The 71712-nt window shown below is 41.1% G+C and overlaps 3 protein-coding genes across 6 annotated transcripts in view; 2 read left to right on the forward strand and 1 right to left on the reverse strand.

The window, feature by feature from the left end:
- The first annotated feature begins 3482 nt into the window (after positions 1-3482).
- Positions 3483-17694, forward strand: Dennd2d (DENN domain containing 2D). Its single transcript, XM_051165689.1, has 11 exons — positions 3483-3828; positions 4620-4732; positions 5368-5437; positions 6979-7056; positions 7904-8044; positions 9120-9268; positions 11710-11887; positions 15858-15899; positions 16135-16219; positions 16611-16850; positions 17340-17694. Exons 1-11 carry the CDS (start codon positions 3613-3615, stop codon positions 17414-17416), a joined length of 1389 nt encoding a protein of 462 aa, XP_051021646.1. The 5' UTR covers positions 3483-3612; the 3' UTR covers positions 17417-17694.
- Positions 17695-20127: 2433 nt separating this feature from the next.
- Positions 20128-59579, reverse strand: Cept1 (choline/ethanolamine phosphotransferase 1). Of its 3 annotated transcripts, none has more exons than XM_051165439.1 (9): positions 59423-59579; positions 52996-53402; positions 45981-46128; positions 44339-44480; positions 28955-29039; positions 22383-22514; positions 21850-22008; positions 21250-21375; positions 20128-20467 (listed from the first exon to the last, which is right to left on the reverse strand). In XM_051165439.1, the coding sequence occupies exons 2-9, from the start codon at positions 53332-53334 to the stop codon at positions 20348-20350; spliced, it is 1251 nt and encodes a 416-aa protein (XP_051021396.1). In that variant the 5' UTR covers positions 53335-53402; positions 59423-59579; the 3' UTR covers positions 20128-20347. The 3 variants fall into 3 exon arrangements, with proteins under 3 accessions (XP_051021396.1, XP_051021395.1, XP_051021397.1); XM_051165438.1 differs by lacking the exon at positions 28955-29039 and adding an exon at positions 35162-35246; XM_051165440.1 differs by lacking the exon at positions 28955-29039 and adding an exon at positions 35162-35246 and having other exon boundaries at positions 52996-53398; positions 59431-59509.
- A 7803-nt stretch (positions 59580-67382) lies between these two features.
- Dram2 (DNA damage regulated autophagy modulator 2) overlaps positions 67383-71712 on the forward strand; it is a 14064-nt gene continuing 9734 nt past the window's right edge. Inside the window, exon 1 of one of the 2 annotated variants that reach the window (XM_051165605.1) lies at positions 67383-67513. In XM_051165605.1, coding sequence (XP_051021562.1) covers positions 67383-67513 — 131 coding nt within the window. The remainder of the gene's footprint in view (positions 67514-71712) is intronic. The other variant, XM_051165606.1, reaches the window with a different exon arrangement.

The following is a 71712-nucleotide window of genomic DNA, read 5'->3' on the forward strand; positions in this document are numbered from 1 at the left end:
TACATTACTCACTGTGTGATTTGCTTGTTTCTCTGGATAACCAAACTGGCCTACATGTGTCTGTGAGCGGTAGGGGCAGTGGATTGCTCCTTCCATACATAGCCCATGGCTTGACAAATTGAAATGGTGCCCCTTTCTATGGCCTTCTAAAAGTCTTTCCATGAGCTTATTCATGATGTCTTCCAGACACACAGTGTTATTGAAGATTTTAGAGTATAATACTGCCTACTGGCAGCCCTCACAACCTAGGTTCAGGCTCCTGTCCTAAAAGGGCCAATTAAAGAGAACAGTAAGTAATAGTGAAAGTAAACAAACAAACAAAAAGCAAAAAAGGAGTTTTATCTAATGTAGACACATTGGAGAAAAAACAAAGAAGTCTGGTGACTGTCTCCTTCCTCCATCTTCAGGATACTTAGATGAAGGTCAGAGGCATGCATAGCTAAGCAAACCTTCTCCAAGTTTGGTCCCATCTCCTATTGACCCCTGGTTTTTTTTTTTTTTTCTCAGCTCCATTCTCTCCTGTGAGGTAGTCTGGTAAATTACAGAAGACTTGAAATGTTTTCCCCCGAACACAAAATTCTTCTTTTGGCTGGCAATAGAGCTTTAGTTTATCCATTCTTGAAACAAAAAAATTTCCTGGGGAAATTCCAGTTCCTTGGGGGTCTATTGTTTCAATCGTGTGATAGCTAAACGGAGGGCACAAGTGTCTCTTTACAGGAATGTTAAACTGATTTGCTTGTTTTGAGACAGGATCTCCCTATCCAGCCCTTGCTGCTGGAGTAATGGTGTGTGCCACCACACTGCTCTGGAGAAATATGTAATTTTAAATAAACATGTCACCATCTTTCTCCTAAGTTTGTCAGTGTGATATAATGGGGACTTTATTGCTTGTAACTTCTAGAAACCTGTTTGTGTTCTGGGTAAAAAAGAACTCATTTAACTGGCTTGAATCCCTTTGTCCCTATGCTGTTTCTGCTGTCTTGGGAACTGGCATTGGACCTGTAAGTACAGCATCAAACTTGAGACCAGGAGGCATAAGAAAAAAAAAAGGAAAGAAATTGTTTGGGAAAGTTGGTTTGAATGTTCATAGGCTCATGTGCTTACTTGGTCCCCAGTGATGATGCTGTTCTGGGACATTGGGGAACCTTTTGGACCTGAAGCCTTTAAGAAGTAGGGCCACAGGGACAGGGTTAGAGAGTTATAGCTCACATCTGGTTCCTCTCGGCATCTCTGTTTCCTGATCTGCTGAGATACACATGCCGAGCCACAAGCTCCTGCCAGTACTCATGGCATTCCAGATGCTGTTCTTCCCTATGAAATATGAGCAAAAATAAATCCTTCATCTCTGAGCTGCTTTTTATGAGGTATTTGACTGGAGTGATGAGAAAAGTAAGTAGACAGTACAGGTTAGGAGGAAGAAATCAAGAAACTAGCAAAGGAATGGTAACCTTGAGTGACTGACCAGCCTTGGTCTAACCAGATATGTGAGACAGATAAACCCATGGTTGTTTATTGTGGCACGCGTGCCACCGTGGTACCGAGGTGAGGGCAAGGGACTGCGGATTTAACACACACACAAACACACACACACACAATAACACAGCGGGTCCTTCATGCTAAGAGAGAAGCAGCCGCAGCAGAGTTCCAAAGAGCCTTCTTATAGGCAGCAAAACAGGAATCCTCCTCCCAGGTGAAATCCCTCAAGAGGTGATTGCACACAGGAGGAAAAGTCTTGAGGAAGGGAGGGATGCGTTCTCAGAGTAGTAAACATGACTAGCTAACCAAGATAAACACAGACACGGAAGCTGCTAGAAACAGGACATGAAACAGTGTAAGGCTCTCTCTCTCAGCCTAAGCCTGGGAACATGACCCAGACAAGCTTGAGAAACTGACCCAGAAAGAATTGAAGGCCAGCTTCAGTTTCTGAGGTCAAGGTGGCCAACTGAGATAAAAATTTCAACTAAGGTAAACAATTTCAGAAATACCTCTGGAAATTCTCTGGAAAACTCCCCAACACCCCCCCTGCCAAGAATAGCCCCCAAGACCAATGACCCCTGCAATAGCCAATAACATTTAACAGCACCCCTAGCGACCACCAGAGCCAATCCTAACAAAGGGCACGCAGCCCCTCCTAACCTTTGCGGTTTTAGCCTTTAAGAATAGCTTGTAGCAGTGACTCGGGGTGCCTCCCTCCCTGCTGAGGCCCCCTGACGCACGTCAGCAATAAACCTTGTGCTTTTGCATCAACACTGTGGTCCTCGAGTGGTCTCTCGTGACGACCCCCTACCCGAGTGGACTCTAGGGTCCAACAACAGCAAGACAGGCAGACAGCCCAGTCTGGCCTGGTTCCTACAGTTTATGTCATTCCAGTTACATTTTATGCTGTATATAAAATTCTGTGCTAAATGACACCTAGGTTTTGGCCTCTGAAAGTGGCTAAAAGATCTGTGTAGGGATATAGGCAGCACTCTTAGTTTTAAATCTGAAACAAACATATTCTGTCCGTTTTATTATCTCAGAATTGATTCACCATTCACTGCCTCACTGCTCCTAACCCGGTCTAAGCCACTACATCTCTCAGTCACAATAATACAGGATTCTCTTTTTTACTTAATTTTTGTGGTGTCCCATAACTGTAATCACAGCAGTTGGGATGAAAAGATAGGATAATGAGACCTTCAAGGTTATCCTTTTCTACTTATTGAGTTTCAGGATAGCCTGAGCTATATAGCACCCTGTTTCAATAAAGGTCTCAAAGGAAAACAATACTCAAGTCAGTCCCTATAAAGGCCTCTGCACCTCTCTTTTGGTGTTGTTTCTTCCTCTCTAGTATTCCACAGGACCATTTCCAGACTTAACAGCCTTTTCAAACTTGAATCCTCCTCGTCTCCTCTGTTCACTGGGATGTCCACACTCTTCACAGATACCCCAACCTTTTGTTGCACTATGGACACTAATCGTAACCGCAAGCTGGGGTAGCAGGAGGATTTGTCTCATTGACTATCCTCTTCTCGAGGGCCACAGTCCTGTACTACATGGTACCCAAAGCTAGAAAATAATGGTGTTATGTGTCTATCTAGTGCCCTAGTTTTATGGTATAAAGGTTCTTTAGTCACAACTGCAGGAAACCACAACTCTTACCAGATATGCATAGTATTCAGGCTCTGTGTCAGTTACCTGGGTCAGAGTACACTGGCATGAGGTTGTCAGTGAAAACAGTTTTTGCTTCAAAGGGGAAAAAGTGTTTACTTTGAGCAAATATGAGCCAGAAACATAGACTCTCTCTTGTCCTGACCTGGGGGTTTGACTAAAACTCGGGAGGAAGGTCACATGTTGAAAAATGTAAGACACAAAGAAGGAGAGCAAGTCTGATTAATCAAACTCTCAAACTTTATTAGTCAGGCAGCAGCTTTTATAATTCAGAAGGCAGGGAAGCATATTGCTATAGCAACCCAGCTGCAGGCTTTTTCAATTGGTTTCAAGTTTCTCAGGACAGGTGTGGAAACTGCCCATTTGGCTCTCGTCCTGCCCGGTGACTGGAGGTGCCTGGTCAGGCCTGGCAACGTGGCCTTGAGGCATGGACGTTGGCCAGATTCTCCCACACGCTACGGAATGGAGGAATACTCAAGGGGCCCTTGCATCTCCATTTTAGGACAGTCCCAGAACAATCCTGGGGAAGCTGCCACAGAACCGGAGAGGACCCAGGAGCATTCTCTGTCTAGCTTTGCGGGAGGCCAGCACTTCTTTGAATACCTTCTTGTTGTTTCTTTAAAGAAAAAGCGTTCAGAGGATGATTATGAACCCACAATCACCTACCAGTTTCCCAAGGTAAGGATGGAGGGAGAGGTGGGGCCAGAGGACAGAGGTGGGAGGACAGAGGTATGCTTACAGAGGTAATGGAGGAGCTCTGCTGCCCTACCGCTCTGGCTTGAGCTCCAAGTTCACTGCTCTCATTTCCTTTGTAGCCCAGCCCTACTTTTCTGTTATCACCCAGAGAATCTAGGTCTGACTGCTTTGTGACTGAACCTCTGGAGCAGGGAAACCAGCTTTGTGGTTTTGCCCCTTTTGGGGTGGGGTGGGGCTCCTAATTCTTGCAAATTCCACTTCAGTCACCTTTTCCTACAGGGGAAAAAAAAATGCAGGCTTTTGCTGGAACTCCCAAGAAGGCATGTCTTTCCTGTTGGGGTGGCGGAGAATCAAGCAGGCCCCAGACTCAAACACAGCCTAAGATCAGACTCCCAAAGCACGAGCGCACCTCATGTCTATTCACGAAGCGGGCAAGGGGCAGTGAGGCCTTCTCATCAACCCCTCTTGTTAGCAGATGCAGCAGCCGGACAGGCTGCTTCTCTTCTCTGATGTGGTATCTCTCTGATGTCACCTTCTTAGAGGGTTGGTCCAGCTGGTCTTTCTAACTTCCCTTTTTAATATGTACATCCTCCGGAAACTGAATTCTAACCCAAGGTTATGTTGATGTGGCCCAGGACAAACTGTTTTCTCTTGGGGGGGGGGTCCTTCCAGGTAGACCTAGAATGCAGACAGTTCCTGTGCTGGTGGGAAATAAGGCTCGTAGCCTTCTGACCTCTGCTTCTCTGCCTAAATCGCTCCTATTTTCCTTCCAGAGAGAGAACCTGCTTCGGGGTCAGCAAGAGGAGGAGGAAAGGCTGCTCAAGGCTATCCCTCTGTTCTGCTTCCCTGACGGGAATGAGTGGGCGCCACTCACAGAATATCCCAGGTAAACACTCGCCGTGGGGCAAGGGTACCAGATTCAGATGGAAGGGCAAATGTGTGGCTCTTGCCGTCCCTCATTTGGTATGAATCCTGATTTTGATTTTTGGAGATGGGGCGGTGGGGGGGGCGTGGGACAGGGAAATAGTTTCTAGGGTCCTTTCGACAAAAGATCTAAGCTGTGACGACCTCTATCCAAAGACCATTAAGAGTCTCTCGCCCGTCCCAGAAGCAATAGCCATTAGTTTTTGCTCCGCCACTGGCAGAAGCTGGAGTAGAGAAAAAGACTTTGGCCTCTAAGACAATATCGGGAAGGTTCTTGGAACATGAGCATTAGAAGTAGACCTTGACTCCAGCTTTTAGATAACAAATAACCTTCTCTGGGCCTTACTTACTTCATCTTTAAGGTGGCACTACTAACTGAATCTCCTTCAAAAAAAAGGTTCTCTTAAGTCTCCAATGAGGTGGTGCGTTTGGGCTTGGCACCACTGAGGGCCTCGGTCCGTGACTACAGTGATCGCCCCCACAGTTAAATCAGCTGCGTTCCTTTGCCCTCCTCTCCAGTCAGCTCATGTTGACCTCGGTCGGCCTTCCTTTAGAATGTCGTGAGCAAGTGCACGTCATTGGTCTGCTCTCTCTTAGGGAGACCTTCTCATTCGTCCTGACCAACGTGGATGGGAGCAGGAAGATCGGATACTGCAGGCGCCTCCTGGTCGGTACTGCTCAGAACCCCCACTTCCTCTCCTCAGACTCCTCAGCACAACTGGCCTTGCGCTGAAGCCTCAGATACAAGACCTTAGGCTTGGTGGGGTGGCAGGGATGCTGGCTTGTAGGGAGAGTACAGACAGCACATGCAATCATGTTAGTGCCCCTTCCAGAATCCCACAAGGATGAGAAGGCATGCTGCCCCTCCACTCCACTGCCACCAAGCTCTGGCCTGTGCTGTCCGCACACCATGAGAAGTTCCGGCTGAACCCTCCTGTGGTATTCTCTATCCAGGCCTGATTGCTTTGTTCCCTGGAGCCTCCAAGACACTCTGATATTTGAACAATGAGGCTTCCTTCTTGGCTTTCAGGACAAGGATTCTCTCCACACCTTTACAACCCTTCCCTCTGTACATATTTCTGCATGGCTAAGACAAACTTGTTTTTTTTTTTTTCCCTCACTAAACTTATGAATCACTAGTGTTTACCTTTGGGTATTCTGGCCCCTGAAGGCTGCCAATACCACTTTCTTCTTCCTCCTCCTCCCCCCTCCTCCTCTCCTCTTATTAGCGTATACCCAGTGTATAAATGAATAGGTTTTATTATATATGTCTTATGTGTGAACTGTATTTCCTATGCCCATCACACCAGTTTCTTTTTTTTCCCCCAATAGTCACCTTTATAATTTCATGTTTTTATTTCTTTTTATTTAAGTGTGTGTGTGTGTGTGTGTGTGTGTGTGTGTGTGTGTGTGTGTGTGTTTGACTGCTTGTATATAAATGCACTGTGTACACACTTGTTGTCCATGGAGGGCAGAGCAAGGATCTTGAGCCTCTGGAACTGGAGTTACGAATGGTTGTGAGATACCATGCAGGTGCAGAGTCCCAAATCTGGGTCTTCTATAAAAGTGGCAAATGCTCTTAACCACTGGATCTCTTTTTAAGACTTATTTTATTTTTTTAATCCTGTGTATATGTGTGGGTGAGTGGGTGGGATATGTGTATATGTGTGTAGCTACCTTATGAGACCAAAGAAGAAGCAATATCCCCTGAGTTGGAGTAAAAGAAGTCTGTGAGCCATCCAATGTGGGTCCTGGGAGTTTAATTTGGGTCCTCTGGAAGAGCAGTATATTCTCTTTATTTATGTCTTAATTTTCTGAAGTCCAAATCCTGTGTGTGAGATAGACAACACATTCTGTGCCTGGTTTCTTTTGCTTTCGATGATAATTGCCAGCTACATCCACTTCCCTCAAAATTTCATTCTTCTTGATAGCTGAATAGTACTCCACTTTGATTACACAACACCTTGTCTGTATCTTTTTCATCTGTTGAGAGGTACTTGGGCTGCTTGCATAACGTGGCTGAGGCAAACCAACCGTGGTCTCCTGACTGTGGTGACTATCCCTCTGAATAGAACCTTGGCACAGGCCCTTCTCCATCCAACCCATCAACTCCCCATCTGCAGCTCTCCAACATTTGCCCCGTCAGTCTCTGTGGGAGAAACCCTTGTGGAGGCTGCAGCCCTGAAGGAAACTCTTGTCCCTCCCTAGCCTGCCGGTCCTGGCCCTCGCCTCCCCAAAGTGTACTGCATCATCAGCTGCATCGGGTGCTTCGGCTTGTTCTCCAAGGTAGGCCTAGGACAAGATTCTTGGAGCCTGTTGGGCAGGCCTGTTCAGCTCTCTGCCTGTGCCTGGCAGCTTGCCTTGAAACTTGAGCCCTTGGTAGAGGACCTTCCCAATAGCCCATCCGGCATCAATGATATTGGGTGAAACTGAGACAGGAGGGACCTGGGCTCAACCCTATTTCAAGGAAATCCAGAAGGCTGTTTGATAGCGAGAGCTATTGTCTATTCTCCTTCCAATCTTCCTGGTTGGTATGAGGCTTGGATGAGGTACAACTTAAGATAGCCCTTAATAGAAAGGAGGGCACCACACAAGTCTGAAGGCAAATAATATGCAATGAGGATGTCAGATTTACCCTGATTCTAATGAGGTTAGAAGAGAAATTGCTGGGGCTATGATCAAGGCGGTGTCCGTCCCTCATAATGGTGACCTGTCCTGGTGGCCAGAAAAACTCTGGATGTAGGCGATTAATTCCATCGGCTCCAGCTTGGGTGGCTCTTATTTTCTGTGAATTACACTGAGGGCTGATGACAACCTTGCCCTGATGTTAGTCCGGAGGAAATGGGACAGTGATACCCAGGAAGTCAGGCTTCTAGGCTCCTACTCCAGCCTGTGCCAATGAGGAAGATAACTTGCTAAGCTTAGTAGTTTTGTATCAGTGTTAGGAGAAGTAAGGAAGGAATATGAGAGAAATTCAAAAGAAGTCTTGGGAAAAGTAGGTTTTATCCAGGAGATGGAAGCCAGTTGGTGGAGGGGCCTAGAAAATACCAGAGAATGAACAGGGCCAGCTAAGAGCCTTGGGAATTCAGTGGACTCTCTCTAAGCCTTACTTCCTGTGGTCCTTCCGCGGCAGATACTGGATGAAGTGGAGAAGAGGCATCAGATCTCCATGGCTGTCATCTACCCATTTATGCAAGGTCTCCGAGAGGCAGCCTTCCCTGCCCCAGGAAAGACTGTCACCCTTAAGAGCTTCATCCCTGATTCAGGCACAGAGGTATGTTCACAAGTGGGCGATTCTCTCCCTGGATAGAGAGTTGGGGCCTTCTTTGGTAACTCTTAGTGCTGTTCCTTCATTCACCACGTTAAGGTATTGGGAAATTGAGCCAGGCATTAGAATTATTGGCAGAGCTAATACACCCGAGTGTACTGCATCTTCTAACCCGATGTCCACCAGCACCTACATACTGTTCGGTCTATTGAATTTTTTGTATGATCAGGTATGGTGGTATGTGTGTCCCTAATCTCTAAATGCCCAGTTGCTCCTACACCTGAGCCTTATTCTGTGCATGTGTCCTGTATCTCTATCCTGCAGACTCCATCTGTTTTACTTTTTATCATCCATCCCCACCACAACGTCCACACCCTTCTCATGAGGTACTGTTGGTCTAAGTCACTAAAGACCCAGAGGCAGCAAGTAGAATATTCCAGTCAGGATCTCTGGGACTTTGGAAGTTTCACATGCACCTCTGAACCAGGTTGTCCCCATAGAAGAATCAGGGAGTCACTAGGGATTTTCAGCCACTGGCGGAAAAAGTGGAAGGAAAAAAAAAAATGAGTACTGCAGTACTCTGTGTCTGGATAAAGAGTGCCACATAAAAATGGATGTGGCTTCTGACCCCGTGGAGCCAAAAGTCTCACAGAGAAGTAAGTGTGTAAATGGGTAAACACACCCGTGAACTGTGAACACACAGTTAAAGATTAGACAGTCGCAAAGAAAGAAAAAAGCATTGTGCAGCATGAAAGAAAAGATGAAGGGATCTTAAGATGACCAAGGCAGGAGATGAAGGATAATGATGAGGAGAGGAAAGCAGTGTGTGAGTGGTCCGACCCATGCCAGGCTTTAGGCAGGAGAGGAGCTCTGCTCCAGAACATGCAAGTGGCGAAGCATGTGTGCCAGGCCGGACCTCATGGGCCCTGTGGAAGATTCTACCCAGCTGTCCTCAGAACAGAAGGAAGCCACCAGTCAGGGAGCCAGGATCAGATTTGTCCTGTGGCAAGAATGGGATAGGCCTGGTCTGGCTCTGTGATTTCTATTATCCTTGAACCCTTGCTCTCTGGTTTCCCCACAGTTCATCTCACTGACACGACCCCTAGACTCTCACCTTGAACATGTGGACTTTAGTGCCCTGCTGCAGTGTCTCCATTTTGAGCAGATTATTCAGATCTTTGCCTCTGCGGTGCTGGAAAGAAAAATCATCTTCCTGGCGGAAGGTCTCAGGTAAACTCAGCCACTGACTGGACACACTAAGTTGCACCACCAGGCTCAAGGAAATATTCCCGAGGCTTCTTAAAGGCAGTCAGATTCTAGGGCCCATGTGTGCACCTTCCAGCTTCCAGTTCCTAGATATGTGTGGTAGGCCTAGAGAAAGAGCTAGTCCGACTTGTCTGGCCATCTCCAAACTTGATTGCTCCCTGACTGTGATCTAAAAAGGACATGGCATGTTCCTGGTATGACACAGGTGGGGCCAGCCAAGGTAAATGTAGACGTTGATTCTGCCCCAGCAAGGCTGGGCTATGGGAGAGAAGAGGGTGGAGAAGAGGACAGGAAGTTGTATAATGGCGCGGACGATAAGCTCATCTATCCGTTTATGACCTCACTCAACACATACTTAATTGCACATCGGCTGTTTGCCGGATGCCAAGCATTGAGGAGAGAGCAAGAGGGCTCTGCGTTTTGCCTTTAAGGAGATGAAGGGTGATGCATTGGCTTGGAGCCTAGGTGCTGAAACCTGCAGAATGAGTTTCAAAACTTGTTCTTCCACCTTTAGCTATGGTTCCCCTTGGGTCAGCTTTGTAACTTCTTGAAGTCCAGATCTTGTTTTCTGTGGAAAGGAAAATGATTCAGACTTGCTTCACAGGGTTGTGAGGAGGTTGCACAGTGGTAGACACCCAGGACCCCAGCAGGTAGACTGGTGAGGACTAGCTGCTACTATCCATCAGTTTATAGTTGAGTATCTGCTGTGCACAGCAGAAGCAGGAAGCTGTCGTGTAATGGCTGCTGCTTTTCAGAAGATTCAAGTCTGAAAAGGATGTGGAGAGACATGTGACAGAGAAGAGAAATTGATAAAAAAAAAAAAAAAATCAGTAGAGGATTGACTATGAAGGCCTGGCTGGCCCGGAACTCACAGAGATCTGCCTGCCTCTACTTACTGAGTGCTGGGATTAAAGGCACGCACCACCACAGCAAGAAGCAGTAAGTTCTCACTGAGCCCTGGAAGTATCCATTAGGGAAGAAGAGGAAAAGGAAGTCAAGGAAACTACAGAGGATCAAGGGAATGTCATGAGTTCCAGAAGAAAGGAAACTTGGCAGGGGTCAGGAGTCTGTGTGTTGAAAAAAATAGTAATGTCTGCAATAAGCAACCAGGAAAGTATCATAAGCTAACCCCTGTGTGAGGGGGCATCACTTTTGTTTTGGAGGTGGTTCTCCTACTCCAAGCCCAGTGTGGAGAAAGTTTCTGTGGTAGCTAGGGCTCAGGCTCCGGCTAGATCCTTCTTCTTCTTTTTTTTTTGTTTTTTTGTTTTTTTGTTTTTCAAGACTGGGTCTCTCTGCATAACCTTGCCTGTCCTGGACTTGCTTTGTAGACCAGGCTGGTCTCAAACTCACAGCAATCCACTTGTCTCTGCCTCTCGAGTGCTGGGATTAAAGGTGTGCGCCACCAACACCTGCCTTCCAGCTAGGTTCTTTCTCTTCTGATCAGTGCTTGTGATGTGAAGGCTGCACATTTACCTCTCAGGAACAAACTTTCTCCAGGAAATATTGCAACTTCCTACTTTTTCCCCACATGGAGTTTTCTGATCCTGGAGCTGGGAGGAGACTTCCAAACAGCCTACCACAGTCTGTTAGCTAGAAAGACTCAGTCTTTCTAACTCAGGAAGTGCTAGCTTGATACCAAGGTTTCCGAATCTGTGTTTTTATTGGCCTTAGATGTGGGGTAATTTGGCTGGAGAAGTGACAAGCTAGTGAGAGCTAGTGGAGAATAGGGAAACCAGGGGCCAGTGCTGTGTATGGTTCCCGTAAGGAAGGCGGCTGAGTTGTGACTGGGATAGTAATGGCATGAGGAACACTTGTAGCAAAGTCTGCTGGAGTCACCTCTGTGGGACTTTCCGGAATCTCAGAGGAGTGGTTCCTGGAACTGAGGAATTTCCCAAGCTAATTCGAGGACCAACCTGGTGGCATTCAAATGGCTTCAGGGAGCCAGGGAGGACAGGGATGTGAATGAAGACTCTGTGTCTTCACCAGAGCCTGCTGTCAATTTGCTTGTCTCTTCACTACACTGTGAGTTCTTCAAAGAAGGGCCAGTGATATTCTTCATTACCTCAGTCCTTTACAGAGTAGAGGCTTAAATGAAGATCTTCCTCCCTCTCCTCTTCTGAGACACTTTTATTTTTAGCCGGTAATGACTTGAGAGATCTAGCTGGGAATAGAGATTAAAGGGGAGCCCCACTCTGGTTAGTAGAGCCTTGCCTAGCCTGATTTTTACTCTTCTCCTCTTAGCAACAAGTAGCTACAAGCTCTATGATCAGCATGGCTTCCAGACTTGAATTTTTTTTTTTTTTCCCAGTACAGGAACATTGCCAGTAGCTACTGTAGGTGTGGCGCTCTGAGCCGGCATACAGAAACAGAAGCCTTACCCACCCGTTCTCTGCTCTGTGTTGCAGTACCCTGTCTCAGTGTATCCACGCTGCAGCTGCCCTGCTCTACCCTTTTAGCTGGGCACACACATACATCCCTGTGGTTCCTGAGAGCCTGCTGGCCACTGTCTGCTGCCCAACCCCCTTCATGGTTGGCGTACAGATGCGCTTCCAGCAGGAGGTTATGGACAGTCCCATGGAAGAGGTAAGCTGCATCAGAGAGAGTGTATGGTTTAGAGCTGGGGGGGGGGAGGGCTTGGATTTCTATCCTTGCTCTTCTGCCAGCAGCTGTGTGATTTGGGGTACAGTACATAATCTCTTTAAACCCGAATTTCTTTATCAGTGAAATGAGGAAAAGTGTCTTCAGCTGCTAGAGGTTAGGGCAAATGACATGGCTAAGCTGCTAGCCTGGTACCTAAAACAAATCCCTGTGCAGTGAAAGTTGGCCTTCTTCTCTTGAATGACTGCTCCGTGGGCTTAGGAAGCAAGATGTTGCTTATTCTGAGCTCATGAAACTACCCTAAAGCCCGTAATCCCCATTGAGCCGTCACTCGGGTGATCTGTCAGTTGAACGAAGGATCAACAGCTGGAACACTGGAACTCAAATTCCTTGGCAACCAGCCATTTTGTAAACAGTCAAGTCTTGAAAATGAAGCTATTTGAATCAAGTACCGTCTTTCCGAGTAGCTCGGAGCTCAGTTGAGTAATAACGATATAGATTCAAATGCCTTTGAATTTGTTGTTTCGTGTTTCTTGGTAGTAACGCTGGCATAGAAGAGGGGTCAGTTGTGTAAATGGACACTAATCACATATATCTTCCCCCAAAGTTGAACAAACAGCTTGAAACATGTACTCTGATCTAAGGACAGTACATCGCTATAGCGGAAAACAGGACTGATTGAAAAGGTCAGCCCTGGCTAAGCATTGACTCACTGTGCAGAGACAGGATTACCACTGAGGCATCTTGATGCCTCCACTAAAGAGGTGGGGATGTAATCCTAGAGGGGGGAATGTCCCCTTTTACACAAGAGGTTGGCGAGTTCCAGCAAACCTACTGCTTAGATGCAGTGGAACACAGACAAGGGCCAAGGCCCTTCTTTAGAAGGTTCTACTGGCGGGAAAAGATGAAGGCTGTTTCTTTTTGCTTCCTCAGCTCTTGTTCTGAGTGCACACGCCCGTGAGCAGCCCTTAGCCTTATGACTAATTAGACCTCCACTTCAGCAATAAATCGGAAAATGTCTCAACCCCAGAAGTTATGTAACCTCTCTCCTCCTGGGGTGCCTCTTCCGAAAGGCAGGAAGACAGACAGGGCCGGTAAGGGTCTGCTTCTTGCTAGTCAAGACCGTTTGCTTATTTTATTTCTTTGCAGCTGCTCTGAAAAATGGACAAGGCTGATAAAGGTAGACGTTCATATGATGTGTGTGTGTGTGTGTGTGTGTGTGTGTGTGTGTTGGGAGGAGTGCAAGGTTCTCTGATGATGCTCCACATAAGCTCTCTGAAAAGAATTAGTCCATAGACTTCTGGGAACAACCTAAAAAAATTATTCATGCACACACCTCTCTCCACCTCCAAACGAACAGCTTTCCTTGCCTGAAAGCGTTTAAACACATGTACACATGTGGTTTCAGGCCTGGACTAGTTCAGCGTTTCTCCTCTGATGATGGATAATTACAGTGCAGGCTATGCCTTGGCAAATTTTCCAGTTTCTCTTTCCTTATATTTGGAAGTAGGGAACATGCAGGGATCCTTCATTCTATTGTCAGGACTCAGGTTAGAAACTGGAAATGGGGACCCATAATAGAGCTTAAATCCCAGCACAGAGAACTGTGCTTCATTAGAACTGTGCTTCATTGGTGACCAAATCCCTGTCTAATGGCAGTAGTTTGCGATTGTCATTGTTGCTGCTTTTGAATTTTAGTTTTAAAGTTAGTACAGGTTGATTGTGGTGTCTCTTGCCTATAATTGAGAATTCAGGAGGTGAAGGCAGGAGGATCAGGGTTCAACACTACCCTACGCTACATAGGATCCTCTCTCAAAGCAAAACCAAGGAATACTGTCAGAGTCCATGAGTTTTCAAATGTCAAAATTGAATCTTATTTAAGGATTTTAATTTAAATACTGGAAGTGGTCCAATTACCTAGCAATACCCTGAGGGATCAGCAACCTGGCTGTTGTGTGTTGTGGTCTAAACTGCAGGATTCTCAGGTTGTGTGGTGATGGTCCAGGCACTTGGTCTTGGCCTTGTCTCATTTGCGCAGCCCCCCTTGCTTCTTTTCCTTTCCTCTACTTGTTGACCCTGGGCTCATGTTCCTCCCTTCCTGGGTTTCCCGATGGCAGGATCAAGGCTGTCAGAGAGTTTTTAATTAATCAACTCCAGACCAGCAGCATGCTAAACATGTGCTCTTCGACTGACCTCCACTTCTAGCCAGTTTGAGGGAGCTTTTAATAGAACCCTAGGCAATTGTGCATTCAGTTGTTACAAGTGTGAAAAGATCAAAACATGACTGCTTCTGTCCTTGCACTGATCAGAGGCTGAGGACGTGTTGGAGGACAGCTGGAGAGAGAGGGATGTATTCCCAATGACCATAATATGAGCTTGGAAACCAGTCTGCTATTTCTCAGCACGATGGCCTCTGGGAATGCTCTGTGGGTGGGTGGGGGGCACACTAAAGAAGCTGCTGACGTGACTGTTCCATGATATGGCTAAGGTTTGTATTATAGATAGGAGAGAACTGCCAGATGTATCTGGAAGATACCAGAGCAGAGAGAGAGAAATAAGTAGGCTGAACATAGCCAGCAGATTGGTCATGGCAGGGCTAGGGAAGCAGGAGAAAATAGCAGAATGAGATAGAAAGAGATAGAGAATAGAGCACACTAAGAGAAAGAATACTAAGAACGAGAGACGCGGGGAGAATAGTGAGAATAGCAAGAACAGAGAACAGCTGGGTTATAGGAAGGGTGAATGTGGTGGGGAGGCAAGCTGTGAGTTTAGGGTAGAGGGAAGAAGGGCTAATGTGTTAGCATGGACTTTGAAATGTGCTAACAGGTAACTGTGATACTGAGGGAGCCTGGCGGCCAGCACAGGCTTTGATGCGCTGATAAGTGCCACTGATTGCCATATGTCTCTTCTGCCATACATAATGGAAATGACTCCTTTTTGGCACATGGGAATAGGTTTCGTCATTTCCTGAGGAACGCTGGTTTTTAATCTAACCACCAGAAATCCACCTAAAGTCTAGGCTGAGCTCATGTCTGGATATTTAGACTGTCTTTGGAAGCTTGGGAAATTGGAGTTTCCTTTGGAGTTTCCAGGAACTCCTCTAGGTTTATCTCATCTGCCGAATGAGGAGGTACCTATTGTTACAATTAAGTAAAACATGCAAAGTGAATATTGTGTGTGTTTGCCATGGGCATGCTTTGAAAAAAAGCAGGATTTGAAATTTCTTTTTTGTTTTTTTGGTTTTTTGAGGCTGTCCTGGACTTGCTTTATAGACCAGGGTGGCCTCAAACTCAGTGATCTGCCTGCCTCTACCTCCTGAGTACTAGGGTTTACAGGCATGTTCTATCATGCCCGGTGGAACTGGTTTCTACAATCCTATGATCAGTGCTGTTTTATTCCTTTTTTTACTTATTTATAATGATGACAATGATGATGATGATGATGATGATGATGATGATGATACAAGGTCTGAGAAAGAAGGCCATTCTAGGCTTGAAGCATAAAGCTATCTTCCTGTTTGCCTCAGGATCCCAGAGGGCTAGGGTTAAAAGTGTGCACCACCATGCCTGGCATGCTCAGTTTTGAGTGAAGGACTTCTCTGTATGTACTTAGCTTCTACTGTGCCTCTTTTCTCAGCCCCCTTTACAAACACTCACACACACACTCACACTCACACACACTCACACACACACTCACACACACACTCACACACACACACACACACACACTCACACACACTCACACACACACTCACACACACTCACACACACTCACACTCACACACACTCACACTCATTGGATTTCTAGAGAAAAGGGGATGAGAATGCCAGGCAGGAAATGAGAATTACAAATGCTGATGTTGCTGCTGCCTGGGCTTCAGACATAGCCATGAACACACAAGGAATTGATAGTTGAGACCCATAAAGAGACACAAGCTATTCTGTGTTTACTTCAGGTCCTGTTGGTGAATCTTTGTGAAGGAAACTTCTTATTGTCGGTAAGTGTCTGCATCAGGGCATTTGCACACACACACACACACACACACACACACACACACACACACACACTCACCTGGATTCAAACTGGAGGCAAAAAAAATGACTTCTGTTCCTCTCTGTGGAGCAGTAGTTGGGGGTGGAGTGGGCACGAACTCATACAGGCCTCTCACTCTTCTGGCCCTTCTGACCCCTGCCCAGACTGCTGGACCTTGACTTAGCTCTGCTCTCTCCTAGGTTGGTGATGAAAAAGATATCCTACCACCCAAACTTCAGGAAGACATCTTGGAGTCTCTTGGTCAGGGGATGAGTGAGTTAAAGAGTAAGTGCTAGGCTCCGCTTTCATTTTAGGCTTTTCCAGGGAGCTGGAGGGGTTTATTCCCAGCTAGTTTAGTAGCTTGGGTCAGGGGACTGGATCCTGAATATGAGACCCCCCCCCCATGCCCCCCAGGGAATTGTAGGGATTCCACACTCAGGTTCTTAGACTATTTCTTTTCTTTTTTGTGTGTGACATGCTCCTCAAACGTATAGCACTCCTCCCATTTCAGGCCCTGAAACTTGGAATTGTAGGTGCGAGCTCAGGCTCCTGTTTCAGTTATGTGCTCTGTTGCCTCCCGTGGGAACTTCTGGTCAATGGAAACCAGAACTGGAGGTGAATCCGGGTAACTTCATTCATCTATTGCTCTGAGATGGGCTTTTTCTGTCTCCTGCAGCTTCAGAACAAATCAATGAACATGTCTCAGGCCCTTTTGTGCAGTTCTTTGTCAAGACCGTGGGTCACTACGCCTCCCATGTCAAACGGGAGGCCAGTGGGCAAGGCCACTTCCAAGAACGATCCTTCTGCAAGGCTATTACCTCCAAGGCCAAGCGGCGATTCGTGAAGAAGTTTGTGAAGACACAACTTTTCTCCCTCTTCATCCAGGAAGCAGAGAAGAGCAGAAACCCTCCTGCAGGTAAACGCAGCTCCAACTCATCTGCAAGCGGCTTCCTTAAGAGGAGTTCTGGAAGAGCGCTTCTCTTCACCCCAGACTTGTAACTTCCCTCAATGGGGCTGAATGGAAGTAACCCGAGGAAATGCTTCAGGGGCTGGAATTTAGTGGAGATGTCTGTTTATCACTCAGCAGCCTGGGCCCTCCTTTGTTTTATTCTGGAGCTAATTACTATTTGTAGGTCCTTTTTTTGGGGGGCCCTCTAGCCTGAGGGCCTAGAGATCCTGGCAGCTTGTGAGTAGGGGGGAGGGGTCCGGGGGCCTATTTTTTGTTTTAGTTTTTGTTTTAGTGATAAAGGCTCATTATGTACCCTCAAGTTCCCAGTAGCTAGGATTACAAACATGCAATTCCACAGATTAGACTTCAGGCTTGCTGAGAGTACTTACCCCTAAGCTCATAAGCATCAGTCCACCTAACTAATCAGATGCCTCTAACACTTGTTTGAACCCACAGGCTATTTCCAAAAGAAAATACTTGAATATGAGGAGCAGAAGAAACAGAAGAAATCAAGAGAAAAGACTGTGAAGTAAAAGCTGTGGTGAACAAGTGTTGTCTAGAGCTACAGGCCAACTTGGACTTTGGCCTTTCTGGTGTCACAGGATCAGTGCAGCTCTTGCCCTGGAATCCATGGCCTCCTTCCAACTGAAGCCCAGTCTTGCTTCATCCTGGTGTCTGAGTTTGGGATCCTTGGTGTCATGGCTAATCAGAACTTTGGAAGCAAAGCTGCACTTCTAGACAGTGGGAGACAGCAGTACAGCAGTACAGCTCATGTGGGCACTTGATTAGTAGTTGCCACCGCTTCTGTTTCCTGGGAACCACTGTTATAGCATCATCCATACAGAACACTTGTGGCCCAACGACTCGTGTATAAAACAGTGGTCTAACATGAGGATGAGAATAAAGATGGAAACCTTGTTGTGTGTCCAGTTTGAGGCACTGCGTGGGAGAACAAACTCAACTAGACGTGGACCTGGTCTAGCTAGGCTGCTTGGAATCACAAAATTGGGGGTCAGCAGCTCCACTTCTAGTAGGAAGAGTAAGAAATCGTGATCAAAGTGGTCACAGCAGAGCAGCTGGGGCCTAGGACAGCTTAAAGGAGAAATACTGGTCACTACAGAAGCCCTTGAATGTTACCCATGACTTCCATATACAGGCCAGACTTCCCGTAACCCAGGGAGGGCCAGTCCTTTGTGTTCAGCCTTGGGCATCTCACCACCTGTTTATTATTAGGACTTTAGTTCCATCTTTCAGCTGAAGGTGGGATGATCCCTGCGTTGCCAAATTTCCCTCATTGCAATCAAAAGTACTTAGCAGTTACCTAGGCCCCCGTTTTCCTACACTTCCCTTCAGTTTCTGTTTAAACCCTGAAAGAGATGGCAAACATTTGTAGAAGCATCTTGTTTTCTAGAACTCTATCGTTTAAATGTTTTCCCTGCCTAGTGTCTATTGTGGCCTCTAGAAGTTTCTAAATGCCAAAGAACGCAAATGATGTCGGGGTTGGAGTAAGAGGCAGAGCTGCAAAACGGAAGTTTAAAGGACATACTCTGATTTAGAAGACACAACTCCACATGCCATGCCTAACTAGCGCTGTAGTAGCTTCCAGGAATCATTACATCTTTTTAGATGGCTTATGGAAGTGGTTGCTTAACCTATGTAGATCTTGCAAAGTTTCAGACCAAGAACCAGAATCCTGTAAAGGCTGTGAAAAGACTGAGGCTCCAGCATAAAGCTACCACATTCTTTGCAGAGACTGAACTTGGAGCTGTTGTGGTGGCATAGTTTGTAATTCCAGCATCCAGAAAGCTAAGGTGGGAGAACGGAGAGTTCAAGGCTGACATAGGCTACTGTGGGCCACTGTTCAGACCCTCCCCCTCCCCCACTGCTGAATGATTCTGTTATTCCACTAGGTAAGTGACTACACACCAACCAGGGCCAGCTGAGGCTTTCTAAAAAGCAACCCTGGCCTGATGATGCTGATGGTATCTATGGCCAAAGGAGGCAAACACAAGAGTGCTGTTAAGATTCCCTCTATACTGAAAAAGAATCTAGAACGTATATATTTATTTCAAATAACCTTTAGGACCTCAGTTTATAGCTTTGGAATAATACAAAAACACTAGGCAGAATTCAGAAGACAGCCTAAATGCCACTCTGGATTACAGCAATACTGTGTGACAACTGGTATTTTATTTAGCCTCTCCCGGCCTCAATTTCCACTAGGTATAAACACCTGTTAAATGTCTGCTGAAATTGAGATGAAGCAATAGATGTTAACTGTGCTCAGGGAGGATTAGCAGTTTTTCTTTTCCTGCTTTGTCTTGGATTATTGCTGTATTCCAGCACCCGCCTCTGATTTTCTGGGTCTTGGATAGCCCAGACTGGCCTAAAACACCACAGTCAAAGGTGACCTTGAGCTTCTGCTCCTTCTTTTACCTATCCTAGATACTAAAGAAACTGAAAATATGTGCACAATAAAAATAAAGTGTTCCACAGAGGAAATCTGGCTCCTATCTCAAATTCCAAAACAGAGAGTGCAAAGCAACACCTCACCCCACCTCTTGTCTGGACACTTACTGAATGGGATAATGACTGTAATATAAAGGTCTACTGGAGGGAAAAATGAACAAAGCATTCTTCCTTTTGAAGAAAGATTAACAGTTTCTACAGTATAAAGTGGTCAAAGGCTCATCTTGACTACACAGCTGACCGCATTTCCTTAATTGTTAAAGAACAGAAAAAAAATGTTTAAACATTTAAAAACATTTGAAACTTTAGTTTACATTTTCTTCGAATAAAACTGAGAAAAAAAGGCTGGCTCTGAGATCATATATTTATTTAAAAAAATAAAATGGATTGACAAAGTTACCACATTATCTGCATGCTAGAGAGATTTCCCAAGCCCGTGAGAAACACCGTTTCTTGATCAATAATAAAATCACTTCCTCAACAATGTACAGACAGGAAACCTTTCCATCGAAGTTTAAGGTTTTCATCACTGTTCTCAACTCACAAGCTAGGAGGCTGTGTGTCACAAGCTGAGCTTCTTACAAGAGAATGTCTGAGAAGACAATAAACCAGGTGTTCCTAAAAGATGATGATTTGTTACATCACAAAGCAACCTTCTTTTGGCCTGCGAAGCTTTTACACTAGAATCACCACCACTGGGATGTGCTCCTCTGACAGTGTTGTTCTGAATTCAGGATAATCACAAACACATGGCATTTTCCCTGCATGCTTGCTGCAGCCAAACCCTGTTTGACATCATGTTCAGTTTGCAGGACAGGGCCTGAAATTCCCATTCTCAACAGGACAGTTAGGGAGTGTTACCAGTGACAAAGAATGAAAGTTATATGACATTGATTATTATAAATTATATTTGTTCTTATCCACCCCCGCTCTCCTTTGTATGTTCAGATTCCTTCCAGCAGGAAACATGAGCTGAGTAGAACCCAGACACATCATCAGTGATGATTCGAGTGAGCGGCAGAGGCTTTGATTCTGAAGACATGTATATGCAGGTGAGAAGCAATCTGATTGCAAACACTGACACAGTAACGGATCAAATCAAAGAAAGAGAAGACCTGAAAAGAGAAGAGATGTTTGGTTAGATTCTCAGCATGTGTGCAGACCACCCTAAGCTTCCAGAAAGAATAGAAGGTGTCTTCTGACTTTTTTTCTCCCCAATTCACCTTCATACAGCTGAGTAACTCAGTTGCCTCCTGGTGTCTCCTTTACAACTAAGGATTAACAAATTCTTCCTTAGAGAGAGATGGCAAATATGTCACATTATTTATTATTTATTTTATTTTATTTTGAGGCAGAGCTTCCTAGGCTAGCTAGCTTAGGCGAGCCTCAACGTCAGCATGGAGCTGATGAAGACCTTCACCTTCCTCTCCTCTGGTTTCCACTTCCCCAGTGCTGGGCTCACAGCCAGTGCCATCATGCCTGACTTTCCAGTGCTGGGGATCAAAAGTAAGGCTTCGTGCATGCAACTGAACACTCAGCAAAGTATTTAAAACTTTCCGATTTGCATTCTCTGTCACAACTGCTCAACTCTACCAGTATAAAATGAGAGTAGGCACAGGCAATTTATAAATGAGTGACTATGGCTAAGTACAGTCTGAACTTCTGTTAGATGCACAATCACAAATTTTTAAGTTTTTGAGTTCTAAAGTAGGTAGGACTAGTTAGAATAACACACATATAGGCTAACACTGACATCATAAAGAATTCCCAACACATACAAATGTGGGTTTCTGGCATTTTAGTCATTACTACCATTCTATGATTTCTTAGGACTGCTCAACTCAGACAAGAAAGCAAGTAACTTGCAAATTACAAAATATGATAGCATAATACTTACCAGGGCAATCCAAAGCACAATATATTCATCAATGAAGCTGTTGAAATATTGGTCTAGAAACAAAAGTGCTGGACCTATGAATGCTGTGTCATGCAAATGCATTTCACTTTTCGTCATGTGTGCAACCTGAGAGTAGAACAAAATCAATGAAATAGGCACTTTCATTTTATAGCTCTCAGCAGCAGAGTAAATCAGTATTATGTTCTAATACAAAGCTTCAAGAATGACTCAGCAACAGTTGTTGATTTTATAAAACTAAAACCCAACACAGTTAGAACTGTATGAGAAAAGGGAATCATGCCAACTGTATTGGTGAAAACACTTTTGTACAAGAGAGTTCAATGTGTGTCCAGGAGGAGATCAAAGAATGTACACACACTGACTAACCAAATTAAAGCGTGGACAGGATGTGAAAACATAGAGCTTCAAAGGACTTCAGGAAAGCTCAAAATGGAGCATCTGGAGAGTAAAAAATAGTTCTTGTATTGATACGAAGAGATTTTTTATTGCAAACTCCTGGACTACTTAGGAGGAGCCACAGAATGAAATCCAGGTCTACAAAACCAAAGTAGGATGAAAATATAAATCTGAGGTGCTTACCACAAGCTTATTAGTGATTTTAGCCGACACAAAACCAAACGTCAATATATAAAGACATGGATGCTTTTCGAAAAGCTGAACAGCTGACTTCTTGTAGATCATAACAGCCAACGTGATCACTGATCCAATGTGGAGAAAAGGAGAAAGGACACTTGTTCCCTGTGCAGAGCGGAGTGAGAACGTTCAATGCTGTCAGACACTACATGGATCTACCACGAAACACCCTAACTTCCTAGACCCTCACAATGGCCGCCAGCTAACAGCTGCAATGAAAAACAGCTTCCGTGAACTGGTAAGGCATACATAGGACTGCACTTGGCGCACATAGCATGTCATACTTTCTTTGTGTTGTGCCCATATACACAAAACATGTACATTTATCAGCATGTAAAAGTATACATAAATATGTATTTTAAAGGCTTAATAGAAATTCTAAGTTGCCAAATGATTATATAACTTTTAAATGAAAAGCAAAGTAGTGGCAAGAACACATGTTAGCTTGCAAATCTCTACACATCTTAAGGTGTACTCACTGCTATGGTTGATCCATTTTTGCCAACACCACCTGTGAAGATTACACGGAAGTAATTTGCACAGGAAAATATGGTCCCTGCCACAGTACAAAGTGCAGGAAAAATTTTCATTTGAATATTCAGCACTGGAATCTTTAATGGGTAGAGAGAAAGGACAGTTAAAATATATACACATTCAAATAAGAAAATAGTACAATCAAGTATTTATTTATAGTTTCAAATATTCTCCTTCCCTTATAGTTAATACGTATGTAACAGAAATTTCTTTCTCTTCTCATTATGAGCAATATAACAAATCTCAAATAAAGAGACTCGCTTTTGACATGAAAATCCAATGTTATTAATTTGCATCATAAGCTCAGTATACCTCTGTGAATGCATCTGAGGTCTGGCAACAGTGAATGAAGTTGTCTTGTGGCATTTGTTTGTTTGTTCGTATTAAATAAAAGGGTGCCTTTACATTCTTGGCATACTTTCTGAATTTCACCTCTATAAATGTAGTACCTCCCAGTTGTTAGACAGTATAGAGTGTAAGTAACAGAAGCATTTGTAAATTAGCGCAGTACAGAAGGACAAAAGAGAAAAGTTCTATGTGGAAGAATTCCAACTCTGAACTGCTAGGATACTATCAAGCCAGTAAAAGCTGAGGGCAACTGAAGTGGTATTTACCACAAAACAAAAAGAGTTAAGTACATCCAAACCCGGGCAGCTCTACAAGTGGACCACCAACTGTAATGTATAAAGTTTACTTTTCAGTGAAAAAAAAGTATTGCTATATGACTGTACATTAAAAATATGATTTACCTAAAGTAAGGTGAGGGGTTCAGCTGAGTGAATTTATAATATGTACTTAATCTTGCAAGCATAATACCTATTATTTAATATGGAAGGCATACTAAATGTTTGAGGTCACCAAAGGTGTCGCCTATTTTACGTCCATTAGTTTGCTTTTCTGGTTTCAAAATTTGTCCAAATGTAGTGATTATAGTCAGATTGCAAAAGACTACAAGGCTGTGATAGATAATGAGGTCTTACAATGAAAACACTTAAAAAGGGCTATTTAGACTATTCAGACTGTTATTTGCCTATGTTTTAAAATCAAATAGGATATAAGGTTTCTTTTCGTAACATAAAACTCCAGTAAAATTGGCAAAACAGATCTAAAATGTCTAGATGTTCCATACCTTCAAAATTCTCGAGAACTTACTTTGTTTACACAACTCTCACATCTTGCAAAACTGCAGCTCTAAAAAGAAAGTGGAACCTACTATTTGAACCTCAAGTCACACTAAGCAGGTTTAATCTTCCAAATGAAATAGCTCCACTTAAAGACCAGAAATGTGTACATCACCCAAACTGTCCTCCTCCTCGCCTAATGTCCTGCCTCACAGGCTACGTTCAAGCTTTTCAGGAGAGGAGATCATTCTATGTAGCTTTGAATTGCTGTAGACCCTGCTTTGCTCTATCTAATTCAGAAATCCTCCTCACTCCTGGTCTCACTGACGCCCTGTTCCTCAGTGCCCTGCTCCTTTCCCATATCCCAGTCCTCTGCCATCCCCCATTCCCGCTCCTGAGACAACGGGCGTTTCTGGCAAAGGGAGAGACATGCCACTTGTCTACTCCACTACAGGGGCATCCACATTAGAACCAGGGAGTCAGCACTCCGAATGAGACAAATATGACACAGTCACTCATGCCACAGCTATCCTGACCAAGAATCATAACTTGTACTTACAACTTGGCGAAACTGTATTAGAATTATGAAATTTTGCCCTTTGGAAGAAAGAATGAACAGAAAAACTAGAAAATCCAGGCAAATTAATACAAAGCTGGGATCAAGTACGCCAGCAATTTAAGATGTGGAGCAAAGTATCCATGTTAGCTATACCCATCAAAATACAAGTATAGAGTTTAATTTGAATTGATTTTTAAAATTATGAATATTAATTGGTGGAGGCAGGGGTCATGTGGAAATTGGAGGGCAACTCTGTGGAGGCTGTTCTCATTCTATCATGTGGATCCCAGTGTTTGAACTAGGTCACCTGGTTTCAGTGGCAAGGGTCCCCACTGTCCGAGCCTGAATTAGTCTCTTTGGGGCCCTGGTGACCAAAGGTGATTACCATGTAGATCTGAATGATGATTCAGACCTGTCCCTTCCCTGTGTGTGCTAAATTCCTGTTTTGTGAGAATATATAGAATGATCTCCCTTGCACCTTATAATGGAAAAGGCAGCGCACACAGGAAATGTGAGGCAAAGTACACGGAAGACTCATGTGTTACATGTATTACAACTGATCGGAAAAAGGTTAGAGTGGAAAAAAAAACTAAACTCTCAGCACTTCTACCAAACATAATATATATATGTTTTGATTAGATTTTGAAGATACACAGTATTTTAATAGGTTTTGTGGAAATAAAATTACAATTTTAAGAGTAGAGGAGCGTGGAAAAACTTGTTTATAACTCAGTGAAGATTTGTTTTATTTACTTTAATATGTTCATATGTGTATTTGTACATGTGAATTCAGTGCCTGTGGAGGCCAGAAGAGAGTGAGAGTGTCGGATCCCCTGAAGCTGAAATTATAGGAGGGTATCAGCCTCCTGCTGTGGGTGGGTCCTTTACAAGACCAGCACACGTTCTTAACTACCAAGCCATTTCTCCAGCCTTATGCAAATTATTTTAAGTAAATTTTATGAAAATCCTAACAATGTTAATATAATTACCACATCCAATAAGGCTTTAAGGAAAATCACTATGTAGAAATTATTTAAGTGTAAAGGCACCTTCTTTTAAGTCTTTCATTTCAGGGGCTGGTGCTGCAGCTCAGAGGCATGGTGTTTGTCTAGCAAACCTGCAGTACTTAATCCCCAGCACCAGAAAGAAGCCTTTTAGTTCAAGAAAGACAAATACATTATACTACATGTAATATTCCTTCCTTCAACAATCCCAAACAATTTGGCTATAGTAGCATTTACTTAGTTGCTTTAGATGAATTTTAAAGGATTAAAAATATTTAATCAAGCCAGGGTTGGTGGTGCGTGCCTTTAATCCCAGCACTCGGGAGGTAGAGGCAGGTGGATTGCTGTGAGTTTCAGGCCACCCTGGTCTACAAAGCAAGTCCAGGATAGCCAAGGCTATCCTGTCTTGAAAAACAAAAAACAAAACAAAAAACCGAGAAATATTTAATCAATGACTGCACTTAAAAGAATCAAAAGTAGGCATGCCTTTAATCCTAGCACCGGACAGGTAGCAGCAGAAGGATCTCTGTGAGTTCAAGGCCAAACTGGTCTACAGAATGGGTCCAAGACAGCTACGACTACACAGAGTGGCCCTGTATTGAAAAGCCAACCAACTAACCAACTAAGTAACCATGAGTAAATTAATTTTTGGGGGATTAATTTATTTGCATATTCAGATTCATATCCCTACTCCCTTCTAAAATAGTTAGTTCCAAAGGAAATATGTTTTACGAAGAACCAATAAACAAAAACTTAAACTTATTTCCTGAAATGTATTAACTTTTGTGAATGAAAGTATTCCTTTTCCAACAAAACAAAACCCCAGCAAACAGCAATAACATCAACAATATCCATTAATAAAAACTCAACTCTTTGGGAGAAAAATGTGGCAAAGAATGGGTAATCCAAATACGAGCAGCCGCCAATCACTGACCTTTGAAAAACAGATGCTCTGCAACCAAACTGCTGAAGACATTTGCAATGTTTTTGTTTTCTTTTACCATAAATAGAATTTCTAAATTTATGGTAAAAGTCTTATAATTTAACAAGGACTTGGAAAATAAAGCCTCTTTTATGGCCTGTGGTTTTTTTTTTTTGTTTTGTTTTTTAATGTAAATTCCATATGTGAGCCCTAAATAAACATCTTTTCTCCATTTTGGCACAAATGATGGGACTACAGACACTACTTGCAGTCATGGTTTCCCCCCAACAATAAACCTCTGAGCCATGTAAAAAGAAAAATGAGTCTGGACACTACTGATCCTAAAATGGAAATGCTACAAAATTCAAAACTTGATTTTCAAATTCAGATTTTAGAGTATTCTGATTTCAGAATAAGTGCTGATATGTTCTGAAATCCAAAATGACCCAGAATTTGAAACACTTGTGATCCTAAGCTTTCAGGATATGGGATAGTAACCTGCATAGCAGTTTGAGATCAAACAACACAAATAATTTTAGTAGTTCTTCAATTATTAGAAGTTAGAAGTTATGTTCTCCCTTATAGTTTAATGATGCAAGCATCACAATATAGAGAAAATAACAAGTCAGGGACTAGGGATCTCTTTTTCTGATACAATCTAATCATATTAGTCCTGAATTTGGACTGCTTGGTCTAGGAATCAAATTTTAAAATATACCAAGTCAGTTTGACAACTTTAGAAAATGTCTTTACAAAGCCAGGCATGGTGGTGAACTGACCTGACCTCGGGTCTTGGGACACTGAGGCAATGGCATCATGAGCCCAAGGTACACAAATTTAAGACTTTAAAATACACATTCAAGCAGATAATAAGAAAAAAGGCGCCCTCCAGCTTAAGAAAAAACACAATTATTTTAATTACAAGTAAAGATATGTAGGATAAACATTGGCTTTTGTTGCTGTTCCTTTGAATCTGGTCTCAGCAGCCCAGGCTAGTACAGTTTACTGTGTAGCCGAGGACTTTTAACTTCACTGTGTAGCTGAGGACTTTTAACTTCTGATCCTGCGGCACTGTATCTACCTCCCAAGTGTTCAGATTATTTGACCTTTTAAAAAGCTAGTTACATAGCTTACTTGCACACACTATACTGAGAAAGGTAAGAAGTATGTCTGAACCAATTTAGTGCCAGACACTCACTAAGAAATAACATATCGGTATAACATGAATACAGATATTTGAAATATACGGAAATATAATATAGTTCCATATTTAAGGATTAGTTCTATAAGCCAGGTGTTAAACTTCTTTTCAAAACATCGAACAGAATTCTCATTTTGTGGATATTAAAATACTTAAGAAAAAAGGTATTTTATATATGTTTAAGATATTCAAAACAGTATTCTGGAGAGAAATTCTGATGTAAAACACAAAGTCTATAAAACTAACTATAGTCACAAGTGAAGGCTTTATGATGTAGTTTTAGGAAAATAAATCTACTTTTTCTTCTTGTTAAGGCTAAACTTTTTTTTTTTTTAAAAAGCCTGAACAAAAGCAGCTCATCTATGAAAAGACCAAGGTAATAAAATTCTTTCTATACTTCAGTCACAGAAACCAAGAGGCGTCTACAATAACATCTATGCACACAACTGCCATTGTGCACTGAAGAATGGTTTAAGAATTTTCCTGGTTGACTGAAATTTGTTTTTATTCCTTTATCTCCTTTCTTTGTAAGCACATCCCTGAACAAAAGGCAATTAACACTCAGGGAAGTACCTAATTTACCATTATGAAGTGAATTAAATAAGGGGAAAGTCTTACTCCATTTTTCTTGTATTTTGAAATATTCTGACTTTTAAGAGCTATATTCATTACAGGCTACTAAATGTTTTTTAGTACAATCACATACAATAATTACTAAGGGGAGAGTGGTGACCAGCAGCTAACTGATAAGTCGGGAGTACAAACTACCCTGCTGAATCATGAACAATACTTGAACACACTGTGAGGTGGAGACTAGGTGGGAGACTAAGGCAGAAGGATAATTTCTATAAGGACAGCCACACCCATTTTCCCAAGAGAAAAGGGCAAAACAAAACAAAGCCCAAACTGGAACAGGAAGCAATCACGTAAAGAGCATCAGCTTTCACTGACAGGCACTGCCCTAAGTGTTGGCACATGTTAACTCATTCGAGAGATGGGTCTTATCATTATCCCCATTTTGCAGAGGAGGAAACTAAACTGGACAGTTACCTAATAGACAGAAGTTTGAATGAGGGGCAACGGAGCCTTTCACACAGACAACTAGGTTCTAGACCTTGTGTCTCTGGCCCACATATTTTCTCTCAGAGGCTCACAGGAGGTTAAAAAAAAGGTGGTAGTGGGGGGCGGCGATTATAGAGTAATATATTTCAGTGCAGAAAGAAAGACCTGGTGTTTAAAATAATCCCACAGCACTCAGATAATTTGCCACTATATATTGTTTTTCTTTTTTCCTTTTCTGTGCTAGAGTTAATTTACAATGTTAAATCTTAAATTTGTTATTCAGCACTAAGCTCATGATAGAAGACCTACTAAAGTAATGTAGTAAAGAAAAAAGAAAAAAAGTCATTTAATTGTGTTGCCACTTAACTTACTTGTCGCATTACCTGTTGTGTCCTTGAATGTAAAACAGGATGACAACAAAGACTCAGATTCTCAATGTCCTTCAAAACACACTCAGTGCACACAGAATTTCAAAGAATACAATTCTCATGCTCTAAAGAGAAACTTCCTACTGTTTGCTGTAACTTTCATTCTCAAAAAAAGTAAAATAACTTTAAAATATTACCCTTTAACTGGATTGTCCTATATTAGAAACACAAGCAGAAGAGAGCATGCATTATATAGAATACAGGATGTCAGCAAAATTACCATAGATTGCCAAAATGGTGGTCCTCCAATCACCGCCAGCAAATGCATGATTATTATGAAGATTTGCACTTCGGTCACATCAATTCTGATTAGGCACAAAAAGCCAAAAAAGCCGAATTAATCAAAACACAATTCCAAGTTAATTAATTGCAAGCAAAGCAGCATTCCTCTATCATGCACAACAGAAGATAAATTTCAAATATGGAGCAAAGGGGAAAAGGACGTATCAGAAATTTGTTATGAACAAAATCACATAAAATCCAGAGCCTTTTAAATTTAATTTGGTAAAAATCAGAGCAATAAAAACTCCCCTCTCCAAAGCAAATTTTCAATAACCTTTCCCACCAAAAAGAAAAAAGTTCCTGTATGTATTAAAACTGGAGTATCAAGCAGAGAATTACATTGTATAGCTACATAGTATGAAAGCCTCAAATATGCTCTTTGCAGTAGCAACAGAAATGGTGAACTTTAACTGGAAGAAAATAAATGTATTGCCCCCTGGATATATTAATTTAATGGCCACCGTGCTATAGGCGTGGGGGGGGAAATCAAATCTTAGTCAGAGTCTTTTCTCACTAGGTTAGCTACCCTCACATTCCGGAAAGAAAATTGAAAGCAGCTGAGTACTGAAGTTATTGAGTATTGAGATTATTGAAAATGACCTCATGGTCAAGAAGAGACAAGCAGTGCAAAAGGGGGTAGGGGCAACAGAAATGAGAAGACTGAATGTCTAAGAAGGAAAAAAAAAAAAAAAAAAAAAAAAACATGGGCAGAAAGATGGAGGAGAAGTGCCTATGTGGGTGTTCCTTTCCTTCCACAGACCAGCACTTCACATGAGCTTGAGCGTGACATTCTTAGAACATGGGATCCAAACACTTTAAGGGAAAGAATTTATTCTACAGGCACATTGATTTTTTGTTTGCTTGTTTGTTTTTAATGGTTATTTGTTACAGAAGTAGTTATGATAGAAAAACTTTAAATCCCTTAATGAAGGAGTGGTTACATAAAATCCACATAATGGAACAACTTGTAGCTTTTCTGAGGTGGCATGGCAGCGCCCTGAATACTGAAATTGGAAATTATCAAATATTAAGTGAAAAATAAGTTCCAGAATATGTACATTCTACATTTTTGTGGAAAAAAAATAAGGCAAATAATAGTTACCTTTTGTTTTTATCAGTAATTGCACAATACGTTTCTGGAAGCACATTAGAAACTATGGATGTTTACCTATTTGGGAGGATGGTGTAGGGACTGCTAGGCAGCCAGGGAGTAAGGACAAGGGGGTTTCCCATGCTATAGTTTTTTATTGTGTTACTTTTGTAACAAGGTGGAAACTTTATTAACTGTAAAAAATAATAAAAAAAAAATCTAAGAAAAGCTAAGATTCAACAGCAAGAAGGTATGGTCTGTACAAAGTGGAGCTCCCTTACTATAACTGATACTTAAAGCAGAAAATCCACATGGACCCACAAGTAATCCTTTCCAAATAAAAACTACTGATCTTTATTTGCTGGATAAGTGCTTTTTAAATAAATGCATATCTAGTTGCAAATATAAATTATTTTATATACACATTTATTGGAAAAAATTGGACTGAAGTAAGCTAAAAAGACTCAGTAGAGCTGACCTGGTGAGTGGCGATGCCAAAAAGGGGAATTACAGTCAGTAGCAGACTCAGGAGAGTAAGCACGTAGGTGTGTCAAAGATGACCGGTTCTGTCTCGGGTGGAGGGTAGACATCTTACAACATTTTGCTGACACATGAAGTAGCCGCCTTTTGGAAGGGGAAGGGCCAGAAGTATAGAGTTACAAACTTCAAATGGAGCAACCTCACACAATTAATCTTTGTACTGTGGATGAGTTTAAGAGCAAAAAGGAAGCATGAAAGATCTTTATAGTCTCAAAATAAAGTTTCTAAGACAAAATTTGGAAGATTTCCTAAACTATTCAGATACTGTCACTGTATGTGGGAGAGAGGGCGAAGGAAAACTTACCAGTTGGTAGGTGATTAGGTGGATTTTTTTTCCTATTTGCTTACTGGGCTTAGAACTAATGCCTGAGCTGTCTATCACTGCCCCTGGAAGACTTAGACATGATGCATTGTGGAGTTTAAACTTTCCTAGGCTTTGGGTGGGGGGACTGTGAGGGTGGCAGTCCAAGGTCAAAAGCAGGCTCAACACACACACTAAAGTCCCATGGATCAATTGTTTCTTTAACATTTTTGCAATTATTTTATGTGTATGGGTGTTTTGCTTGTATATGTTCATGCACTGTGTGTGTGTGTGTGTGTGTGTGTGTGTGTGTGTGTGCGTCCAGTGTTTGCAGAGGATAGAAGATGGTGTCAGATCCCCTGAAACTGCAGTTACAGACAGTTGTGAGCCTTAATGTGGGTGCTGGCAATTGTACCTGGGAACAGCAGCCAGCGCTCTGAACTAAGCCAGCTCTCCAGTCCCAGCAAACTGTCTCTATCAGCACTATTCTAAGGGTACAGCAGGGAGAACAAAGTAGGCAGGGTGACACTGGCCTGGTATTCTAGTACTCTGTAGGCTTAAGCTTGAGAATGCAAGTTCAAGGCCAGCCAGCTTGGGCTACACAGCAAGACCCTGACATAAAGAGAACAAAATGTCCTTAAGTGAGTCTGAGCCACTTTAACCTCTAAATAAGAGAACAGTGAATTCCTTCGCTGACATGAAAATCTCGGAAGCTGTCAAAGACTACAGGTTGGCAGCTTATAAAACTCACCATTGGGACAGTTATTACATCAGAGGAAGAAAATGGCCTTTACAAGTTGTAAAAAAAAGTGTAATGACCCAAGCTATGTAAGTTTGCTAACTGAGGGAATTGCCTGACCACTCTCACTACCGTGCTGGGGATAAATCCAGGGCCTAACACAGTGGGGTCAAGCGCTCCAGCACTAAGTTACAGCCCAGCTACTGACTATTTTCTGAGTCTTATTTTTATTCTCGTCTTCCAGAGAGATGCACAAATGCATTTGGTTTAAGTTTTGATTCAAATTGAAAGGGAGATACAAAGGGATCCACTGAGAGCACATAATGATGCTCATCGTCTTTTCCAAGAACTTATCATGGCTTCGCCCTCCAAAATGGGAAAATAGTCTAACCCACCCCTCTTCTACATGCATTGTAAGTACCCTGAAGCTAACACACGCAGCTAATTTGTAAGCATGGCTATTCCTGTTACGTCATAAATAGTAAATGTAACTGGTGTGTAACTTGGGTTTACTATTGACATGGTTGACACAGAATATATACGAGGGACAAAACCACAATAGAAAAATAAAACAAAACAAAAAGTACCTTAGTTTGTGCAATCTGATTGAGCTTATGTTACAAACAAGCTTTTCTGTTAAAAAGCATCAATCTGAAGGACTAGGAACCACGTTCAGTGATTAGGGTATTACTAGCTACGGCTTTATTTGTAAGTGGGTGTGAGTGTCAAGTATTATGGATGGCGTGCAGTGTTAGGGACTGAAGTGAAGATCAGGGAAGCATTTCACCTTCTCTCCTCCACCAGGGCAAACGGCACGTGACACGCGCTGATGAGTAGTAAACGGTGCTAACCACAGAGCTCATCGATAACTGCACGTGCTTTTAATTCAAACACTATATACAGAAGAAACAGACAAGTCAGCTTAGTTTTTAAGTCAGCTGAATTATTACAAACAGGATTATCTGCAACATGAGTATGGCTCCTCACATTTTCTGAGAAGATTAAAAAGAGAAAGGCCATTGAAACCTTGAAGTGGAGACAAACACAGCCAGAGTCCCCTAAAGCAGAGGAACTGGCGGTAGGCCCAGTCTAAATGGCAGCCTTTGAAGCAGAATAACCAAGGGTCTTTTCAGCTCATTTAGCATTTTCAGTATGCAGTTAAAGAATTACTGTCTTATTTTTCTTCTTTATCAGTCAGTTATTGAAGAAGTCTGTATAGTACTGGAAGTTGTTAAGGCTTTAAAATATAAAGACGAAGAAGATTCACTATATGCCATGTATAGGTCGTCACTAATGAATTATGTGTTTTTAATACTTTCCATCTTTGCAGCTACCCTAGGAGGCGGGAGCAGCCTTACCATTTTATAAGTGAGGAAACTGAGAAGTGTTCAGTGGCTTTTCCAAAGTTACAGAGAGAATGAGTTGGACCTTCACAGGCAAGGGGAGTGCTGTCTTAGGCAATTCTGAAACTCTTTAATTTTTAATCCACCAATCAGTTGGGATAAACATTTGTTTTAAGTTTATATTTTTATTATCATTTTGAGAGTGATGTTTCCCTATTGTAATATGAATTTACCCGAAACTGCTACAAAATATAAAGGATTGTTTAAAGGCTAATGAATTCATTTAGAAACAAATTAATAACATTTTTCTAAAGTTTTTTTCCCTCCAACTTTGAAAAAAAATGAACAGACCTAATGATTTAATTCAGTTATTAAAAAGACTGATCACTGAATGGTCAAGTAAAACAAAGTAATAGCCACAAGGAACAAAGGAAAACCTCTAAAAGTTAGTACTTAATTAAAGTGAAACCGCATATCTGGAGAAATCAGAGCATATTTAAAATTTTTTAAATCATATTTGAATGTAATACTTTCCAAAAACATTTTAGCAAACAAAGGGCTCTATAAATTTAGGGAACTCTTTTTAGATCAATTTTTTTGGAGGGAGTGCTGAGGAGCAAAATTATGGCTTTGGGTATGCTATGTGAACACTCAACCCTTAGTTACATCATAAATAAAAATGTCTGTTATTTTTATTTTCATAAACAAACAACATGGAAGTAAATACCACTGCCTATAATCTGTTAGTTTCATTGATAATACAGGTAAAGATGTGGTTGGCCCTAAGCAGCAATAACAAACAATGAGCTATTAAAATAATATATCTAGACAATTACAGTGAGCACAAGCCACAGGCCTTTGGAGAGAGAAGGCTGAAGAGGGGCAGAGTGAAGCCTATAAATAATTATACAAACTTTATAAATTCAACTGAAAATGGCATTTGTTTTGCTCCTGGAACCTAGTAGTGTTTTTCTCAGTATTCTGCACATCTCAAGGTTATTTTGTCTCCAACACTATCCTTACCATCACTGAGTAACTGGGTTTAGAGTGCCATGATGTGCCTTTCAGAAAGTACTCTGCTAACAAAGTGGCAGGAAAGTAATGTAGCCTTGCATAGTCAGAATAATCTCTCAAGTTTTCATATGGACAAATGTTCCCCAATATTTCTTGAATGACAAAATAAGATGACTGTAAGCTCTACTCCCACTTGTAAATAAACTTTCCTGTTGTAGTTTAAAGGATTCTGGATTACCCAACTAGGGAAACGTATATTAAAAGTCACAAGGTCAAAATTACAATTCTAACACGATAGGTTTGAAAAATCCCATATACTAACAGTTAGCACTTCATTAGGGAAATATGTATCCACTGGGGGAGGGAAGGGAAGGCAGTCAGAGGATGGCTACAGGAACTCGAGAGGTGAGGGTAGTTTCCAAATCACAAGTAAGAGAGGAAAATGTTAGAAGAAAGAGAAGAGACTACTTGAGACTAGCTTCTAGCTTCAGTTTGTGGAGTTATTTTTGTTTTGTTTTGCTTACACTAAGATTGTTATTAATCCAAGCAGAACTAGAAGTTAAAGGACATGGTAAAGAAGTTAAGAAAGTAAGCAGAATGTTTCCTAGATGAATATGGAGTTCACTCAATTATGTGAAAAACAAAACTCTGCTTGCTTTGTTTCCAAACAGCAATATATGTATATATAAACAATAGATCAATACATATATGTTTCTTCCATATATATGGAAGAAAAAGATAAATATGATAAAAGATAAAATGGTGGAAAGGTATTTGTTTTAAAAAAATCACACAGATTTCAAACAATGTTAAGTGCTACAGGTAAATGTGAGACAAAATTGTCATCCACATCAAACCAGAGAGACGACTTTTTAAAAAGTTTTGCTTTTATATATACATACATACATATGCATGTATATATGTATATACAATATGGTAGATTTTTATTGCCCTATTATATTTTAAAATCACTTATTTTCTAATAACATTTATTTGTAAAATACCACCAGAAACACTTGAGTTTTCATTTCTTCAATTATTCTGTGCATGACAAAGGTGCTGTCTTTATTGAATTCACGCCATTGTTCATTAGACTGCATGAATATTCTAGCAGTTACCGTGAAGTTCCAGAACCAAGGCCCCACGGTTCCTGAGAGAAGCTGGCATAATATAATTATGATCTGGGACTCTGTAACATCGAATCTATGCATAAGGAAACAAACATTTCAAAATAACTTTACTCAGATATTTTTCTAATGAGCCTATTAAAACAGGTAGCAAAAAGTAGGCTTCAAAGGAGGCATTCCCTTTATATAGAGACACTCAAACCAAACGACGCGATTTATGCAATATTATATTATTCCTGTGCATATACAAATATTTCTTATTCAAATTACATTAGTAGTTTATGTAGCACACTAAAAATGACTTTTAAGTAGGCACTTAGAAATACTAGTACTAAAAATATAGTCAGTTACTGAAGAGCGGCAAATGTTACTTGCCACATAATTCCATTATATCACAAGTCCCTCCAGCAATGAAAGCCATGCAGACCTTTTTGTGGATAGTTACATTTTGGCTCCTAACTATTCTGCAAGTTTCATTTTTATTTCTAACTTGATATACATACCTAAAAAAGGCATTTGATTTGAATCTCATACATTGATAAGATATAAAGATTTAAATAACAGTTTATGATTAGCAAGTTACTCATATTTCCCCAGAATCATTTATTACCCCCAATTTTGGGGATCAGAACAAGGATGTTGCACATGTTAGAGAGCAGTTACCACAGAGTCCCTTTGCCTAGAATTTATTTCTTTATTTTGGACTTAGGGTCTATACAACTTAGAGCTGCTAGAACAGTTCTATGTAACCAAGACGGGCCTTGATCCACCTACCTCTGCTTACCCAGTGTTAAAATTCTATGCCCATGGCACTATGACAAACACTTTAAAAAAGAAAAAGAAAAAAGAAAAAGAGAAAAAAAAATCAGGGTCCCTAGCCCAGGTGGTCTCAAAATCTCTATTTACCCAAGGAAGACTGTAAACTTCTGTTCTTCCAACCCCCACCTTTATAGTGCTAAGATTATAACCGTGTCCTATCATCAGGCCTGTTTCTAAGTCTGAAGATGGAGCCCCCACCTTTACAGTGCTAAGATTATAGCCATATCTTATCAGGCCTGTTCATAAGGCTGAAGATGGAACCAGGGCAGGCCTTGCATGCCCAAATGAACTACATCCCACTCCACTGGCATCCAGTTTTAAAAACATGTCTTTTCCCTCTAAGATCAGATGATAATCTTTCTTCCTACTGACTACAATGAACATTTTTTAAAAAAATCACAGTCTTGTACTAATTTTCCTATCTCTTCAATCTCAAAAAAAAAAAAAAAATTAGGTAGGTACATGTAGAAATAAGAAGTGAGAAAGAATAATATAATGAAGATGGGTTTTCTCTTTTATCCTAGATGGAAGAAAAAAAAATCAAATAGGCAAGCTGGCTAAGGGACGTGCCTGGCAGGTACAGGCCGAGAGCTAGCAGTTCAAGGCCAGCTTTGGCTAGACAGCTTGAGGCTACTGTCTCAAAAACCAAGTCATATTTGCCATCTTGTTCTATTGCCTGATAATCTCTAACTCTAGAATCTTCCTTTTCTTCCCCTTCCTCCCCTTCCACATCAACATCAGCATTCTCAACTACAATAAATTAGCTACTTTAAAGTAATATTCAGTTCAGTTATGAAAAGCTCTGAAATATAAATAATCAAAGAGTTGTATAGAATAGCTTTTAAACAGAGAGTAAGATTCATCTAAGGGAGAACTATGAATGCTGATGACAGAAATATGTTCCTAATTTTACAGGGTGATCAAGGAGCTCTAAGTTTAGCCTCATTTTTACACTAATACAGATATTCGTCTTAGAAAAGCACTTGTAACACCAGGCTCGCAGTGAACGAGCTTTGTGTGGTGGTGTGTGCCTGTAATTCCCCCACTTGTAGGCTGAGGCAGAGCAGTGATTTTAAGAATAGCCTAAGTCTGTAGTGAGATGCTGTCATAAACAAATCATCACCCACACATCTCTAGCATTAGTAACTTGTAACATAATCTTAAGCATATACAGAGAGACTGTAACAGACATTCCACGTGCAGCTTCTGATTCTTCAACAGAAAATACACTGGATATTAACAGTAAGAGAGTAGATATAGCATTGGAGAGATGGGAGATGGCTCAGTGGTTATGAGCACTGGCTGTCCTCTTTGTTTGTTTGTTTGTTTGTTTTTTGAGACAGGCTGTCCTGGATTCACTTTGTAGACCAGAGTGGCCTCCAACTCAGAGATCTGCCTGCTTCTGCCTCCAGAGCGCTGGGATTAAAGGCATGCACCACCACGCTCAGCACACTGGCTGTTCTTGCAGAAGACCGAGTCTGGTTTCCAGTACCACAAGGCAGCTCACAACCCTCTATAACTCCAGTTCCAGAGAATCTAACACAATCTTCTGGTCTCTGTAGACTACACTGCATGAAAGTGGTGTACACACACACATACAGGCAGGCACTTACAGATACATATAATAATATTTTTTAAAAAGTCTTTTAAAAGATATATATATATATTTATTTTATTTCTTTAGTAGTGCTAGATATCGAACCTAGGGTCTTGCACAGAGGTGGCAAGTGTATTACCATTTAGCTACCTTACCAGTGTCAACATCAGTCTTTTATTATGTCTTCAATAAGTTATTTTTGAAATTGCTACCTGAATTAAGAAAATAAACTAAATTTGTCAGACTACATGTAGAATACACAGTTTAACCTTTTCATTTAACTATGGGGGAAAAGGTAAAAATTTGTTTAATAGAAATAAATCTTTTATGGTTAGCATTTGTAGTTAAAATAAATGAAAAACCCTAGCAGTACAGACTGAAAATGCAATAAAAGTACTGTAGGACCCACAATTCCTCCTAATTATGAGTATACTAGAAATAATGCCATAAAATTATATATTAGTCCAAGTCTCAGAGATCACCTAATATAAAACTCGCATCAGTTTTATGCGATGTAGCTCAGTAGAAGAGCACTTACCTAGCATGAGAAGGCTCTGAGTTCAATCCCCAGCACCCAAACAAGCAAGCAAGCAAACACACACAAACAAAAACCTCTGGTGTGCTCAAATCAAAACAGGCTGGTCTGTGTTGGTTAGCTTTTTGTCAACTTGACATGTTAGTGAGAAGAGGGAACCTCAATTGAGAAAACGTCTCCATCGGACACAGCAGTCTAGACAAGTCTTTGCAGCATTTCTTGATTGATGATTAGGATTGACGTATGAGGGCCCAGGCCGTAGGGAACAGCACTACCCTGGTGAGGTAGTCATGAATTGCGTAAGAAAACAGGCTTAACAAGCCAGGAAGAGCAAGTCAGTGAGCACAGGCCCCCACTTCCTGTGTGTCATAGCCTGTCTCCAGGCTCCTGCCTGGCCTCGCCTTCATGATGGACTAAGCTGTAAGATAAATAAGCCCTTTTTTCCACAATTGCTTTGTTACTGCCTTATCATGGCAACAGAAGAAAATGAAGACACAGCTTGATTTCAACTTAGAACCTCGCTTCTTAATTTGAATTTTTTTAATAGTTGGGATTTACAATACCCGTGTTTTTAAAATAAGATTTTTATTTATTTATTATTATGTATACAGTGTTGTGCCTGCATGTACAGTTGAAGGCCAGAAGAGGGGAGCAGATACATTACAAATGGTTGTGAGCCACCATGTGGTTGCTGGGAACTGAACTCAGGACCTCTGAAAGAGCAGTCGGTGCTCTTAATGTCTGAGCCATCTCTTCAGCCCAATTTGAGTTTTTTGTTTATTTCTTTGTCCCCAAATAATTATTTAGCAAATGTTCTGCCAACTGTGGTGTTGCACTCCTATAGTTCCAGCTCTAGGACAGCCCAGGGTAGAGTGAGACCCTAGCTTCAAACAACTAACAAAGGAAAAACCCCAGAGAGTTCTTTCTACCTTTACAGTATGGGAGATTCTTTTAAAGGCCAATGTTTTGCATACAGTTTCTATTAAAAGGTTAAGATAGCGTAAATGATTTATAAACATATTTCATTAAAAAATGATTTTGCTGGGCACAGTAGCTCACACCTTTAATCCCAGCACTCAGGAAGGACAGGCGGATCTCTGTGATGTTGAGTCCAGCCTGGTCTTATAGTGAGGTCCAGGCCAGCCAGTATAGGCAGTGCTGCATAGTAAGAGCTTATCTCAATAAATAAGTAAGTAAGTAAGTAAGTAAGTAAGTAAGTAAATAAATGTAATTCTACACATACATCTGTTGGGTATCAATCTAAAAATACCTAGATCAGGAGGGTTTAAGGCTTAAGAGCAAAAATAAGAACTCGCATGTAATCTAAACCATAGCCTTTTAAAGATGATCGATTATAAATGAGCTTCAAATCACAATACTTGTTTTAAAAGCAACACTGTGCTAAAGAGGAGAGAGGAATACAATATATTTCACAGTACACAATACTCCTTTGTCTCAGGATACAGAAAGAATCCTATTCACTTTCAACACTTCTGTAGCATCTGGCACCACCTAACCCCATGACATTTGCAGGGACTCTTTTTCTGTACTTCTATGTCAACTCACAACACATTTGTTCTTTCACCCTCCCAGCTCTTTTCCTATTGCATTCTCTGACTTTATCTCTCTCTCCAATCCTCCCTATCAAGGCCAGTAAAAATGTAAAGGGCTAACGTAAGCCTGAAAGACGGCAGGTGAACAGCACCAGTCAGTCTAACAGAACTGTGAGTGCAGGTCTGCCTAGATGTCACAGTCACTACTGCTTTCTGTGGAAGGCAGTTTTTAGCTGTGACCACAGCAAAGGACTGAAAGATGCAGATCATAAAATTCAGAAGTATGTGTTCAAAGCGTGTTTGTTTCCTCAAGATGCTAGATTTTAAATGGACCATATTTAGTCACAGACAAACTAAAATCTTTAAAAAAAAAAAAATTATATTCAGAGGCCAGAAGAAGGTGTCAGCCCCATAGAGATGAAATGGTACTTGGCCAAGAGCTGCCAGGCAGGGGTGCTAGGAACTCTGAACCTCTGAAAGATCAGCATACACTTTTAACCACTGAATATCTCTCTAGCCTTTATGAACATTTTTCCCTGTGTTCAAGATACTATGAATTTAAAATAGGAACTAAAAACATTAATAGGAAAGAAAATAAAAAGAACAAAAATGTCTATTTTTGTTTAATATTTTTTTAGATAGATTCTCCCCATGGAACCCAGGGTGGCTCTTAGCTTCCAATGTTCCTCTTTCAACTCCCCAAGTTCTGATATGAACACTATATCCACCTCCCCAAACTTCTCATTTGGCAAACATTCTATTTTGTATGTTACTGAGAGCACACCTGAATTTATTACATGTAAAAGGGAAATGTTCACGATCCCTTTCACTCATGCATAAATGATAATACAACACAAATAAAAGAAAAGTGTTCAAAAACAATATTTTCATGTTGAGGCTGCTTTCACTTTCCCTATAAAAAAGTAAAAAGAAGCCATAATCTAAAATTTTCTTTACTTAAACCACAGTTAAAAATTCATCTTGTTCTCCGTTAAGCAAAAAGAAAACTTTATTCTCTTTCATGTATACAAAATTGACTGAAATTAATCTATCCTATACTGTGTATGTTCATGAGAAAAATACATGAGCTGGGGGGCTTTATTTATGTATTCTCTATCCTCTAGTGTACTGGCTTGCTGATGAGTAGCTCCTGTGTGTAAAGTACTAATGGCATTTTTCCATGAATGTTGTAGCTCATTTTTGCTTTAAAAAGGCAATTCAGTATACTTCAATGTAGTTGTACAATTTCCCTTATGACATTTGATTTATATTTTAGGTTTTATGTGGGCCTCAATACTACCAGGTATTTTACTAAATTAATTATTGGTAGTTTTAGGGATTGAACCTGGGGCTTCAGGTATTCTGGGCAACCGTTCTACCACTCAGTTATATGCCTACTCTAAATACTGGCCAGTCCTACATCTCAGCCTATCCTGCTCCAAAAATCACTCTCATTTTCTGTGTCTCAGTAATTTCAATCTATTTTCTAGTGCATGCTTAACTTTTTTGTGTCATTTTTCCTTTCTTCTATCCATGTTATGAATAACTTGATGGAGAGTGTAACTAGAAGTTACTTACTTACCTCACTACAATCTAACGCCTGCTCCACCACTACACAGAAACCACTACAGATCCTCGGCCAAATTCAGTATTCACTTTCCTGCCTTCAGTTTGAGTCGTGGCATTCTTTCTTGAAATTCATCATTCTCCTGGCTTCTCATCCCAACAAGAACCCTCCCACTTTGGTTGTTCAAATATTTTCACAGCCTTCTTTCCAAGCCCTACCCTACATTTCCTGTCACTTAGACTCTGTATGCACACCATCCCTTACAGACATTTTCTGGATAGAGGTTGCCACTCACAGAGTTTCTTTTCCTGACACGTCTTTCTCCACTTCCCATACAACCTCCCAAGGAAGGGAAGGCATGGGGACGTTACTGTAGTGTCTGCCCTTTTATTCCTTCCCTGCACCTGAGACCATACCCTACAGTGTCTACATCTGACGTAATGTCTTTCTCCAACCCACCCTTTTCCCGACAATACCACTGCACTGTGCTAGTGTGGGGTTTACAACACTCCGTGTTAATTATGCTGACTCCTACTAAGAGGTCTCTTTGCTTTTGTCACAGTCAACCCTAGTTCACTCTCTGTGATACCGCCAGCAGATCTTTCTAAAGGTAATTTTGTTGTTTCTCAGCTTTAGGTCTTACAAAATGTCCCTGCACATCAGGATAAAAGCCACATTTCTCGGTAACGCAGAAAAGGCAGACAGCATTTTCTGAGTCTGCCAGTCCTCTTATCTGGGCTACATCCTTCCAGTCATCTTATGATCTAACCACACGGGGCTGCATAAAGGCTTCCAAATACAGCCTTTATCACAGGAAATTCTAAGACTGCAAGATATAAGCTGTGATATCAAACTGTTCCTCAGACTACCGTCTATTTATTTTTTAAAAAAGAAAAACTAGTTTCAAGCCTAATTTTCTCTCCTCAGTTCCCAGACCACATAGCTGGTTTTATATTACGTGAAAAGGAAAGAGAAAACAAGAGACTGGTTTGTAAATAAGGTTAAAGTTAAATCTAACTGAAATTCAGTATCCAAACACCCCTCCCCCTGAGTCTAAAGGTCCAAACAACACTGCAAACCCTGAGACAATAAGCCATGAAACATGAGCAATGTGAAATCTAAATATAAAGGTCATGGCATTTCTGAAAAACTGGAGTATCACTAAAACTTACAAGTGAGTTATAAACATCAAATGATCTTAGAATTTTTAACATTTTGTGGTTTTACCTAAAGCAGAAAAAGACTGAAAATAGTACTGAAAACAACACAACTATACACATTCAATTACTGCTTTTTTAAAATTAGAACTCTTTAACATTTTTTGAGCATGGACCATCTCATAAATAGTTGATGAATATATGAACACAACTTTCACATACGCCACCTCCAGACAGACCTTAAACCTATGCTCGAAATCTCTTTGTTTTGAAATTACTCAGACGTCTTCTAAAAGAATCAGCACCAAAAATATTAGTAACCATTTTATTTTATTAAGTCCTACTTAAAAGTTATATAAGAATTTGCTTATTTTGTTTGTTCCTTTACTTGTTTAGTCATCTCAATAGTCCCTACGTTCTATTGTTAAGAATTTAGCAAAAGTCATATGAATTGTGGCGAGCAACTGAATTTCTAAGTAGCGTGACCTTTTTGAGGTCTACTAAAACAACTCTTACTTTGCATCTAAGTAAGTAAGCAAGCAACACCATTAGGGATTCAGGGATTAGGGTAAAATGTATTATAGTAATCAGACAGTTTTATTTTGACATTTGTTGAATATAGACTTTTATAAAAAAATTTATATTTATCTCAAACCAAAAAGAAAGAAGAAAGAGGATCTATAATAATTAATTAAAAACCAGGTGGTAGAGGCTGGAGAGATGACTCAGTTGGTTAAGAGCACTGACTACTCTTCCAGAGTACCTGGCAGTGATGCCCAGCACCCACAGGGTGTCTCACAACTGTCTCTAACTACAGTTCCAAAGGACCTAATGTCCCCTTCTGAGATATCCCTTCTACAGGCATTGAATGCAGGCAAAATATCCACACATAAAAACAAATCTAACAAAACAAACAAAAAATAAAACACAACAAACAACAAAACTTACATGGTGAATGCCATCCCAAGCACATTCCAAGCCTAGTTCACTCATTAATCATTATGGAAAAGTACTGATCAACAGGTCGGAACTCTCCATTCAGGTCAAAAATGCTCGTATGCATTTCATTTTTAAACTCAGACAACCTAAATAGTGTGCTGTCAAACGAATTATTAATCATTGGTTTGGGGCTGGAGAGATGGCTCAGAGGATAAGAGTACCGCCTGTTTCTCCAAAGGTCCTGAGTTGATTCCCCAGCAAACACATGGTGGCTCACAACCATCCATAATGAGATCTGGTGCCCTCTTCTGGCCTGCAAGTGTACATGCAGGTGAAACACTATACATAATAAATGAATCTTTAAAAAAAAAGATTACTGTTTTGTAGATTTGTAAGTAAAACAGTATAAAATATACTAAAACCTAATTAAATTATGGTATTTAAAGAAGGACTCTGTTCCTTGTTTAAAAAAAAAAAAAATCCCCCCTTTTCTTAAAAAAAAAAAAAACCAAACCAAACCAAACCAAAACCATTATTTTTAACGCCAGAAGAGGGTGTCAGATCGGATGGCACCAGAGTTACAGCTGATCATGGGTCATCTGACATGGGTGCTAAGAGCTAAACTCAGGTCCTCTACAAGAGCAGAACATGCTCTTAACCACTGAGCCATCACTCTAGCTCAGAAACTCCTGAAAATAAATTCATATGTCAAGATAAAATATGGAATTGAGGTAAAAAAAAACAGTAGGCTAAAAGAGTGAGTTTGGAAAGTCCAGCGAGGGTGAGCAAGGACCTACAGCTTTTCCTTCTCCTTTTAAAATGCTCACTGCATCATTCTGGCACTTCCTTCCCTCACACAGTGACATATGAAAAAGAGAAAATAGTTTACTTATAAAATTAAGTCAATTTAGTGGTGATCAATTTTTGATACTTAGTATCTAAGCAACACTCTACATGTTTAAAAGAGACCAACAAGAAAATCATCATTAAGTATTACTTACATTCCAAATCGCAAAGTTCCAGAAACATATGTTTGCCAGTGCGCACAATAGAACATGAATGTTCCAGCAAAACAACAAAAAAACATCCAGTCAGGATTCGTCCCAAGTTGCACTGCAATACAAGTTCCAAGAACCACAAAAACTGCGGAAGAAAAGTGACAACTGAATGGCATCTATAACATCAACTGAGCTAAAAAAACATCTTCAATGAGATACAAATAATCCATTCCAGGTATGTGACATTTACGTGTCTTTTACATCATAATTTCAATGTCATATATACATATGTGTATATATATACACACACATATGCATTCGTACATACATCCATACACACACACATACATATGTCGCTCAGCTGACGCAAAGTTTTTCAAAGCTACCTAAATATTTTAGCTTGTTTTTGAAAATTCTCTTTTCTTAGGAACAGTAGTACTAAATGACATAATCGTGGTAAATAAATAGCAGTAAGTGTTTCAGGTGCTTGTTACCAAGCACATGCCTATCTCAGCACCCAGGAAGCTGAGGCAGGGGGACAGAGTTCAAAGCCAGTCTTAGCTACACTGGAAAACAGACGCAGAGACCCACAGCCAAACAATAGGCAGAGCTCAGGGAATCTTACGGAAGAGTTAGGATTGAGGGAGCCAGAGGGGTCAAGGACACCACAAGAAGACTTACAAAGTAAATTAAGCTGGGTCCATGGGCGCTCACAGAGACTGAGATGTCAGGGTAATTTTTATATATCTGTGTTTGTTTCTCTTAGTTTATTTCTTAAGTTGGCTATCACACAAATAATTGAGACTTTTATATTTGTTTAGAAGGCTTTACAACACAGGATAACATAGAGTTAAGAACAGGCTTTAACTGCTCAAGATTGTGTTGTAAAGCCTTACAATTCAACTACGCTAATGTAAACCACTGCCTGCACTTTTTCTTCCATTCTTTAAAAAAAAACTGTACAACAAGGTGCTTCGATATGTGTAATAGTCACTAGAATTAAGAAAATGAACCTAGGCATCACCTTAGTAAATTATCAGCATACAAGGCAGTATGACTAGCTGTAATACTTAGGCTGTATGTTACATGTCCAGACTTGATCACATCACTCCTCATCCAAACCCTTACAGCTTACTTGGAAGTCAAGTGTATAATGCATTCCTGACCACCCGCATTTAGGATTCATTTAAATACAAGGTCATGGACTACCAGTCACCCACGACTGTACTTCCATCTAAAACTACGACATTTGTGATAATGACAATTATAGTTTTAAAAGAAGAGATCCTGGGCTAGAGATGGAAACAGCAGTAGAGGACTTGCCTAGCCTAGCATACACAAGGCCTTAGGTTTGAACCCCAAGCACTGGAAAACCAAAACCCAAAGCCAGCCAACTAACCAGCCAAACAAACAAAAACCAGCCAAAATCAATACTTCGGGTTAAAAACAGAAAAAAAAGCAAGTTTAGGCTCTAAATTTCCCAATAATGCCAACAAAGAACAAGCATTAAAAAGAACAACTTTCAAAAAGCACTAAAATTTAATATAAAAATCATCTGTTTGAGAACTAAATTTATTTATCCCAACACTGGTTATCACATTATTTTTAACAGTTAATAACTATCGGCCCTAAAAACCAACAGTACCTGTTGATAGCGAGTCACAGCCATGATCAAAAAGTTCTCCCAAGGGAGAACTACTGTTGGTTCTTCTTGCCTGTTTCCCATCTATGGCATCCAAAGACTGGTAAATGAAAAGGCCACATGCGCAAGCCACGTATGCCCAGAGAGGTGCCTGTGAAGTAAAACAGAAAACCCACAACACTTAAGAGTGTTTTTCATGATTAAGTTTGGCTAATAGATTTCTCTAACAGAAATTTAATCTTTGTTTCAATGGTGTGTGTGCACACCCCCAACCCGTGAGGGTCAGAGGTTCTCTCCTTTGACCATGGGAGTTGGGAGTCCAGGAATTGAACTCGGGTCAACTGCTTTTACCTGTCGAGCCCATCTCACCAGCCCAATTTTCTCTTCATTCTCTAGAAAATTCTCCTGGTTGAAAGCTGTATAGAAGATGACAGAAACACCAAATAATAAAGAACTTATTGAGGGCTCAAGTAACTGGGATTGTTGGCAGGACTAACGCCCTGTTTTTTAAGGTATTCAAGGTCTCTGTTAAACTAAAGTCCCTGGGTTCTGTAATCAGGGATTGATTCATCAGCCAAATTTCTAAAGTATAATAATCTGCATCTGTGCTAAATATGCACAGACATTTTTCTTATTTTCTTAAATAACAACACACATAGCTACTTAAAAGCATGTATACTGCATTGGGTATTATAAGTAATCTAGATTATTTTTTACATACTATGGAAGGGTACATGCGGGCTATATACACATAAACTATTTTGGTGACTGTAGTTAGGCATCTGCAGACTCATTTCTGTGTGGAAGTAGTAGAATCAATCCTTTACAATTCCCAGAGAACAACTGTGCTCTGGAGGAATTTTTCAGAACTCTCATGAGGGATTATGGTGCCTTCTCTAAATTTCTCCGAATATTTAATCAATATAGTAGGCCTGCATGGTAACCTAATTATAATTCTAGCATTTGGGAGGTGAAAACAGGGGATCAGACATTCAAGGTCAACCATGGCTACGTACCTAGTTCAAGGCCAGCCTGGGCTTCTTGAGACTCTGTATCCGTTTTTGTGGTTTTGAATCACGTGGCCTGGTCTAGCCCCAAACTCTCTATGAAACCAAGCATGGCCCTGAATTCCTTCTGACTTTGCTTCCCAAGTTCTGGGATTACAGGCCTATAGTACCACACCTGACTCAAACTTTCCTTACTTTATGAGGGAGGGTTTGACACAGTCCAGGCTGCCTGACTCAAATATCTGGGTAGCTGAGGAGAGCCTAGAATTTCTGGTTCTCCTGATTCTACCTCCCTCCTTAGACCTGGATTACAGGAGAGTGTCACAATACCTGGAAATGCTGCCTAATCAAGTAATCAACCCCACAAAAGAATTAGTAGAGTTTCCCTTTATTTCATTAGGGAAATACTAGATCCAATAGCAATCAACACATTTCTCACGTCTTCATAGCAGAACTTCTGGTTCCCAATGTGGTGAATGCATATACTGAATGTTTTAGAATGGCTAACAATACAAATATTTTTCCCATTTACTTTCTCAAGCAACTTTTTTGTTTGTTTGTTTGTTTATATTTTGAGACAGGGTTTCTCTGTGTAGTCTTGGCTGTCCTAAACGCTTTGTAGACTAAGCTGGCCTTGAACTCACAGCGATTTATCTGTCTCTGCTTCCCTGAGTGCTGGGATTAAAGGTGTGTGCCACCACGCCCAGCTAATCAACCTGTTTTTAACATGCTTTTTAATGAAGATTTATAGAAAGACCCTAGGGCAATGTAGTGCTGGTGTGCAGAAGCCTTAAACATTATTTTTCAAGTATTTATAGTTATATTATTAAAGGATCCACCCAGGAAGTGGGTGGTACCATCCCATGCACTGAGGTCCCAGACTGAGGACGGAAAATGGAGGCAGGTGGCTGAGCAATAGTGTTCATCTTTCTCTGCTTCCTGATTGCAGACACAATGTGACCACTGCCTCATGTCCCTGCCACCTCTGCCCTTCCTGCTACTTTCCACATTTCCCTCAAACCCTGAGCCAAGTAAATCCTCCAGTTGCTTTTGTCAGATACTCTGTCAAGTATTAGGAAAAGTAACTAATATATTAGATAAAGAGGAAGATTTTTACTTTTCCTTTTATATCTTTTTTCTTTGAATTTCTTTTTTTTAATTAATTAATTTATTTTTTTATTAATTTATTCTTGTTACATCTCAATGTTTATCCCATCCCTTGTATCCTCCCATTCCTCCCCCCCCCCATTTTCCCATTATTCCCCTCCCCTATGACTATTCCTGAGGGGGATTACCTCCCCCTGTATATTCTCATAGGGTATCAAGTCTCTTCTTGGCTACCTGCTGTCCTTCCTCTGAGTGCCACCAGATCTCCCCCTCCAGGGGACATGGTCAAATGTGAGGCACCATAGTACGTGAGAAAGTCATATCACACTCTCCACTCAACTGTGGAGAATATTCTGACCATTGGCTAGATCTGGGAAGGGGTTTAAAGTTTACCTCCTGTATTGTCCTTGGCTGGTGCCTTAGTTTGAGCGGGACCCCTGGGCCCAAATCTGCCTATCATATTGTTCTACTTGTAGATTTCTAGGACCCTCTGGATCCTTTTATTTTGCTATTCTCCCATGCGTCTCTTATTTAGAGTCCCAATAGGATGCCTTCCCCTCTGTCCCAGTTTCCTGGTAAGTGAAGGCTTTCGTGGGACATGCCCCTTGGGCTAGTATGCAGATATAAGTGAGTATATACCATTTGATTCTTTCTGCTTCTGGGTTAACTCACTCATTATGATCATTTCTAGCTCAATCCATTTATCCACAAATTTCGGGAATTCCTTGTTTTTAATAGCTGAGTAGTATTCCATAGTGTATATGTACCACAGTTTCTTTATCCACTCTTCTACTGAGGGACACTTAGGCTGTTTCCATGTTCTGGCTATTATGAATAAGGCTGCTATGAACATGGTTGAGCAAATTTTCTTGTTGTGTGCTGGAGCATCTTCTGGGTATATTCCAAAGACTGGAATAGCTGGGTCTTGAGGAAGCCCTATTCCCAGTTTTCTGAGATAGCACCAGACAGATTTCCAAAGTGGCTGTACTAGTTTGCATTCCCACCAGCAATGAAGGAGTGTTCCTCTCTCCCCACATCCTCGCCAGCATGTGGTGTCGCTTGAGTTTTTGATCTTAGCCATTCTGATGGGTGTAAGATGGAATCTCAGAGTTGTTTTGATTTGCATTTCCCTGATGACTAAGGAGGTTGAGCATTTCTTTAAGTGTTTCTCAGCCATTTGATACTCCTCTGTTGAGAATTCTCTGTTTAGTTCCAAGCCCCATTTCTCTATTGGGTTATTCGGTTTGGTGGTGTTTAATTTCTTGAGTTCTTTATATATTTTGGATATTAGACCTTTGTCAGATGTAGGGTTGGTGAAGATTTTTTCCCAGTCTGTAGGCTGTCGCTTTGTTCTCTTGACAGTGTCTCCTGCCTTACAGAAGCTTCTCAGCCTCATGAGGTCCCATTTATTAATGGTTGACATTAAGGCCTGGGCCGTTGGTGTTCTGTTCAGGAAGTTGTCTCCTGTGCCAATATGTTCCAGGCTCTTTCCCACTTTTTCCTCTAAGTGGCTAAGTGTTTCTGGTTTTATGTTGAGGTCTTTAATCCACCTGGATTTGAGTTTTGTGCAAGGTGACAAATATGGGTCCAGTTTCATTTTTTTACACATAGACCTCCAGTTAGACCAGCACCATTTGTTGAAGATGCTATCCTTTTTTCATTGAATGGATTTGGCTTCTTTGTCAAAAATCAAGTGACCATATGTGTGTGCATTCATATCTGGGTCTTCAATTCGATTCCACTGATCAACCAGCCTGTTGCTGTGCCAGTACCATGCTGTTTTAATTACTATTGCTTTATAGTACAGTTTGAGATCAGGTATGGAGATTCCTCCGGAGCACCTTTTATTGTACAAGATTGTTTTAGCTATTCTGGGTTTTTTGTTATTCCATATGAAGTTCAGAATTAAACTTTCAATGTCTTTAAAAAATTGTGTAGGTATTTTGATAGGGATTGCATTGAATCTGTAGATTGCTTTTGGTAGGATGGCCATTTTTACTATGTTATTGAATTTCCTTATATACTACTTTCATCTTTTGAAAATCAGTAGAAATTAACTATGTAGAGACGCTGTGAATGTGCTATTTTAATTTCCATTTCTTTTTTCTATACTAGAAGTTGAACAAGTTATTCTATTGAATTAAATCAAAAGCACAAAACTTATCAACAAAAACAAGTGAGTAAACTAAAAACATTCATGATAAAAAAAACAAACAAACGAACAACAACAAAACCCAACCCAACCCAACTCAAAAAAAAAAAAAAATCCCTGTATTTAAATTGAAAAGTCTTGCTATTGTGGTTTAAAAATGTTCTCGCTCCACAGCCTTGGTTGGGCTGGAAATGGACACCTCTCAGTTTAGCCTCTCAAAAGCTAGGGCTACAGCATCACCACACTCTACAAGTCAGATGTCTGGCTTATTCCTTCTCCTCTTCCTGCTCTTACAGCGGTGCTGGAACCTCAGTAAAACTTACTAGAGACAAGACAGCTCACTTAAATTTCACGTGTATGAAACAGTAATACTAACTTCCTTTACCTATCTTATGCGGCAAGGGTAACTCTGAACACACATAAGGCTGCAAGAGTAAATGGACATTAGTTTATGGTACTAAGACCTACGCTAACGCTAGGCGTGGTGGTGTGCCTCTGTAGTTCCATCCCAGCACTTGGAAGGCATGGGCATGGGGACAGACAGTGCTCAAAGCCAACCTGGTCTACACAGTGGCTTCAGCCTGAAACAAAGTGAGGCGCTGTCTCAAAAAACCCAAAAATGTTAAGTTGTTTTTTAAAAGATATCTTTCTCATTTTTAATTACATATATGTATATGTGTCTATGTTAGTGCAGGTGCCCATGGAGGCCAGAAGACAATGTGCGATCCTTTGGAGCTTGAGTTACAGATAGTTACAAGCCACCAGATTTGAGTGCTAAGAGCCTAACTCGGCAAGAGTAATGTGGCTTAACCACTGAGCTATCTCTCTAGGCCAGAAATGTAAAAAAAAAAAAAACAACAGCAATAAAACAAAAGCCTACTAGGTATGCTAACACATGCTTATAATCATACTTTTAAAAGAAGAAAATTCTGTTTCAATAAACAAGTAACAAAACCCCAAACAAAACCCAAACCCAACAACGAAAGAAACAAAATCTAAGCTACTAAGCTGATAAAATTTAAATATTTTAGTAACAAACAGATCAAGGGGATATTTTGGTCTCCATTTATAAAAGAGGTTGCCATTTCTATCTGGAGAATTTGATTAACTTAATTTTGTTACTCATCTACCAGGAGTTTCCATATCCTAACAAAAACAAATTCCCCTAAATCCATTCAAATAATGAACTTCATTTCTAATAGGAAGATTGGGATCTACAGGCAGAGGCTTTAAAGAGAAGAAAGGGAGAAATGATGTAATTACATTATAATCTAAAAAATAAAGCAATTATTAAAAGATAAAAAGATTAAAACGTTTTATCATAAAAATACATAAAACATTCATAACACGTACGTAAAACTTCATCATTACTTCTGGTAAAAGACACAAGAGAATCAGATATAATGAACTAAAACTTTCCTGGGTGCTAAATCTATACAACTTTTAATTTTAAAATATGAGTAAACAAAATACAAAAACTCAATGGTAACTCAGATGTCTTATCATATCAGAAATCAGGAATGGGAGGGGCTATAAGGAAGAAAGTTAAACAAGAATTGCCTTCTATTTACTGAGCACTGTGTGCTAGCTATCCTGAATACTCTAAATCTCAACACTACAAATGAGACTTAGACAAAGGGGTTGTAGACGAGGAACCATACTGACAATCACAGAAGATAGCTATAACTTAGTCTAAGGCATCTTGAACTGAGTCTAACAAGTATTTCTACCATGCAGCTTTGAAAGCCATTACCCCTCCATGCAGAGCACTGAAAGAGTGCTGAAGTCATTTCCAGCTTGAGTCTTCCTATTCTGTACTCAAGAAAATCCAATCACTTAAGAAAACTGTAAGAAAGTTATCACAGAGAGCCATGGTTACCTAGTACATTCTGGGTGTTCAATAAATGATTAATGTCTGAGTCACTCTTAAACCTTCTCTCACTCCCTCATCCTCTTTCTAGATCTGGTTTAGGATGATTAGAATCCTTCCATTAAAATCAACCACCTCCTTGCTGTTTCTTTCAAGGATACATAAATCTAGACCACAATTCTTTGGAATTAGAAGCCCAGGCTTCAGACAACCCCACGTGAAATAGCTCAAAGCACATGTGACATCATTAGACAATGGGGTTGGTCTTTGCTCTGTAAGTATCCTGACTGGAAATACTGCAAGCTATTTGAGAAAATAAGCCAGGTATGGTGGGGAATGCTTGTAATCTTAGCACAAGATAGAAGTTATAGAGTTTGAAGCCAGTCTAAGCTTTAGAGCAAAAGTCTGTCTCCAAAAAAGGAGAAACAAGAAATACATTCACACACTCCGCAGGAACCATGTTCGCAGAATAAGAGAGGAGTTAAAAGAAAAAAAGAGAAATGTGGAACAAATGGCCAGGTTAGGCTTGTCTTAAACTTGCTGCAAAGCACCACTTGGCTTCCAACTCATGATCTGTCTCGGCCCCCTTCCTGCTGGGTCACAGCTATCTGACACCACACTTGGCTGAAAGAACACTTTTGAAAAGCCTTGTTTATACTCATGGCATCTCAGATACCCCTTTCCTCCTGTTTCTGTTAAGCAACAGTACTATACAAAGTAGGAAGGGCTTATGCAATTCACTAACGTGTGATAGACATTAAAAATATTTAAATAGTTACCAAATAGCCCTGAGGATATTTTGCCTTTATATAAAACTGACCTAAGAATCCCAATTACAGTGTCTCTACTGAAATGTTACTGTGGTTACGGCAACACTCTTACCTGCTCTGTAGCTGTAGGGCAGTAGAAGATTAACAAAATAGTTGTGCAGATATTTATCGACAGTCCAATGATGGTGATGAGATTTGGGGCGATCCATGAGGGCACTCTTCCGACTAGCCATTCCCAGTACCCTTGCATTAAGGGCTCAAGAAGGGACCGTCCAGCACTCTGATATCTGTGTTCTTCTAGCCGTTTTAACTGGTGTCTTGACAGTGGTGGTGTTGGTAACTGAAACAATTTATTTAACACACACCCTGTAGTACTCATATGCCCGAAGCCCACAGGGGACTCCGGGTGAGAATCGCCACATCGTTTCCTTGTTGATCGATGCCCACTCATGGATCTTGATTTTCTTCTACTTGGAGACAATGATTTATCTTGTTTGGTGGACTTCTGTGGCTATCTACCTGGGAGTGGAGAGGGATACAGTACCAGTAAATTAAACAAACACACACAAAAAATCAGCCTAACAGAATTAGCATCAAACAGGAAACTGATGTAGGGACTTAATTTTAGTTCTAGCTCTTACTAAGAAGTATATAAATGTCCTTTAAGTGAAATTATAGGACCGTAACAGTCATATACCTCCATACTTACAGCTTATCTGATTCTGCTGCTCACAGTCCCTCTTACACTGCTTTCTAGGTAACAATGGGATCACATGTTGGAAACAAGCTAATGATTTAACTTTTGGTTGTGAGCCTAGGCTTTAATGGCTGAGCCATCTCTCCAGCCCAAGCTAATCATTTTATACACAGATACATACATAAGCACATATGTATCGAAAAGGAGGTGCTAACCTAGACAATTAGTATTAAATGAATAACTTAGCTGAAATGGAGTGTGTGTGTGTGTGTGTGTGTGTGTGTGTGTGTGTGTGTGTGTGTGCTGCTGAGGATTAGACCCAGGGTCTTCTTGTACATGCTACGCACGTGTTCTACCACCAACTTACAACACTGCCCTCTTAAACTACATTTTTATTTAATGATCATAGATAATAGTTACCAAGCACTTATACCCCCAAACTAAGAACACTTTATAAATTACTTAATTTCATCCTCATACCAACTCTAGAAGTGTGGAGTGTGTATGCTAACTATCCTAATTTTTATGGGAAAAAAGAAACCCAAGACAGAGAGACTAATTAACATGTTCAAATCATATAGTGGTTAAGTGATTGTCAAACATAGGGTTTCCATTAAAACTAAATCAAAGATAAAACTTACTGGTGGAAAGGAATGTGGACAGTGAACTGTAAACAGAAACAAAAAGCTATGACAATAGCACTATATAGACACGTACCAGCAGGCTGGCCTGATGAAGTGAAGTACTAAGAATACAAAATGGGCTAAGTGACAGCCATAAGGACCTTTGAGTGCTTAGTACTTGAAGAGCTGCACTTGAATTAGAAAAGGTTAGAGATAATTATTATAATTAAGCATATAAGAAAATGATTATAGGAGTCTTTTCGATATTAGTAGGATTACTTCTAGTAATCACATGGACAAAATAGAATAAAAATTAGCACATGATCTCAATGGCTTTAAGTGATGAGGGCTTATAGTGGGGAGATAAAATGTTAGTACAAATGACAGTCAAGTCTACTGGTAATATCTATTTTGTAGGAAAAATAAGCATAAAGTTCTTAGAGACTCAGTATAAGAGGTGAAAGGAAGAAAAACGTCAGCCACTAGAGTCACACCACTAAAGGGGAAGCTGGGAAGTTTCTAGCTTGTCATCCTTTGGGGTGAGGGGTGAACTGGGAACTTGGGACAACTCAGGAAGGGGAGGAATACATGTTACTTTCCTTTTTCAAGTGCTAGGTACTAAATCCAGAGCCTCCTACTTGCTAAGCAACCAGCCCTTTCTTTGCTGAGAGTACACCCTCGGCCTAAAGTGGGGTTTGTTTGGTTTTTTAGATGAAATCTCAGTACGCTGGTGTAACAGCAGCACCAGTGTAGTAGGACCAACCGCTCTCTGACTGGATTTACAGTCCACTGTACAAAAGGGCTGCAACACCAGGAAGGCTGAGAGTCACTGTGCTAAAGGAACACAGCGATAAGACAGCTCCTAATGACATTACGGTACATCCACAGCAGAGCATAGCCCCGCGCCGCCAGCATCCACGAAGCATCTTCCTGTACTAGACAGGAACTAACGCAGAGTAACTGGGCAGCGTGCACAGAGTGAGAGATCTGAAGCACTCAGTTCCAAAGGGGATGTCTTCATCAAGCCTCTCCTCTAGGCTCAGGGTCTATGCGGAACAGTATTTCCTTCATGGCTCCAAGAAAATAATGTCCTCAATATACAAAAGAACTGATGCACATATGAATTCACAGTGACGGTGGCAGCACATACAGGGGCTGCTCAGATTCAAGCCCCATGGGGACCCAGCACTGAAAGGACATGGACACAGACATGGAGGCCATCCCTAACCCAGAAACTATCTGCAACTGATAGCCAGCTCTTATGGAATTCCTCTTGTTTATTTTGTTGGCTCAGTGTGTTTCATTCTCACACTGTCTTTGTTTTTCAAAGGCAGTACACAGAGGGTTCTAGCCTGTTTTAGCATTGAATAGCTTCAAGCAACTGATCCTAATGGTTTTAAGTTTAAGCATTTGGCAGGACCGGCTGACGAACTGATACTTTCCTTCTGAGTTTTTCCCCTCATGACCTAATTTCTTTTAACCTTTTATTGTTCGTTTAAAAAATACATTTTTCACAAGTTGTGTCTGATCTCGCCATTAGAGAAGTCATTTATTTTAAAAAGGCAATGAGTTTTTGAACATTTCCATTCGGCAACACTGTCTTTGTACAGCTACTAATAACAGCACTGTAAATGTGAATTCAGGCCCAAGTGCCCCTGACACACCGATGGCTATTTTACTTTCAACTCATGCCAACAGCCAGAGAGACTGCTGACACTGCTCCAGGTCACCACCACCTTCCCTCCTGCAATCTCATGGAAGAGGGGCTACGGCCAATGGGAAGACAACAGCTGCCCTTGGGTATCTGAATTTCCCCAAATGAAAAAAGCTAATGCATGCAAAAGGAGGAGATAGGCGCAAAAGGAAGCTTAAGAGAGGAAGAGCAGTGAGCATGATCATGGAAATTGGGAAGACATTACAAATAATAACAAAAGTAATCTCGACTGCTTGAAATTTTCTCGTGTGGAATGAGGCCTATGTCCAAAAAGGTATGCAAAAAATATCTTTTCTTGCCACATAAAAAACTAAAATCATAACAACAACAGCAATAACAACAACAACAAAAAAGCCACAGCAAAGTAAAAGTTCTTGCTGACTAGCCTAGGAACATACCAGTCAAAGTAGTGTTGATGAGAGAAAAGTTCTAAGTCCCAAGTGTACCTAGGCAGGCAAGGACAGTCTGAGTTCCCATAACCGGCTGGCATTGAAACCCGGTAAGCAAGCAGTAACACTACCCAGTATGACAGACATTATACAGAAAATAGGGTGTTGAGACAGAAAAGAGTTGGAAGTACACATTTTAAACAGTGGTGGAAGTCACCAAAGAAGGAAGTTTTATAGCCAGCTCAGAGAAAGAAGGAATTAGATAATTTAAGAACAGGATAAAGAATAAGCCAAGAAATGAAGAACGGGACAGAAAAGTGTCCCTTGTTCCAGTACCTAAGAGATCACAAGGACACAACAAAAGCACATCAGGTAGGCAGGACGAGGCACCATCTAATGCAGAAGTTCACAGGCGATGTGGCTAAGCACTGCGATTTTCCTTCGATTCAATGGAAAACTACCAATGAGCTTGTAACAAAACCTACGATTTCAGAGGACAGCCTGTTAACTGAGAACAGGTTTTCATAATTATGAAAGTAATTTTAAACCGAAAAAAAAAAAAAAAAGGCTGCCTGTGGAAATGTCACAATATTGACACTATGGCAACCTTTTCACTCACACTCAGTAAACACCCTCCCTCCTGTTAGAACCTGGCTCAGGGGCTCTGCTTTCATGCAGCCCTTATCTTACTTTGAAATTTTTCTGTTTGTAGAGCTTTATTTTGTCTTTATCTTCCACAATGCTCTTTAAGTTCCACAACCACGGACCATTCCTGTCGTAACATTCTTTCCCTCACAATCTCATACCATAGTCGACGTTAAAACGAAACAAACAAACAAACAAACAAAAAACCCAACACTTACTGTGATTCTTCTAGTATTTATTCAGCACTTGGATATTCTAGACTTAGAAAGATACACCATTCTAGCCCTCAAGAGCAAAAGGCTGTGGGAGTGGAGTTGAGTGGGTCTTGTCCTCAACTGAGTTAGATTATTTGCCAGCCAATAAAACTTGTTGGAAGCATACAAGGGATGCTACCTGACAAAGCATTTTCCTGTGCTGGGGTGTGTGTATCTATATCTATATCTATATATATCTTAATGAATACATTTACTAAACTCAGTCTGTGTGTTTTCAACTCTCCCACGCAGAACACAGGTTAATGGCACCTTATTCTTGCTATGGATGAGGGGCACATCTGATATATATCAAGTTTAAAACACAAACAGAAACAGAAAACTCAGCTGCTTAGGAGACCGTAAAGTAAACGTATACAATATCCAACTTGCATGAAATTCTACAACTTCCCTTCCACCCCATCCCCACCCATGTTTAAGGTTTTTATCTGCACTGATTCAGCAGTATGTTTGCAAGCTTTCCAGAAGGATCCACAGTACACAGCTTTCTGACCTCTGCCACTACTAAAGTAAAGTACTGAAGTAAAGTAAAAAGTACTGACAAAATTAGGGAGGGGACCATAGTAGGAAAGAGAAAGAAAAACATTAGCAAGAAAAGTAATTAATAGGATCATGGGATTAAGCTCTGCATTAATTGACAAATGATAAAATAAAACAAGTTTGGGGCTGGGTTCTATATATACTTGGAAGCAAACAGTACTGTGAAACACAACCTAGATCTGGTATTTTGCTGAAGTGAAAACTTGTGTTTCCTTAAAAAGGGAAATGGGGGGGGGGGCAAAAGCCTGGAACTGTACTCATTTTTCTGTTCTCTTAAAAACACTACAGTATGGCCCTCAAAACGAACACCACCAGCCTGTCTAGCATGTTTGACAAGGAAAATATGGCCGGGTGATAGTAGCCCACGCCTTTGATCCAGGTATTTGGGAGACAGAGGCAGGTGGACCTCCTGAGTTGGAGGCCGGCCTGGTCTACAAAGCAAATGCCAGAGCAGCTAGGGCTACGTGGAGGGAACTTGTCTCGGAAAAAAATCAAAACCAACCAACCAACCAATCAACCAACAACCAACCAAAAAACCCAACTACACCAAAAAGAGCCTAGAAAAGAAAACGCTATGCAGTAAAATGTTAATTGGTGGTAATTTGAGAGGCTGTTACAAGGAACAGTTGTGATGACCAACTGTACAGGGACTTCAGTTTTTCTCAGCATAGACTATGTAGTAAAATGCTTTTATAGCTTCAGATCTCAGGAATTCTTTGAATGCCAACAGTTTTAAACTGGTAATTCTCCAAATGTCTTCTACAGTTTCCTTGTGTCTGAGCCAGTCAATGTGACACAAACCTATTTGAACACATCCCTGACAGTTCTAAAGAAGGAAGGAAATATTTTGACCACTAAAAGATAAAGCCCCTTTTACTTGTTTAAAAGCGACTACAGATTTGCCTACTACCATCATAGAGGTTGCCCGGTGAGTTTTAGCAAAACTATATATTCAATAGCAAAACACGGCAAAAAACAAAAACAAAAAAACCTGGTAACAAAATTCCAAGCACCTAACTGGGGGGAAAAAAAAATCAAACTTGGTAAAACGTAAAGCTTGGGGTTCAGCCAAGCATTCCTGGGAACACAGGCAAACCCCCAGCAATCTCCTTCTAAGAACGCGACCGAAATTAACTCTAGCTGGCAATCTCCGAGCTTGTCAAGATGGGCTGAAATTTCTAGAAAAGTTGGTCGACACGAAGCCTGGCTCAAGCCAGGAAACACCCCCCAAAGAGAAGGCAAAGACCGCACAGGATGCTGCACGGTCCGTGGACTTGGTAACACCGGGCCAGGAGGGTGTGGACTGGCCAGGCAAGGTCGGTTCTGCGCGGCCAGCGTCCCAACCCTCGGCTCGCCGTGGGGGGGGGGGGGTGCTCCCTCCCGCGACCCACGCCTTGCATACCGCGCAGGCGCCCCTCTACCTCCGGATTCCAGAGCCTTCCACCGCCAGCGTTGGCCCCTCGCTCTCCCCACAACCCCGCGCGCGAGGCCACCCGGCGCCAGCAAGGACGGCGTTCCCCCGCACAGCTAGCCCATCCGCAGCCACCCTGCTACATCTTCCTGCCATCCCTCCACTCCTCCCGGGAGGAGAAACGCGCCTCGCCACATCCCCGCCATCCCCGCCCCTTCCCCAGGCCGGGCCCCCTGTAGTAGCCTTACCCACGAACCCAACAAGCACAAGCCTAGAAATAGCAACTCCGGGCGACTGAGTGACTGATAGGCGGCAGCACGTTCGCGACACTTTCACGATTGCCGTAAAGAAGGGACTCGGAAAAGGCTGCTGCGCGTCTCCGGTCGGCTCGGGAGCGCGCCCCGGGGCTCCACCCTGACTCCTGCCGGGAGCCTGTTGTACACCTTGAGGTTGGAGCTGGCCGATCGAGGACTGTAAAGAAGGTGGGGTGTGCGGCGGGGGAGGAAGGGGGTGGGGAGGATGGCTGTCCTAGCGCTGAGAAGGAGAGAGAGAGTACCTAGCTGGGTGTTGTCGGTGGGTGTGTTTGCAAGCCGAGGGTAAGGGCGCTGCGCGAGTCCGGTTGGTTCGCCCCCACGGGGCGCGCGAGCCACGCTGACCGGGGCAGCCTCGTCTAAGCTCAGTGAGCTTCACGGCGCACAGGGCCAGAGTCTCGAGCCAGCCCCGGGAACTCACGGGTCACGGCGGGTGACAATCGGCCTGAAGTCTTGGCCGTCCTACATTTCCTCTCTCTGGTCCCTCTACCACCAGCATGTCCCAAGCGGTACTTCGTGCCAAGTTCGGTGTCGCTTATATTAGAGGGTGTGGGTGTGTTGTTGAAGACGCTAAGGAAACCTTTGCCAGAGTGTCTTTTGTCATCCCTGTGCCCTTATACTTGGTGGAGCCTGGGGAAGTTCAAAACTGCAATCAATTGGACAACCTTGTGTTTACACAGAGCGCTGTCTGCAACCCATGGTTGTGTTTCAGGGAGTGGTCCCTCACTGAAAGGAAATTGCTGTTCTTTTGAATCCTAACAGCCGGAGTTCCGCTGAAAAGAAGCGAGACAGGAGTAAATTCTCTGGCTTTTCCAGCTTTAATTTATAAAGAAGCACCCAAATGCAACAAATTTGTGCTCCCTTAATCAAATTTTCACTTCTCCGCAGTGTAGCTGGATGCATTAAGATTTAACAGGCCATATTAGAATATAGGAAAATAATCATGTTTATGCTTTGTTTGGAGCCTGATGGTTCTGTGCACCTCTGGAAAAAGCCTGGGGCCACCTGTTTGTTCACTTGGAACATCCAGAGTTGCTTTTTTTTTTTCCCCTCACCACTTAGAAAGGACAATATAAAGAATTCATCTTATCATACCAGTGGCTGTTTAATGTTTGTGGGAAAAAATGTAACTGGATTTCTGATTCATGGAGCTTCAAAGAAAGCAGAGAAAAATGAGAGAGATGCAAAATGATTCCCTACACATTCTTAAAGTTGTGTAAAGTTTTTAAGCTATTTTAAAGCTTTCTTTTTGGTGGAGGGTACTGGAAAATGACTTAAGGCCTCTTGTTTGCTAGGCAAATACTCTACCCACCCTTTTAAAGGGTATCTCGTGAATGTTTTGACCCTTAAATAGTTAACCATTGCAATTCTAATCTAGGTCTGAAATTGCTCTCATACTTTAGTGTTTGGAAGTGAAGGTGTTTTGACAGTAGTCTTCCTGTCGCTTTGGTGTGTTGTGCCCTGCTTTGCCTCTAAGCTGTCAGTTTAAATAGCTAGAGTCTTCGAAGCCTAAACAGATACAAACACATCACACCCCAAAAACATCATCCCCAGCTGTGTATGGGTAGTCAGGACTGCAAAATTTGTAAATTGTTATAGTATTTTCTACTTATATTTCATATTATAATACTGTGTCTCAGAAATTAAGTAATTTGCCAGAAACGTAATAACTAGAAAGTAATAATTGTAGGATCAAACAAACAAGCAGCCCACAATGTTTAGGAGTTAGGGAAGTCTGTTCTGCTGAACAATAAGAAAATTGACTTCCTACAATTAAAACATTTTTAATTACAGCTGGTAGATTACTATTATAAGAAAATTCAAGTATCCATTCTTTTTTGTTTGTTTTTGTTTTTTTAGGTTTTGTTTTTGTTTGTTTTTGTGGGTTTTTTTGAGACAGGGTTTCCCTGTGTAGCCTTGACTGTCCTAGACTGGCTTTGTAGACCAGGCTGGCCTTGAACTCAAAGAAATCTGCCTATTTCTGCTTCCTGAGTGCTGAGACGAAAGGCCAAGTATTAGCTCTTTAAAGGAGACATTTTGTCCATATGCTTTGAAATAATAACATAACCTCTATCTAGATTTCAGGATTTGCAAAAGGAACCAGTTTGGGCAGTTCTGAAGGTTGAAATTTTGTGAAGTCACAAAACAGGTAATTTATCTTTCACATTGTAAAAAGGAGCAAAGAGTCACTGACCACTTACGATAGAACCTAACATCTATTACGTCACTTTAGTATTTGAATAAACCTCACTGAAACAGCTGTTCCTTTAGACAGCTTAACAAATAAAACTTGGGCTTTGAGATGGCTCAGCATGGAAGATACCTGCCAGCAACTCTGATAACCTAGGTCAGTCCAGGGCTGTACGCAGTAGAAAGAGAAAACTGACTCCTGAAATTGGTTCTCTGGCCACACACAGCATGTGCATCCCCCCCACCCCACCCCCACAGATATAAGGAAAACACATAAAAAAAATGTAATGTCAAAAGTATTTGACTTGATTATACATCGCCAGTGTGTTAGGTTCTTTCTTTTCTGTCACTGTAAGTTTTGTAACAACTTTCTAACGCAGTCTGGTGGAACTTTTCCATGATAAGGGGATGTCCCATATTTTTATTGCCTTGTTGCTAGCCACTAGGCTGGCTCAGAGCATTTGAATTGTGGCAAGTACAACCTAGGAACTGAAATTTGAAATGTCAATTTCTAGTAACTACTGTGTGGCAGTTAATATTTTTAATTTTGAAAGGAAAAGCTGGCTCAGCAAAGTTTTAAAGCTTGCCCAGGGGCACACAGTTCTACTTTTAAAAGGTTTTGCACAGGGGAATACTTGTTAATTTGGAAATGCAGATTGAATGAACGGAGGGGAGGAAAAACAGTTCAACCGAGAATGGAGACTCTACACCAGGATGCTCACACTGTGCGGTGGGGTGGAAGGATGGAAGGGAGCTGGGCGCTGGAGGCGCACGCCTTTAATCCTAGCACTCAGGAGGCAGAAGCAGGTGGATCGCTGTGAGTTCAAAGCCAGCCTGGTCTACAAAGAGACTCAAGGACAGCCAGGGCTACACTGAGAAATCTCATCTCAAAAAACCAAAACAGAAGGACGGAATGTGGAAATAAATGACATACAGAAGGAGACTTGCTGTCATTTAGTGGTAGCGCGTGAGCATTTTGGAGAGCGCCCGCTCTGCAAAAGCTACTGTGAAGTCCAGGAATTTGAGAAAATGATAATGCTGCCTATTGAAGTAGAAAATCCAAGACCAGTTACTGAGTGAAGATGATTTGGGATCGGTTTTTTTGTTTATTCCACAAGTACTGAGTAATGACAGGTGAGTCCCTGCATTTGCATTTGTTGAAGTGGAATCTCTCTGATTCCCCTCGCTTACCTTCCTCAATGTTCATACTATGGAAAGAAAGAGCTGCAGATGCACAGGTCAAGTTTTCTTTATGCAAACAGCTTAGCAAAGGTTGTAGAAGATTACAATTCTGTCATGTGTGTGTTTGTGTGTGTGTGTGTGTGTGTGTGTGGTAGGTGTACATGTATACTTGTGGCCGTTGAGAGCAGAGGACAGCTTCAGGTGTTATATGCCTTTTAAAAAGATAGAATGACTCACTAGAATTGGCAGTGTAGACTAGGCTGACTGGAGAGCCCCAGGAACATTCCTGTCTCTTCCTCCTCTGGGATAGGGTTACAATCACTCTGCCATAGCTGGCTTTTATTTGCATAGGTTCTGGATTAAGCTGAATTGCCTTTCTAGCCCTCTGCTGCATTTTGAATATTGAGAAGGATCTAGAAGTAAAAAACAGTAAAATGGGGAGGAGGCTATCCTCCTGGTAGTGTGATGAGCAAAACATGTTGAGCATACCTTTTACCCAAACACCTAAATATTGAATAAGTCATATTAGCTTTTTAAAGGCAAATCACATCTCCTATGAGAGAAAGGGGAATTCCTCAGCCAGGCATGGTGGCTCATGCCTGTAATCCCAGAACTTGGAGGTAAGACAGGAGGATCTTAAGTTTGAGGTACCTTAGACAATAGTGTATTCCAGGCTAGCCAGAACTAAATGGTAAAAGCATAGCTCAACCTTCCATAACCTCCCAAAATAAAGAAAGAGAAATCCTTGAGGCTGAAAACTCAAAACAAGGAATTAAAGCAAGAGGGATCCACCAGCTGTTGTCTTCTTTGGAAGCGTTTGGCTTGTAGCAGGACAAAGGTGAGTGAAGGACTAGGAACAGTGCTGCTTCCTACAGAACTGGAGGGAGGACTCACCCCTGATCTCCTCCTGGTCATGTGCTCTGGACAACATTCTTCCAGTTTATGCAAATGCTATCGCTATTTCAATGAGTAATACTTTCATAAGATGAAAAACAAACATTTCCTCTAAAGTATGAAACGCGTATCCTCTGAACTACCTTTTCCTCAAATTTAGCCAGGATCTCCAGAGTCTACACACAACTTTGTGAATGGGGAGCCAGAACCATCTCTCACTCTGGGTCTCTGGGTAAAGATAGATCACTTAAACTTGTCTTTTTTTTCCCCACATGTCAAGGTAGAGTAATAAAGACACCATCTGAAAGCTGGAAGCTGTATAAACACTACCATCGCTGACTCAGGCTTCAAACCCACGGTCTACATGGTCTGAGAAACAAGAAGCCAAGGAATTAAAACAGAGGTGACCTAGGTTAGTAGTGAGTGAACGTGCTTAACAAAACAAATACAGATTTTTGAAATAATTCATCCTTAATTTAACTCCCTTTCCCCGTGTGTGTGTGTGTGTGTGTGTGTGTGTGTGTGTGTGTGTGTTGCCATGTGGATTCTGGGGATCAAACAATGGTAAGTCTCTTAGAACTGGTGTTTTAAAGCTTTTTCTACTCATAACCTTTTTCACTAGAGAAATTTTTATCTGATGCTGGTTATATAGATACATAAACAAAACATTGATAATAAAATAATAAAGAAATTTATTTTAAAACATTTCCTTGGTGCATATATATATATATATAATTTTACCATTTATGAAAGGTCATAGCAAATTTGAGTGCTAATGTAGTGAATGAATGTGTTTAGTTGTATATTAAATATTAAATCACTGAATATTTGACACTCTAGGACAGTGGTTCTCAGCATGTGGGGTCTCAGGGGCAAAGGGAGCTCTTGGCCAGTCTAAGATTTTTTGAAAAAATATTTAAGTTTTTCTCATTTTGGATTTTTATAGTTTATGTAGTTTTGTCATTTTATTGGGAGTTCTATGATTGAAGCAGATGACAAGTTACAAGTGTCTGCAACTTCATTATTGAGAAACTCACCCTGAGACAAGGAAGTAGAAGACTGTGAAGCATTATTCAAACTCAGGGAGCCTGATTCAGTATTCACGATGTTAGTGGGACATCCTAGGAACAGTGACTTTTAATTCTAAAGTATTTATATTTTTTAAAAATCAAAATTCAAAAAAGTAACTGAAGCTATAATTCACATTCTTGACTTGTTCTGACTCATTATTACATGACATCTTCAGTCTAGAGTTTAGGAGAAAGTGGCATGTGGTATGTATTTAGGTGCTTTTTTTTTTTTTTTTTTTTTTTTACAACCCTTTCTATAGGGACCAGAAAAAATAATGACTAAAACCAAACACGATGTCACTGTCTAGTGTGATTGCGGTCTTGTTGGTGAAGTACAGGCTCCTGTAAGCTAGAGCTAGACTTGAAAGATGTGTAGAGGTTAGCCTGGAAAGATGACCTGGTTGTTCAGAGCACTGGCTGCTTTTACAAGGGACTTAGGTTCAATCCCCCGGAACCCATACAGCAGCCTGCAACCATCTAGTTGTAACTCCAGCTCCAGGACATCTCACGCCCCCTTCTGGCCTCTGTGATGCACAGATATATATGCAGCAAAACACTCATACACATAAAATAAAATAAAACTGTGCAGAAGAGGTGTGAAGGTGATGAGAGCTACACGCAGGCCACACCCTGCCCTGCGCTGTGCCTGCAGGTGCTGAGCCTACGCTTCTGTATTCTTCTGCCACTTTCAGTTCAGTGAGCACCGTGGGACCCAGGTAGCTCATTTTTGTACTATCCGTGGACATATTACTCACAGGCAGGTCCAGCAAGTAGTTCTTCTCTCTGGGTGTGGAAGTTAAGAAAGGCTTCTTGAAATAGCAGAGCAGCTACGTACCAGTCATGAGAACTCTGCTGTTGTGCAATATTGTTCTTCTCCTTTGCCATCAGCATAGTCCTGCAAGCCATCAACTTCCTAGTGGTTTTCAGGCTACAGATCACACAGGGAAGCTCTGGGCTTTGCCCTTGGCCACAGCTAACAAGCAGCATGCCTTACTTGTCATCCTGTTCCTGACTGCAGTGCTCTCAGTCATTGGTGTTGATAAAGGAAGCCTGAAATGGTACCAGGATTAACCCTATGGTGGTCGTATCACTGTGGTCTTTTTGAATTTTGAAGTCCTAGATTCATCCCTTCTCCCTACTTTCCGTAGTCACAAGTCAAACTCTCTGGACCCTGTGTCCTTGGGAAGCTGGTACAGCTTAGTTGGTAAACAGCTTAGGTAGTATACCTAAAGGCCGAGATGTCATTGTCAGAACCACGTTATCCAGGTGTGGTATGGTACACACTTGGAACCCCACAGTTAAGGCAGCCAGCCTGGAACGCTTGAGACCTTGTTTCAGAGAGAGACTCAAGACAGACAGACAGACAGACAGACAGACAGACACATATACAAGTAGGCAGGCTGAGACTGAGGTGGGAGAGTCACTGACCTCAGAATTTCAAGGTCAACTTGGCTAACAGTGTTAAAAAAAACAATCTCTTTAGCTGCAAACACCACATTGCTTGTTTACCATGAGGGCCTGAGTGAGAGGGGTGTGGTTCAGGTTCTGAACCCAAACTGTGGCTCTGCTGCTAAATACACCACAAGCTGACAATGCCCACTTGCTCACAGTAGCTCAAGGACTTCCCTCTGCCCATCTCGGTCTGTCCTGTGCTGCCTTTGATTCTACGGACCACCGGTATCCTCTACCACTTCTTTTGTTCATCTGATTTGTTTCTTGAATTTTGAAAGAAACTGCATTACAGAGACATGATTGATTAAGGTCTGAAAATTCCTATCCTCCCATTGTGCCCCGTGCCTCAGTCTTTCCTTGTAAGCATGGCTAAAGTCTACACTGCCCAGCCAGCTCATCAGTGTATAAGCTAGTCCAGAGAGTACAAAGGCTTTAGTAGCTTTCTCCCCTAGGAAAGAGAAGAGCACATTTTCTGACTTGACCAATTGTGTATTGAGAATACTAAGGGGAAATAATCCAGCTGTATTAGAAATGTTAGGAATAATACATTGTAAACAACTTCCTCATTGGTTTATATTATAATAATATAGACATGACTTAAAGGATGTGTGTGTGTGTGTGTGTGTGTGTGTGTGTGTGTGTGTGTGTGTGTGTAGATTATAGGCAAATACTATGCATTTTGTATGGAGGAATTGGACATTTTTGTGTTTTGGTGTCAGTGAGATACTGATAACAGAGAAGGGCAGCTTCATGCTTAACAGTCCCATAAGGGCCATCTGGCCCAAGACGATAGCATTTTCAGTAGCATAGTTAGTAGCAGTGAGGCCGGAGACAGAAGGCAGACTGGAAAGAAATAATAAGAAAACGAGCAGTGTTGGTAGTTATATGTGAAGTGACGATATAGGAAGCCAGTTTCTGGCGTAACCAGTAGGTGAGTCTTCGTTCTAAAAAACACGATGAGGTGGTGCTGGGGTGGTGTGTGGAGGATGCTTGTGGGGTGAGAGCACAAGTGTGGGGGTGCTTGCAGAGTGAGAGCAGAGGAAACTTATCAATCACTGTTTCTCATTTGTTTTTTGTTTTGTTTTTTCTGTTCAGAAGGCGTGTCTGAAATGTGGTGGTTTCAGCAGGGCCTCTGTTTCCTGCCGTCAGTCCTGGTCATTTGGACGTCCGCTACCTTCGCCTTCTCATACATCACCGCAACAACTCTCCGCCATGTTGATCCTGCGCTGCCGTTCATCAGGTCAGTGAAAGGCGTTGGTCACAGAGATGTGACTTCCTCCTAGTCCTGGCGCTTGAACACAGTCAGTCCAGAGAAGTGCTCCACCAGCAAGCTACTTTCCCAAACCATGGAGAGTCTGTATGACCAATTCATAGTTTACATTGAACCCGGCATTTCAACTTTCACTTGAAAATTCAAGTTTTTATACTGCCTTTTTAGCAAAGGGAACATCAAATAGAACTTTCCTTTGATTCTTTCCATGAAATAGAAAAATATGGGAATTGTGAGATAAGAGTCATTTAGTTAATAGATTCTAACCTCTTAGTGTCTTGAGTTTGCCTCAAAACCTGGAATTGGAATTACTTTCCTCTTAAAATTAAAAAAAAAGTTTCAAACAAATAGTAATGTTAGTAAAACAGAAGTATTGGCAAATATTTATTGGCTTATTGTGTGACAAGGTAATGTTTTAAGTTTTCTTTGTGCTTAGGTAATTGAGAAATTAGGTAGAGAAATCCATCGTCACTTAAGAGGCTCTGTGGCCATCTTTACGTTACTGTGATATATATGTAAAATAATCAGCTTATAAAGAGAAAAGGATTATCTGACTTACTATTGCAGAATTTTCAGACCACCAATAATTGTTCCTGTTGCCTTAAGCCTGGGACAAAGCAAACATCATGGCAGTCGTACATCAGGAACAGAGGTACTCATCTCGTGACCTGAAAGCAAAAGCAAGCAAGGAGGAGGCCAGAGATTTGTGTTCCCTTTATGTGTACACACACAGTAATCTAAAGGCCTTTTCTAGGCCTCACACCTACCCATAATGCTTTGCTATAGACTAAACCTCCAAAACATTCAATATCTGTATCCCAGAAGGAGTAAGGTCCTGGGAAGGTCTGTGATTTGCTCAGGCAGTGATGAACCAGGGTTTGTGCCTGCAATTTTACTCTAGGGACTGTGTTCTATTCATGACTTGCTGGTTAGATGTTCCTGACAAAATTCGTATCAATAATTATATTTTTGAATTTTTAAAACTTAACAATTTAATAATGGGTGTGTACTAGGTTTATAATCACTTTTAAATTGTATTCTTATGGTTATTTAGCCTGCAACATGTGTGCAATGCTTGGTGCCCACGGAAGCCAGGTTAAGAGTGTCTAAGCCCCTGGAACTGCAGTTAAAGAGGGTTCTACTCAGCCATGTGAGTGCCGAGAACTGAAACCAGGTCCTTTGTAAGAGCAGCAAGGACTGTTGAGTACAGAGAGCCATCTTTCCAACTTCCCGCACCCCATCTTTTTAAAATACAGAAACAGAAGAAATTATTGTCACAAACTTTTAACAAGATGGTACTACTTATAAACAGGAAGTCATTAGGGCAGACTCAGCCATTAAAAATGCTTGCTGTTGCAGAGGACCCACAGTTGATTCCCAGTATGCACATAGAGTGGCTCCCAACTACCTGTAACTCCAGTTTCAGAGGACTTGATGCTTTGTCCTGGCCCACATAGGCACACACTTATGTTTAAGTTAAAAGTGAGCACTTTTTTTAAAACCTAAATTGAAAGTCCCTTTTTCACTCCTGAACTTCTTGCCTTTGAAGATGAGAGGTGGTTTGATAGCTTTCCTTCCAGAATTTGTTTTGTCATCTATGGTTTTAAAGGATTCTTTCTCCATTTTCTTTTCCTTTTTTCTTTTTCTCACTGTTAGTATTTTTTACTTCATAAAAGTAATAAGATGTTAACTGAATATTCCCCTCCCCTCTGGCTTTTAGAAATAATATGATAATAAAGACTATATTCACAACTTGACATTACTCTGTGCTGGAATGTGCATGTATTTATTTCTCTATGTGGTATTGCTGAATATACAGGGAGGTAAAAATACTTTAATTTGACACTGCCAGGTATTTTCATGCATTCATACAGTTAACATAATAAAAATAATTATGAATGGTTTCTAAGATACTAAAGTTTAAAAACATTCTTATAAAGAAAGGGTGAATTAAATAGGAATAGAGGAATAGTTACAGGAATTAAATAGATTTAGAGGTGGGGAAACACTGTCCCTAAGTACAACTCATCAAGCCCTGGTGTTTTAATCTAAATAATTCTACTTGGAATGTAGCTGAAACCTTTGAAACATTATCTTAGAGACACTGAGTCAGCTGGCTTTTTTTTTCTTTTTTGGTTGTCTAAATAGTATTTGTGTGTGTGTGTGTGTGTGTGTGTGTGTGTGTGTGTGTGTGTTTGTTGCAGTTGTCTCATTTCTTTCTTTACTTACTTTCTGACAGATAACCTTTCTGATACAAAAAATGGCCAACTTTAAAACAGTGATAAACAGAAGGATTAGTTGGACCACTAACACTGTCGGGTAAAGCTTTGACAAATAAGAGTGATTCAGAGGATACCACGTGTTTGTGGTTTCTAGAGTAGTGATACCACACAGTCATACACAAAGTGGGTGCAAGTTAGCGATGTTTATAAACTTCCGAACTTTTTATGATTTCACATGTTCATTTCTGATGATGATTTGGTAAATGAAACAAGTAGCCAAGGAGCCAGACAGTGCCTTGTAACTCTGCAAGAAGATACATACCTAAGATTGGTGTGGGCCTGTCAGCATTTTTATTTCCCCTTCTGAAAACTTGTCTTCTTACATTTTGGAGCTTTCTGTACCTTAGGAGTTACTGAGTGTCTTGAGTGCTTCAGTTCTCCACCAACCTTGTCTGTGATCTTTCCAAGTACCCGGGACACTTCCCTCCACCCCCGTCTCCTTCTGCTTCTATTTATGATAAACTTGTTATTACCATGAGCTCTTTCTTTGGTACTAAGATATTTAAACTGTAGTATCTATATGTCTCTTAGGTTTATTTCTTTGATCTGCAAGATACACAATTAAGCTAAACCAAATATTCGGCAAAAGGATTTACTTTCAGTTTGTAGGTACTATCTAAAAAATAACAGTCTCAAAAGATACAAAATTCACTTCAAAAGTGAATTCGTAAATAGTGGTTCTTCAGATAGGGTGCCAGTCATTGGACTAGAAGAAGTTTCTGTACACCAAAGAAAACGGTCAGTCCAGTGAAGCGGAGCCACACGACGGAAGAAACCTGTGCCAGATATATATATATATCTGATAGTGGATGAATATCCAAAATGTGTAAAGAACTAAAAAAAAAAAAAAAGCCAAGAAATATGCATCTGAACAGAATTCAAAAGAAGAAATTAAAATAGCTAAGAAATATCTCAAAAAAGTACTTAACATCCTTAGCAATTAGAGAAATACAAATTAAAACTCCTTTGAGGTTTCGTCATACACCAGTCAAATGGCTAAGATCAACAGACAACAAAGCTACCAACGATGGGTAAAGAGAACCCTCATGCACTGTTGTTGGGACGACAAACTGATGCAGCTACTCTGGAAATCAGTGTATGGAATCCTTACAAAGCTAAAAGTAAATCTGTACATGACCCAGCCATACTCCCACTCCTTGGCCTATTGCTGAAAGGATTCAACATCCTGGTCTACAGATAGTTACTCAACCATGATCACTGGCAGTCGATTCACAACAGCTAGAAAATGGAAACAACCTAAAGGGCCTTCAATTGATGAATGGATAATAAAATTATAGTACAAATACACCACAGAGTACAATTAAGATGTAATGAAAAGTGGAAACATGAAATGTTCAGGTAAAGAGCTCAATCGAGGAAAGGTTATGTTGAGTTTGGTAACAGAGACCCAGAATCCTGCATGTTCTCTCTCATCTCCAGTCCCTACCTCCAAACACTAAGGATGTTTGAAAAAGCCATATGAAATCATAGTTTATGTTTAGCTAAGCTTACATATAATATATGCAAATATATACATATATATATTTACTTTCAGTTTGTAGATGCTATCTAAAAAGTAACAGTCTCAAAAGACATACAGTTTACTTCAAAAGTGAATTCATAAGTAGTATTATTTATGATTTATAAGTAGTATATATAGTATAGTATATATGTAAGTAGTGTGTACACACACACACACACACACACACACACACACACACACACACACACACACACACACACCCCCCAATATGTAACTTGAATGAAAATTTGCCACATGGAGTGATAGAATTCTCCCCGCAACAGCCATAGACTACCCAGCATAAGCATGAGAAACTTCTTTTGTCTTGTTAGTCAGGGGAGTCCAAGCAATTCCCCAAAGACTAT

This window comes from Acomys russatus, chromosome 23, assembly GCF_903995435.1.
Source record: "Acomys russatus chromosome 23, mAcoRus1.1, whole genome shotgun sequence".
Taxonomy (NCBI): Eukaryota; Metazoa; Chordata; class Mammalia; order Rodentia; family Muridae; genus Acomys; species Acomys russatus.

Bases quoted from the DNA above. Each gene is read 5' to 3' on its own strand.
- Dennd2d (XM_051165689.1), top strand. From the start codon at position 3,613: ATGGAGGAATACTCAAGGGGCCCTTGCATCTCCATTTTAGGACAGTCC. The intron at 9,269-11,709 runs GTAAACTCAGCC...TCTGTGTTGCAG, and splicing joins TTCCTGGCGGAAGGTCTCAG to TACCCTGTCTCAGTGTATCC. The intron at 16,220-16,610 runs GTAAGTGCTAGG...TGTCTCCTGCAG, and splicing joins GGGGATGAGTGAGTTAAAGA to CTTCAGAACAAATCAATGAA.
- Cept1 (XM_051165439.1), bottom strand. From the start codon at position 53,334: ATGAGTGGGCATCGATCAACAAGGAAACGATGTGGCGATTCTCACCCG. The intron at 22,515-28,954 runs GTAATTTTGCTG...TACCCATTAAAG, and splicing joins CACCATTTTGGCAATCTATG to ATTCCAGTGCTGAATATTCA. The intron at 21,376-21,849 runs GTAAGCACCTCA...TTCTACTCTCAG, and splicing joins AAATCACTAATAAGCTTGTG to GTTGCACACATGACGAAAAG.